The sequence below is a fragment of the Chionomys nivalis genome, chromosome 1 (genome assembly GCF_950005125.1).
Source record: "Chionomys nivalis chromosome 1, mChiNiv1.1, whole genome shotgun sequence".
NCBI classification, from domain to species: Eukaryota; Metazoa; Chordata; class Mammalia; order Rodentia; family Cricetidae; genus Chionomys; species Chionomys nivalis.
In genome coordinates, this window is record NC_080086.1 from 93,928,134 (window position 1) to 94,000,222 (window position 72,089).

Sequence of the window (72,089 nt, forward strand, 5' to 3'; positions counted from 1 at the left end):
TGTGTATAAGTGTCTGTGTATGTCTCTGTGTGTGTCTGTGTATATCTGTATAAGTCTATGTGTGTCTGTGTGTGTGTCTGTGTATTTGTGTTTGTGTATGTGTCTGTGTGTATGTGTCTGTGTGTGTATCTGTGTGGCTGTGTGTGCGTGTCTGTATGTGTCTGTGTGTGTGTCTGTGTGCATGTCTCTGTGTGTGTGTGCGTGTTTGTGTGCATGTTTGTGTGTTGTGTCTGTGTGTGTGATCAGCATTTGACGCTCACTAGAGATCCCCATTCCAACAGGATGACCTCCTATTTTGTTTTGCCGAGACCCCCTGCAGGATCTCAGAACACTAGAGAAACATTTTCCCCAGCATCCCTTCCACCCAAAGGATAGGAGATGCTGGTAGGAGGCCTGATGTATCCAGTGCAGCTACCTTTAATAGGTGGCACCCCATGGTGCCTTTATTCCGAAGAAACCCGAGAGTCATAGCAAAGCAACATCCCCACCTCCCCCCACCCTCCGCCACTCCTCCCATATTCCTTTGGACTGTCAGACCCAACTGGTTGGAGGCTTGCCCAAATGGGGAATAAAACAAATTCTGAATTAGTGGGGAAAAAATCAGGAGCTCAGCATATTCTTCTGCTTGCTCTACACATTTCTACTTCACTTTCTGCTGCCTTCTAGTTTTTACGAGAGTGACAATGGTGTCGTATATGTCTGTCCCTTGTGGATAGCACATGCAGAGTGTGGGTAGGGCTCACGACAGAAGTGCTGACAAGATGAACGACAGTTATAAGAAACAAATAAAAAGCGCATAAACTCAAGATGACCTTGCATTTTGTGAGGGGCCTCTCAAAGACGCACTGCCTTCAAACTAGAAACCGTGGCTGGGAAAACAAGAGCAGAAGGATCCAGAGATATGAGAAAAGAGATGTGCTCCTCCCTTCCCCGCTGGGCCTCCTCCAGGGGTATCATCCCCAACCCCTAGGAGGTCGTCATGTGAACACTCACAGTATCTATGATGGTATTTTTTCTTGAAAAGAAAGATTTCACAGCTTTTCATGTCCTTTGTTGTGAACTGTCTGTCTGTCTGTCTGTCTGTTTCACTCCTGTCTCTGTTAGATGGCAGGATAGCCCTTCAGGACCATCAATACTGTAGATCTCAGAAGTAGTCTCTTGGTATCACAGGTACGTCAATCAGAAACTGCAAGTGCACGGCTTCTGTCGCTTGCAAATCATTGTTAGCTTTCCAATATATCTTGAGAATGCACACACAGATTGAATTTGGACCTTATAAGGGGCATTTTAATGAGATATAAAGGCAGCAGAATCCTGAGGAGGTAGCTCTGGAAAACGGTGAGTATTTTCTTGGTCTGCCAAGAATCACCTTGGTCTGTAAGAACAAGTCATTCCCTGGGCCTTCCAATATTTAGAAGTCATTCTTTCCTTCTAGTTGCTTCATGGTGCCATCTAGAACCAAGTGCAGTTAATAAGGCAAATTAACCAAACACAAACTAGAATCAGTATAAAGGAAAGTTACAAATTCCTGGGTCTGTCAGCATGAACATAAGCACATCTTTTCATATATGATGGACGCACCCAGTTTTCTTTACCACACTCTTATCTCCTCTCTCTCAGCACCCAGTAAAGGGCTAGGGTTACTGAAGGTCATTGATAAATACTTTAGTCCTGATCGAGGAAGCACTACTGTTTTTGTTTCTGAGATACAGGTTCAAAGTCAAAACCAGAGAGGATATAAATGAAAACGACAGTCCCAACAAGTAGTATTAAGCCAGTGTTTGTAGAAATTGAAAAAGAATTCTAAGCATAACATACATTTTTTTTCAATTACCCATGGAACATTCACCAATAGAAACTGTAGTCTAGGCTATAAACAAATCTCAACAAACTTAAAAAAATTGGACTCATGCAGAGTAAAGGCTCTAACCATGATAGAATCAAACTATTGTTATGCTCAGAGAAGTAATATAACATTTTCACTTTGTTTGATATCATATTCTATTAAAAATGCCTTTTGTTCATAGGCTGGCTGAGGTCCTCAGAGTCCCTTTAAAGATATCACATAGAAAGAGCCAAAAATGTTTCCTCTACCACCTCTTTGAAGAAGCCTGCCATTGCATGCAAATGAACCTTTTCTAATTTCATAGTTTTGGGTCTGTTCTTTTACTGCAAAGTGATACTTTCATGTCTCTTATTTGCCAGCCAAACTGTTCACAGCACTGACACATTCATCCTCCCTCCCTGATTAGAACAAAGTTGGAGGTTGTGCTGTCCTTTTTATTATTTCTTTTCATCAATCTACAAAATAATCGACCCATTATGGCATCTTCAGATGCGCGCCGTTGTTCTTGTGCTGTCTCTTGAGCTAAGTAAGAGACTGCTAATTTGAAGACGCGGGAGAGCCCACAGCTCTCTAGGAAGTTTCTGTTTGATCCTTCTACGGGGCAAAGTCAACAAGCCTTATCGGGCTTCTCCCGGGCTTGTTTTGCAGCTGTGAACAAGCTATCTTTGTTCTGAGCGGTTGTTTTCTGGGTTTGTCCTCCCTGGAGAAGGAATATGACCCAGGGTGGAGGAGTCATGCTGGCCAGCGAGATGCCACAGCGGTGTTCTCTAGCAGTGTCCCTACATATAACATTCGCAACAGCTGAAGCTCATCTCTGGGAGCACTTGGACATGGGGGAGGACACACTTGGGAAGCAATCACAACGTCATTCAGAACATAGTCCCTGGTCAACTAGGAGACTGGCAAGGTCCTTGAGTGGTCTTCCAGAGCCATTCTTGGGAGACACAGTAGGTGACGGTCAATGCCATTGCCCACTCTAAGGAGCTGTAAAGTCTGTCTTCAGGTTATTGTGAATCCAACTGTGCCCTCTTTGTACAGCAAAGTCTCCCTGACAGAGTGATGTAGAGGTGTGCCTTTGGGAAGTAGTTATGTCTAAGATACGGCATAAGTACAGGACCCTTATGATGGAGTAAATGCCCTTTTATGACGAGGTATCAGAGAGGTTTCACCCCCTTAGTCTCTGCTATGTAAAAAGACACCGAGAAGGTGGCATCTATAAGCATCGAAGAGAACCTACATCCTGCTCTCATGCTGCCAATCTCCAGAATCTAGAAAATTAATTGCTTAAGCTAAACCCCAAGTGGACAAAAGCAGGTGTGCAAGCCCTAACGCCCAGCGGCACTAAAAAGCTCTAAGGGGTCACTGGGATGGGCCCTAGCCCAACATGACCAGCATCCCTATAAGGAGGCAATCAGGGCACAGGCATGAACGATCTAGGAAGAAGATGCCATCTTCAAGTAGGGGTGAAAAGACTCGGAAGAAACCAATCACACCAGCACCATCATCTCGTCCAGAATCCAGAGCCAAGGGGAACAAATATTCCGTTGTCTGAACCTCCCAGTCTGTAGGCCATTCGTACAACAGCTCAAGCTGACTAAAGCCCAGGCTGTGTGAAGAATCATCTAGAGGCATTCTGCATGTGCTAGCCTCACAACCCATAAAACAACTCAAGATAAATCAGTCGGAGACCTTGAAGCACTGAGTGCTAGCAATGAGAAATGCACTGGGCCAGTGGGGGAAGAACAGGGCAGATCACTTTCATAAAGAGTGTAGTAGGGCCGGGCGGTGGTGGCACACGCCTTTAATCCCAGCACTCGGGAGGCAGAGACAGGCGGATCTCTGTGAGTTCGAGACCAGCCTGGTCTACAAGAGCTAGTTCCAGGACAGACTCCAAAACCACAGAGAAACCCTGTCTCAAAAAACCAAAAAAAAAAAGAAAAAAAAAAAAAAAAAGAGTGTAGTAGGTTTTGGAGATGAGCTTTGGCATCTGGGGCAGGAGAGTAAATGCCCTGAGGAAAGGACAGACATAAGAGATGAGGATGAGGGTTACAGAGCCGGGGTCTGGGGGAGGGACATCCACAGGGGAAGGTTTTCACTCTGTCCGCAGAAGGACAGCAGGAGAGGACATCAGGACCCAGAGGGTAGCAGCTACTGGTCTGTGCAAATGATGGAGACAGGTCATCAGTGAGGTGAATCTGGGTGTGAGACCAGAAAAAAACCCTCAAGACTGAGTCAGGTTAAAATTAGATATGTGTCTTCTTATCTCACCCAGGTCAGGTGTCTAAACTGGAGTCCACGGGGAGGGGCTGGCAGTACTTGGTCTCTTGCCAGCCCTTTAGGCAAAGCTGACGTCCAACTCTATCACTTAATTCAGACAGGTCTGATCCATGGCACAGTAGAGGAGCGACTGGTTTCAATTCCTATGATCTTTTGAACACTATACCCTTGCTGCTTCGACACTGAAATCCAGACAGAGACTCATTCCCACTTCATGAATGACGTCACTGTGCCGCTTGGTTGTTGTAAGACTGTTGAGCTTCCTCATTGGATTTTCTGTTTACCTGCTTAAGAAAAGAAACCCAGGAAGGCTTTCAGAAAAGAAGCATCATGATAAACAGCATTTATGTTATGAATGCATTAAGACAAACGTAGCTGTTTCCACTTGTTCATGCATCTCCCCTGAGTAATTTCTTCTGAAAGATGGATATTAGCAAATGCATAGCCTAAGAAATACCTTTAAAGCCTCTAGCCTTTGTCAGCTGTAGTTTGTCACAGCGTTTTCACATTCTCTCCCTGTGTCCTTCCTGTGAATCAGTTAAGACTCAGAATCTCCATATTGTTTTTCCAACAGATGCCATAAAGAATCTTGGCTCCCCCCCCACTAAGATCCAAGATGGCAGAGTATGAACTTCATGACACAAAGTCAGAACCCCTGAGTCTGAGTTCCAGAGGACCTATTTACTTGTCAGGTGGTCCTGAAGTATCTTTTAAAAGCAGGCAGCTCCAGATACCTCACCTACAGTATGTAGTATAAATCCACAGTTGTTAGAAGTAAAGAGATTAATGGACACCAAAGCAAACAAGTATTGTGAAATTTGTACGGACAGTACCATAATAAGGCAAGAGCTCATTTCCTGATGAAGAGGGCAATGAGACACTACTGTTGTTCATTTGAAATGCATATGTTTTTATTATTACCTTTTCTAGGTGCCTATACTTGTAAATGAACTCAGTGGAGTTTGAGTTCATACAGGGTATTTGATTTCATATAGGGTATTTTGCCTTGGCTTTCTTACTTTTAAGAATAATGGTTAACAATATCTATCTTACGATTTTTTTTTTTTTTTTTTTTTTTTTTTTTGGTTTTTCGAGACAGGGTCTCTCTGTAGCTTTGGTGCCTGTCCCGGAACTAGCTGCTGTAGATCAGGCTGGCCTCGAACTCCCAGAGATCCGCCTGCCTCTGCCTCCCGAGTGCTGGGAGTAAAGGCGTACGCCACCACTGCCCGGTTTATCTTACGATTTTTTTCATTGGATTATTAAATGAGATCATTTATGTCCATCAACAACTAAACAGAACAAGAAACTATGGTATCTGCACACAATGGGATTTTGTTCATCAATAAACAAAAGTGAAATGATTCAAGAAGTAATTAAAAAATGTCATTTCCAGGAAAATGGATGGAACCAGGGTTAGTGTGTTGAATGAAATAAGCCAGACTCAGGGAAAAAAAGAAAAAAACACCACATTTTTCTCTCATGAGAAGAATCCAGACTTAAATGCATATTTACTTAGATGTCTACATAGGAAGCAGAAGAGGAAACTTTGGAGGAAGGGAGGGGGAAAAACAAGGGAAGGAAATGAGGGCAAGGAAACACAAAATATTGGGTATTTTCTCTCATACACACAGTCTAGATTTACATACACAACATACATAAGAACATCGGGAGGATCATTGGGGGAGGGGAACAATAAGAGGAGGGACCGAGGGAAACGGTGGGGGGTGGTAGATATTGTGTAAGAAAACCCACTGTTTTGAAAGTAATTAGAATTCAGAAAAAACATAAGTAAATGAGATTTCTTATGAAAAGAAACCACCACAAATTTGGGGCACTAGCAAATAATAGGGCTTCTAATGTGTTTATAGTGCTGGAGGATTTTCTGCTGGTGCCCAGGGGTGGAGAAATGAGTGCCCATTGCTTGAGCCCCATAGTCCCCCTGTGACGGACTGCCTCCTTTTCTTGTTTTGCTTGTTTCCTACCCTCCCTCCCCATCCCCACTCCAAGATTTATTACTTGCTTTCGCCAAAGGTAACCATCTCAAGGTGCTGGATGTCACTTTGTCTTATCCATATGTTACTAATGCTTCCCATAAAAGGTGTTGATCGGTTTTGTATGCCTTATTTCTCTAACCACATGTACTTTCTAAGAAAAAGTTGTTCTCAGGGCTTTGAGGACTCCAGTGGAGCTTGTGGCTTCAGTTTCAGATACCTAGAAGGCATCTTGGTTCCTTCTGAAAACACTGGGTCTCAGATCTATCTAGGCAGGGCAGAGTCAGCCAGCTCCCACTACTTTGGGACTCACCAGGGCAGGGCAGAGCCTGAGAATCAGGTGTCCTGCTCATTTAGCAACAGGGCTGATGTCATCCTCTTAGGGACTGGATCACGCCCTATGAGCAAGGAGGCAAAAGAAGAAACTCAGAGCTTCTTGGCAGCTCATAGATCCTAGAAATTTCTCAGGGCCAGGCTGAGAAGGAAACCTCTATGTAAAATTGATTCAGAATGTACTCTAGACCCTTGTGATGAGCCTAAAACTATAAGCTGACCAGGACAGAAGAGAGAGGCAGATTTCCTTGACCTAGATTTAGACAATGGCTCCTCAGAGATGAAGCCAAAAGGACAAACAGCAGGTGAGAAGAATAAAGTAGACTTCCTTAAAATTTAAAATGTGTGGATTGCAAAACAAGTAAAAAGACAACTCAGACTGAGAGAAAATATTCACAGACTCTGAATCTGCCAATGGACTTGGAGAGAGAGAAAGAAAGGTCTTAGAATTTAACAGTAAGATGCTCAAGCAACCAATCAAATATGTCAAAACCCAAGAGCTGAGGCAGGAGAATTTCAAGTTGGGGAATCATAACGAGACCAAAATAATAATAATAATAACAATAATAATAATAATAAATTACATAATTATATAACTAATATAATAATATAATAACAATGGTTACATAATTATGTAATTATATAATATATAATGTTAATAATATGATAATATTAATAGAAATAATAAGGATTTGAATAAATATTTTTCCAAAGGAGATATAAAATTGCCAATAATCATGTTTAAAAATGTTTATTCATTTAATACTTGAAAACATTTATCTTATGGCTGAAGAAGTGACTCCTCGACTAAGAGTGCTTGCTGGTTTTCCGGAAGTCCCTAGTTCAGTTCCTTCTGCCCACGTCTGACATCTCACAACTGCCTGTAAAATCCCATCTCCAGGAGATCCAATACCCTCTTCTGGCCTCTTCAGGCACATACACATATACACATGAATAGATGCACACACACATGCATGTGCACATGCACAACACTCACACGGACACATACACACGCACACACGCTTATGTATATGGAGGGGGGAGGACCGGAGGATCCACCAAGTCATGGAAACGCTGTGGTGCTTCTCCTTTAACAGACTCTTGAATGCCAGCTGGCTAGAGAGTTACTTTATCTCCTCAAATCCCATCAGTTAGGCAGCCTACTGATGCGGTATTTACAGATGGATGAGCATGCATATTTTAAAGAGATACTCAAGCACCTCCAGTCCTTTAAGACCCCTAGCCTTTATGTTTCTATGTGAAGGACCACAGAGTAATATTCATTCTAAATTCAAACCCACAGAAAGTAAATTACATTTTTTCACTTTCATTAAGCAATAAATTATAAGTAACTATACCTATCCTAATTAAAGAGTCATCTTTTTATAGCAATCTCTAAGCAGTTTTATGAAGTCAATATAGAGCAATTACTCCAGAATGACTATTCTACATTGTAAACGAAGTAAATCCAGTCCTGTTGCTGTTGTGAAACATCTTTTAAAAACCATGTATAGCATTACAACAGCAAAATGTCTAGATCTCAGCTTCTCTATTCTAAAATAATCCAGATAGTCGCAGGGGATGTCCAAAATCATCTCCGCCTCTGGGACTCTTAATTCCTGCTCCTACATCTCAATCTCCTTCCACAGCTCTTGACGAGGAGCCTCCAGCCCAGAGCTCATGGCTTTTTGTGCAATCTACTTTTAATCCCGGACATACCCTGCATACTTAGTGTTCAGTGTATTGTGTGCAGCTGTAGTAGCCTGCAGTTGAAGTGATGACTTCAATTAGCCTGGCAGCCCTGACCCTTACCCAAGCCTGGCTTGTGGTGCTCCCCAAGATCCCAGGTCACACTTGTCCCAGCTTCTCCAAGGGCTCCAGTTGGGGGGCTGCATCCCAGATCGCCAGACCCTTCCAACATAATCCTAATTTGCTGCTGTCTTCAGTAGCACCGTTCACACAAGGACCCAAACCCTGCCCAGCATCCAAGACTCTGCTCAGTTTCATCCCTTCTAGACCTGTGGACCACACTGGGCCTCTGCAGTCCAACTGTATTGATGTCACAGCGTACATTCGTCCTACACCCAGGATCTTGACCTTCTCCTCACCTGTAAACTCTCAGAGGTCAGTGTTGAGAGGGATCCCTGAATCCTGACCCAGACTCGGAGGTCATATGGATCAGGCTTACTTGTGACTCCAGCACAGGTCTCACTCTTCTGAGTGCACTTCCTTTCTGGCCCTAGTCTTATGAGAATATAAAGTCATGTGTTTTTAAAGAATTAAAATGAAAGTTGAGCCAGATAGGTGATCAGAAGGTAAGTACTTGCTGCACAGATTTCCAGAATCCGTGGAATCAGCTGGACACAGTGGTGCATATATCTAATCCCAGCACTCTTACAGCAGTGTGGGAGACAGAGACCAAAGAATCCCTCAGAAGCTCATGGGCCAGCTAGTCCGGAGTACATGACACAGCATTCAACAATCAGAGCCCCGCCTCAAACCAGAAAGGAGGCAAGGAGCATCTCTCAAGATTGTTCTCTGTCCTCCATACGGTGATTGGCACACACCCATGCACATGCACATGCGCACGCACACACACACACATACACACATACAAATATTTTTAAAAGATTAATAAAAATCAATTGACAACACCAAGGTGAATGAGGTCAAGGCAAGGATGAAACCTACACCCAAGCTTGAATAAGAAACTGCAGAGGTTATGATAGATGTCCTTGGGGGAGCGTGTCTTCTCCTCCCTCAGGAATCTGCTACCCTCTACTTTGTAGGCAGCACAAGCACAATCTTGGAAGAACTAGAGAGCCTCTCGAAACCCAGCCTGAAAGGAACCCTGAATCCTCAGACTGAGATTGGAACCATCACAAAGTTTGAAAACAGGTGATCTATGTATTTATTTCTTAACCCCAAAGTTTCCACACAGTCAGAGCTAGAATAAGCTTGGGAGATCATCTGAATTTGTCCTTCCATCACAGGAAGAGACTGACACCAGGCTCAAAGGCTGTCACAGGATCCATGCTCGTAGCTCCTTCTTCTCTCATAGCTTCACGTTCAGCGCACATCCAAAATCCAAATATAAACCACACGTAGCCATGCTGAAGAGTAATCCCGACCCCTCTGCCAAGGGCTGTGGGACAAGCAACCACCATGCTCTGCCTCACTTGGCGTGAAGTCCTTGTGTTTAGGAGGCGAAGAAAATGACATGTAATGTGTGCACTGTGGCCCCTGCCTGCCAAGCTGATTGCTCTGGATAGCAAGATAACATGTGAACAAGTGAAAGAGTGAAGAACGTTATGAGCTAAAATATAATTAATTTTTTGTCCCTGTTTATCACATGTGTGTAAAGATCCTTCATGATTCCTGTTCCATACTGAGACTAACTGACAGGAAATTAGGACTGGAAGCCATGAGATCTACCTGGATGATTAGAACTGGAAGCCATGAGATCTACCTGGATGATTAGGACTGGAAGCCATGAGATCTACCTGGATGATTAGGACTGAAGCCATGAGATCAACCTGGGATGATTAGGACTGGAAGCCATGAGATCTACCTGGATGATTAGGACTGGCAGCCATGAGATCTACCTGGGATGGTCTCCAGGGTGGAGGGAATGACCTGAGGTAAAGGGAGAGATAACCCCTACCCCCAGGGAGCTCTCTCCTCACTGAATACCTCTGCCCTCTGACCCTTCTCCCCAGTAAAACCTGCCACTCGGCATTCTGACCTTATCTCTTGGGTAGCAGAAAGACAGGAGAAAAATGTTTGGTTTTGCTTCCTCGTGGGAGATGAAGAATCATTCACCTGTGGTGACTCCATTCAGCTGACATTGGCGCACCTTAGGGCCTTCCACGGGAGACAGTCACCAGCTGCATCTCTGTGTGTATGTGTGTGTCTATGTATCTATGTATGCAAGTTTTTTTCTGTGTTTTGTGTGTATGTGTGTGTGGTGCGTGCTTTGTTATGCGCATGTTTTGAATTGCTGGGCATGGTTCCATCTACGATCTCCATAATTCTTGAAATTTACTTCCTAGCTGCTGGGCATCATTTGCAATTATAATGCTGTCACAGGCGGAAAAGAGATAGCCTAATTAATCACTGTCAATATCGGTCCCTATTTACCACAGGAGTTTTGCTGTTGCTCTTGTAACAGGCTGACTGGGGATAATTTATATAAAAATGTATTTCTTCATTTTATATCACTGAAAACGTTTCCTTAGTATCATGGTCACTGTACATAAATTCCCTGGAAGCAATGGGGCATAACTAAATGGCATAGATTCATTTATTATATTCAGCAAATTATGTCTGAGCCGCTACTCCAGCACTCCAGCCCCCACTGAGTTCAGCATAGTAGAATGACTGACGGGGACCTTAAAAGCTTCCATGGTTCCCTGAGCTTGGTCAGGATCCTCTGGTCACCCACAAAAAGACTGAATGATGAGTCTGCTCCTAGGGATTCAAATGGGGCTATTTAACATAGTCTGGTTCCTTAACATTCCATTGGTCACATGACTTCCTAATAGAAACCCCAGCGCCCTATGATTGCTCGATTGATTGTCCAACCAACAGGACTTTGCATCCAGGAGCTGATAAGTCCCAGTGACTAGCTGAGGTCAGTCTGTACGTCACAGCCATGGCAGTTCCTTAAGCAGCTTGCTCCAGTAGGGCCTCCATCTTCTTTGGACCGGGCAGCAGTTTTAAGCATTCATAAATGAGAAACGCCAAATGGAGGATTGGTCATGGTCACCATTCCTCACAGAGGCCCTGCCCACACGCTCCTTTCCCTTGGCCTTGATTTGCCGCCTGTGTTCGCCTGTGTTCTGTTAACTCCTCTTCCTACACAGGGCTGCTGCACTCAGACAGGTACCCAGCAAACACACGTCGACAGTAACGTACACATGAGGAGTGGTCACCATCTTCCTTTATCAAAGGCTTTTTCTTTACCAGACATATTGCTAGACGGCTTGTGTTTCCCACCATTTTCCTGGATTTTCAGTAAAATCCCTAGGAAGTAAATATTATCAATCCAGTGACCTCACAGAGATCTAAGAGGCTGGTGTCACTTACAAACCCTCTGGTGAACACAGCTAGACTCCAACCCCACGTCCTCCCGAGCTGAACACCCCCAGGGATTACCTTCAGAGCCCCTGGCCCCCCGAGGGACCAGGATTGTCTCTGCTCAATGAGTTGCTCATGCTCCGGGATCCCCTGACTCTTAGTTCTAGTTGAAGTCTCTCTGCAAACGGCCTTTGAAACTTCTAGGTTGTTCTTTGCAATAAGCTGAGATGGTATCTGCTTAAAGAAGATGGATGAAGGTCACAGGGGTGGTCACAAACACGTCCAGATGGCTTTTAGTCAACCATCTAGGCAGATTTTGTAATTTAAGAAAGATCGACTTGTGGCCCTTTCAGCATTTCTGAGTGTCCTCTGTCAGCTCAGCATTGTGGCATTTGCTGTGTGGGGCCTATGCACTGGACCCTATCTGCAGATAAGAGCATAGGCTAAGCCCCAGCCCAGGGGACACTTTCCAAAGGCCGTCAAGGAAAGAGAAGAAAAGCTGAACTCAGTATTTCAGAGACTGTAGAGATGATTCTGGACATTAAAATATCTCAGCATCTGCTCTGCATGCAGGCTATCAGATCCATCCCTGACACCCAATTCATAGAAATTACATCCCCCCCCATTGATGATAGTGCACGGGCTTCATCTGTATCCATCTCCTTATTTCTCTGCTTGGAAGTATTCTGCCCATTCTCTTTGGAGCAAGCGTGTGTGGGAGAAGCAGAGCCCTCTCCTCGAACACTAACAGTTCTAGTCCACACTCAGAGACATGGGGTTTCAGAGCGATAATAACTTTCCTAGTCCTTCTGTGCTGTAGGTCTTGGCTAGCCCTGGGGTGAGACTTCTGAAGTAGCCACCTTTAACCATAGGGATGTGCACAGCCCAAAGTAACAAATCACTAAAGGGAGTTTAACCGCCCATGGGGAGTTTGTGGTTACAGACAACATCTAAACGGAGACAGGAATGAAGGGTCAAATGCAGAGAAGGAGGAGATTCTATGGAGTCTCTTTTGAGGAAACCAGGGGCTGTGTACACTTGGTCATGGGTCCCTAATGGATGCCCTGGATTCTAGAGTCTAGACCCATCTGCCGGACTCATCCGAACACCTGAACAATATCGTAAGACACATGTCACTCTGGCTATATCATAAACCAATCACAACTGATACCCTGTGGGTTCTGGACATAGAGGGCTTGCCCTGCAAGTGGGAGGTCCTGAGTTCAGCACCCACGAAGAAAGTTCGAGGTGACAGCATACGCCTATAACTCCAGAGCTGAGAAGTCAAAGGTGGAGTCCTTGAAGCTTATTGCTGGTCAAACTAGTCAGTGAGTCCCCAGTTGGGTGAGAGACCCTGCCTCAAAAGTTAGGGCAAAGAGTGGTTTCGAAAAACACTATAGGTTGGCCCATGGCCTCTGTATGCCTGTACACACAGGTGCAGACACATCTACACATGCGTGCCCTTGAGTCTACACACACACACACACACACACACACACACACGACATACTGTGGTGATAGATCCTGACTTTTACAACTGTATTTCCAGGACTCCAGTCCCTTCAGTTCCACCCCCATTGTTCCTAGGCCATCACTTATAACCATTCCTTCCCAAATGCCCCTGTCACCAAACACCCACCGGGATTAACACTCTCTCCATCCTACCTTAATTTTTTTACCTGCAGCTTCTTCTTTATGAGGTAGAGTACCCCCAGCTAGTTTGGGGGTGATGTGAGGACACAGCCCAGCTCAGACACTCAGCTTTCTAGGCCATCACGGTCGGTCCCACCTTTCATGACTGACACTGCCCACAGTGGACCCTGGGGCTGGTCTCTTTTAGGAGCTCCTCTTCACTAAGATTTACCAGAGACTTTGACTCACCAGACTTCCCAGGTTGCCCCCTCTTTCTCTTCCCTCCCCACAGCCATCTGTACCGGTTAAATTAGTCAGGACTAGGCTGTCTATTCAAGCCCAACAGTCCACCAAAATGGGAGAGAACTTAGGAAGAAGCCTCTACCAAGACATTAAGAACAGTTTTTTAAATGGCTCCATAGTCAGAGAAGGAGCAGGGTCCACTGGCCCTAAGGCTGGTTGTTTCCTGATGACAGTCAGGGCAGGCTTAGAGGACAGTACGACCACCATCCTGCTGAGCCCCCCTGAGAAAAGTCTCAGGTGGTGGTGGCTGAACCAGCAGTGAGACCCCCATCAGACTCGGTCTTAGCCACCAAGATATTAGCTTGTGTGGAAAAGCAAACAGGCCCGGGCCATGCCCTTTGGACCTTTGGCAATTCTCCCTAAGCCAGGGCCTCCTATAAAGGGAGCGCTTTTCAGGTGGCGGGGCATTCCCAGCAGTGCCTGCGGTGAATCGAGTACCTGTCTGGGTGCCACCTCGAGAGAGCCTACGGAAACAGCAGCGGGGCTAGGCCGTGGCCAGGCCAAAGCCAGGGTACCACCCCACCCATTCATCGGCCATGGGCCCACGGAGGCCTGTGGTGCGGTCGCCGCTGCTACTGCTGTTCCTGCTACTGTTCTTAGACACCAGCGTCTGGGCTCGTGAGTGAGGGGAGAAGGCTGGGAGAAAGTCAGGGTGGGACCAGAGCCCTGGGTTGTGGCTTCAAACCCATCGGTTACATCAGGGAATGAAAACCGGTGGCAGGGAGACCTCTAGGTAGCTGGGTTGGGGAGAGGGCAGCTGCAGGGGTCCTAGGGAAGGGGTGCTGAGAACTAGAGCTAGCAGGTGGTTACTCCGGACCCCAGTTGAGAGCCAGGGATGGGAGAGCTAGAAAAACTCTCAACAGCCCTAAAACAATTTAAGGACTCTGAAGGGTCCGTCCTGTCAGCTCCTAGGACCCACGGAAAACACGGGAAAGCCAAGATTTAATTTTTCTTTTACAGAAGATGAAGTCCTGGAAAGCTCCAGCTCGAACTGTCCAAGTAAGGCATTTCTTCACAGCTCAAGCCGGGCTCCTCCAACGCTCTTTCTCCTCTCCATCCATCCTCCTCTGCCCCCGTTCCTAAGGGCCTTTCTTCCACACAGTGCTCACCTCCTAAGATTAGGGGACACTGCTCTGACCCCTGGAAGCCAAGGTTTTGCGTCTCTGCACACCCAATCTCCTTTTGCAAAGGGAAGGAGACTTTCTATATGTCCTTTCTGTGCTGTTTCAGCGCTTGGTCCAGAGGTGGGGTAGAGAAGAGAGAGAGACATTGGGCACTGTGAGGAGACATTACTGTGCTGTTTATCACGGACTAATCATTGATTCCGAGTATGTGAGGATGAGGAAATGCCGACTTTAACCTTTGTGCAGAACTCCAGACCCCTCCTCCCCTTCCTATTTACCTGACCCTCCGGGTCACAGGATCTGTCCTTGCAACGATAGGCAGTGTTCTCAAGAGCGCGCCAGGGTTGGCCTCTCCTCTCATGGGGCAGCACCTCCATCTGGTGGTCATTTGGCAGTACTACATCTGGATTCGTAGCCAGTTATTTTTCTCAAGTCAATCAGAAAATTCCTGTCAAGCATAGTGGAAAGAAACTTCCAGAAGTTTCTTCTTGGGGGTCTCCAAAAGTCAACTAGACAGCCCTAACAACTAACATTGTCTCAGGCATTTCAAAGTCAGATCAGGACATCATCTTCACACGGAGAAAACGCTTAGCCTTATCCCTTTGATAACTTTGATAATTTTTCAAAGTGTCTTCCTACAGATTTTTGTAGCTCCTTTAATTGATGCTTAGTGTCTTCCCTTCCGTGTACTTTAGATGATCTAAATAATCCCAAATAATTTAAACATCAGACTCAGAAAAAAAATAGGTGCCGATGTTAAATCTATAAAGACAAATTAAGCATAATGCAAAATCAACTGCAAGTGACTTGAGTTCAGCCACCACTTGCATTCCCTCTGCCACTGCCCCTCTCTGTCCAGCAGTAGCTGCCTTAAGAAAGTTGCTTCAGCTTCAGGGCTGACGTATTTTCTCCTCACTTCAGAAGATGCAACCCGATTCAAGCACCTCCGGAAGTACGTGTACAACTATGAGGCAGAGAGTTCCAGCGGCATCCGGGGCACTGCTGACTCCAGAAGTGCCACCAAGATCAGCTGCAAGGTATGGAGGACAAGGGCTAGAGGGACCTGCAGCTACCAAGCCTTGTCCCACCGTGGGTCCCTCATAGAACTGTCTAGCAGCTCCCAGCATATGCTGGAACTTCATACTACAATAAGTCACTGGAATGAGTAAACTGCCACAGAAAAAATTTCCAGACAGATTATTCTCCCATTAGCTTCCAAAGTGTTGGTCACGTCTTCCAAGTTGGTCATGGTCTAGGAGGCCCGCAGGATCGGCCTGTAGATCTGACCGTGAGAGAGGCCAGTGAGGACTCCAAAGAAGGTAGTTATGCAGCTTTTCTGATGTCAAACATAATATGGAGAATTTGAAAGCATTTGATTTGGTAAAATGCAATGTTACTTATTGAGAGACAATACTCTATCCCTGGCTGTGCAGATAAAGTATATCCAAGGACTGCTACTGAGGTCTGTGTGGGGAAGAGGAGCCCATTTTGCTGAGTTGTCTTTTCCCTCTTGTGCCACAGTGCTGATCTACACACAGAGATGGGCATTAGCCACAGGTGGCCATTTAAGTTTAATAAAATTTAAAATTCAGTTCTTACTCTCACTAGCAATATTTCACCTGTGGCCCATGCTGCTGCTTGAGATGGCACACACATAGAGCTTCTCCGTCGTGCCAGAGTGCTCTTTGAATAGCTCCAGAAAACAACCAAGAACCAGTTTTGAGCTGCCCGGGTTTGAGCAGGAGCTTTCAGCAGGCTCCTGGAGGCAGAGTTTGAGGAAATGTCGGTGGGAAAACGTTTGCTTTTCCTGGTGGCTACTTTTTGTTGCTTTGTTTCATTTTGTTTATTTAACTCCACTGTGCATTTCTCCTAAGCAATCACCCCAGATTCTTTATAAGTAAAATGAGTACATTTAAAACCAATGCAAGGACTCTCCCCTTCCCTTGCATAGGGGCAAACATAAACTTCTTAACTCAGGAAGGTGAGCGGTAAGCCTAGGGATGCATGAGATGTGTTTAGAATGTGTGGTACTGGGGACTCGATGACGGTGTTCTCAACAGCTTTCCCTCAGTTTCCTGATTGGAGACTGGGCTGCATGGATGTTCCCCATTCTGGATGGAGAAACTCAGTGTGTCACTTCTTTCCATTCTCAGGTGGAGCTGGAGGTCCCCCAACTCTGCAGTTTCATCATGAGGACCAGCCAGTGTACCCTTAAGGAAGTGTATGGCTTCAACCCTGAGGGCAAGGCCTTGATGAAAAAAACCAAGAACTCTGATGAGTTTGCAGCTGCCATGTCCAGGTAAGGCATGGGCTTATGTCTCTAAGTACCTAAACTGCTAGTGCTACTTGAGCATGATACGCGCATGGACGCCTGCATCTGTGGAAACATGAGTGTGTGAGCCGTGACAGGAGTGCCTCTGAGTGCTAGCATTTGTAGTCAGCGCTTATCACAGATCAGGTTACTGTGGAGTTTCCATGTTCATCAAAAAGAGGGAAGAATTATTGACCCTCCTTAGTTAAGTTTCCTTGATTATCATCTAAATCGTTCTGCCAACAGAGCTCACGGTTAAAGCACTTTTGCGACTCTAAAGCTGAGATGGTTTGTTTAAACAAGTAAGATCCTGTTTAAACTGAACAAAGATGGTGCCTTCGGGTCTTCGGGGTAGATCAGGCAGCACTTGCTGCTCTGAGTTCAAAGAAAGGCAGATCCTTAGCAGTCTCCTGCCTGTGACCGGTAGGCGGCCACTGTGCACTGGAGACCAGGGCTGCCATTTATAGCTGGCATCTCTCCCAACACAATAGTAACAGTGCTGTTCCAATCTTCAAGCATTTTCAACAACACTGTTGGCTTTCACCCATTTTGTTTAGGACACATTAAATGTGTGGAACACAGGTAGTTGCAGGGATGTTAACTTGGTTGCAGGGGAAACTCTCTTCCCTTGTCTATTTTTTTTCTTAGATTTTCTAAATGTTAGAACCTTGTCCTTTCTCCAAAAGACAGGCAAAAATGGTTCTGCCTCCATCTAACTGCCTTACTTTATTAGACACGTAGATGTGAGGGGAGCTGTGGTGGCAGAGGAAGTAGCAGTTATTCCGTGGTCCTTTCTCATCTTCAAACCCAAGAGGCTTCTCCTTTGGACCACAAGGACTTGCCAGACTTACACGGCTGTGTCTAGAATACTCTGAGAGGTCCAGAGCTGTGGGAGATGGACCTGGTGTTCTTCTCCTGGGGGTTTAACTAAGAGCAGGTACAGCCAGGCCCTTGGCAACTCAAGCAGTCCCAACAGGAAATCAGTTCTTAAGATCAAAGTTGACCTGGACCTCCATCTTGGCCTCAGAGTGAATGAATGATAAAATGATTTCCGACAACCATAGGAGAAGAAGGCTCAGAGTCACTGGAAGTCAATACATGCAAATGATGTGTTACAAAAGAATGTCTCAGCCACACCCAGTGAGCTACAAAACTTGAGATGGTACCCATGGCTACAGGGAAGGAAATACGTTCCCGTACACTAGTGGAAGACACAAGAGCCACTAGACAATGCCCAGTCTCATCGACAGTATTTGTCCTTTGACATAGCAGTGCTCATCTCTGGGACTCTGGCTCATCTAAATTAAACAGCCATGTGTGAAAACAGATGCATAAGGCTGTTTATTTCTATATCATTTATCGGACCAAAAAAGAAATCCAGGATGAGAGAAAGTCAATGCCCTTAAATGAGGTAATATTTAAGGATCCACAAATAACCAAAGGATGAAATGCTGTGTAGCCTTAGTACAGACGCTAGTGGAACTACACCAAATGATTCAGGTCTTCCCAGAATATAATTAAATGAGAAAATTAAGATGAAGACAGGTACGCATAATGCAATGTTCCTTGTGTAAAACATGAAAAAAAATCTCTGTGTTTACATTCTTGCAAATCTGTATAGAATTATATTAACGGGGTGATGACATTGAAGGATGCAGAAAGACGCCCATAGGAAGGGTGAGGATGAAAGAAGACAAGGGTAACAGAGAAGGGAGGGATGAGCCAAGCCAAAAAAGAAGGGCAAGGGGAAATGGAAAAAGAAAACCGACACATATTTGTAGACTTTGAAGAAATGCATATGGAAGATGGATGTGTGTGTGTGTGTGTGTGTGTTTTGCCCACGCTTCTGGCTCCCTCTGTGGGCTTACCCTGGAAGAAGGTCTTTACTGTGAGCATGCACCTCCTTTCTCCCGGGACAGGTTCGAGCTCAAGCTGGCCACTCCTGAAGGGAAACAAGTGGTCCTTTACCCCGACAAGGACGAGCCTAAACACATCTTGAACATCAAGAGGGGCATCATTTCTGCCCTGCTGGTTCCTCCTGAGACTGAAGAGGACAAACAAGTGTTGATCCTGGTGAGAAGTTTAAAGGCTGGTGACAGTGGCCTTGCAAAGTATGTCTTCATATATCAGAGGCCATGTTGTCCCTTGACGGGCAGTAGAGTGGTTACATGGGGAACCCTGGATTGATATGAATACCAGGGATCAGAGTCCCCCCATGTCCCCAGATCTTACCAATAGATCGTCTTGAGCAGGTTCGTGGTGCTGAGTCTAATGTTAAAGCTTTTCCTGGGGTCTCTTAACCAATCCACATGCTCTGGTTAAGGGTGTTTTTTCCTGTGCTCATAGTTTAGCACAAGAAAGTCTTGTGTATTTTAAACACCAAAAAAATTGGAATACATTGTATTTCGAATCAACCTCAGCGAGAATTCAACGTACTCAGACACAAGAACATGAGCCCATCCTGTGTTTTAAGCTCTCAGCTCCACTATGCTTGAACAATAGAGATTCAACCTGCCTGGCCCTGCCCTGGGAACCACCTCTCCTGGGTCTGACCATGCCCCCACCCCTGCCATACCAGCCGGCCTTTCATAGCACTGCTACCTTCTTCCTGGGAGTAAAGAAAACTCTCCCTCGCAACAATTCGTATCCCTCCTACCTCTGGCCCAAGGTGTCTTTCCCAGCCCCTCTCCAGCTCCCTAAATTGTTTTCCCATACTGAGCAGACCTGACCTTACCTTGGTCTCCCACAGGATACCGTGTATGGAAACTGCTCAACTCAGGTCACCGTGAACTCAAGAAAGGGCACCGTAGCAACAGAGATGTCCACAGAGAGAAACCTGCAGCAATGTGATGGGTTCCAGCCCACCAGCACAAGTGTCAGCCCTCTGGCCCTCATCAAAGGCCTGGTGAGTCTCATATTGTCTCATCATACACAACCACCTTCTGTGGAAAATTCTGGAATGATCTAGCTAGTAGAGATCTCAGGGAAGAGCCTGTCTAGCTTGTCCACTATGTAGACTCCAGTGGGACCCTAGGACCAGAAATGGGAAAGACTACCAAGGCTGAAGAGCTGTTATTAATTATGCTGGACTGGATTTGGGTGCTGGACTCCTAACCCAGAGCTTGGTCCTTCCTGATATCCCTCTGACACAGCACCAAGCCATCCACCTGTGTATCTCTGAGATGACTTATTTGTCACTTCTCTTCCCCATTCAAGATCTGGGTGTCCTAAGTGAAAGGTCTCTACAGAACTCCAAAGGCCCACGCTCTCTCACCTTTCTCAGTCCAGGAAGTGACATGATTGTGCCTCAGCTTGCTGTTCTTCCATCCCCAGTAGAACCCAACTAGAGCTAAGTCCTCCAGGTCCTGCCTAAGCCACCTTCTCAGTACTAATCTCCTTTGCTGCCACACAAGGTTCTATAGTACATGTTATCTAAGTTTGTCCAGTCCCTGTAACATGTTCTAAAATGTAAGTCACAGGTTGTCTTGGTCAACATGAACTATTGAACAATTCCTGCCATCTCTCCCAGTCTTCCTAGACATTGTCCTTGAAGCTAGAAAGAGATAATCTGATAACCATGGGGACCAGATTTATATAAGGTCAATGCACTGGTTTGGCATCTGAGAATCTGTTCTGTGCTCATCCTTGCTCTGGGTAGCACTGAGGGAAAGAGGAAAACAGGAAGGAAGAAAGGAAGGAAGGAAGAAAGAAAGGCAGGCAGGCAACTGAACCATGGACAGTGGACAGCATCCCTTCAAGGGATGTGGCAACAGAGTTTACATACCTGCTAGTAAAGGACACTGCATACTATGGTTGATAAAATAATAAACTTAATTGTGCAGAGAAGCATCCCTAGGCCTGATCAGAAAAGATCAAGCATCCGCCATTCACCTATTACACTGGCAAATTCCACAAGGAAGATGTGGGACAAACCTGCAAAGTCCCAAGATTGTATAAATGGAAGCTGTGAGGTGTGCACCTTCATGGGAAGTTTTGTAGGATGCAAGGTGCACATGTTATACTTGATGGACACTCCACGGGTGTAGAACAAGAAGAGTCTCCATCCTTGAGTGTGCTGTCTTGTGTTCCCTTAGCTAATGTCAAGTGTTGCATTCTCTTTCTTTCCCTCATGCTGCAGACACCCACCCTCTACTTCCTTAAAGACAACCCCCTATGGCAGAAGCCTCAGCTTGAAATCCCAGGGACTGACCAAAATGCTCCCCTCTGCTCCTGTTCCCAGGTCCGCCCCTTGTCAACTCTGGTCAGCAGCAGCCAATCTTGCCAGTACACCCTGGACCCCAAGAGGAAGCACATGTCTGAAGCCATTTGCAATGAGCAGCACCTTTTCCTGCCTTTTTCTTACAAGTAGGTCACCTGCTCCTTACAGAGCTCATCATTTAATGAACTGATGTAGCTGAGTACCTCCTGGGTGCAGTTCAGGCAAGGCTGGTCTTAGAGGAAGCTATGGGAGACACAAGGCAGAGTCCATCTCAGTCCTGCTTTTAAGTTAACATGGAATTTCCCAGAAAGGTGTTGAACATTGGAAGACTTTGAGAACAACAATAGGTATCTCAGAGTCAGACCTGAAGGGTTTGTAGATCCATAAAAATTGTGAATTGTGCACTCTATGGTGCTCTACTTATGTTTTCATGAAGGATTTAAGATGGAGACTTAGATATCCAAATCCATGTTAAACAGTGACGTTCGAGTAACATTCATTACATAATTGTTATGTCCTTGAGATCGTGCTGGGAGAGCTACAAAAGAGTTTTGATGCTCAGCTGTACCCTAAACCCTCTGGGAATTCTAGATGGGTGTAGAGTATAATACAGGAGAATTCATGTGAGCAGGAAGAGGTGGGCACTACCCATTGGAGGATCAAGATGGATGGATTTCACCATCCTTTGAAAGGTGACAGAAAAGGAAAGCATTTTCTTCAAAAACTGATAATCCATGATGCCATGTACTTCCTGTGTTTCCAGGAACAAGTATGGGATCATGACTCAAGTCACACAGACACTGAGGCTTGAAGACACACCAAAGATCAACAGTCGCTTCTTCAATGAAGGTAAGACTTTATGTCTCCGGGGAACCAGGAAATCTGCCCTGGGGTGCCATTCATGGCTCAGCTCCTGTTCAGTGTCTGTGGACCAATGTGGACTCTGGCATTCTGGCCGCTAGACTGTAGCTATCAAGAAAGCATTTCAGGGTGCTAAGCGGTTGTGGGACAGAGTGAAGGGAGACAGCATCCATAATCATTGGTATTATATGGATAAGAAATGGGAAGTCTAAACTGGATGTGAAGCTCTGGTAATGCTGACAACGTCAGAGGCATGATGTCAGATGATGTGAAACAGGAAAAGGAAATTCAGAGTCAGGCCAGGTAGTAATCTAAGAAATTGATCTTTAGAGATAAAAAGAACTTTAAAGAATTCCAGTCTAACCCGAGGCCAATGATGCTTTTGTATGTCAATCAGGCAACCCTTGGATTTGTGCATTATTTTTATTGTTGTCTTGGTGGTAGAGCCTGTGAGTTCAGAGGGCAGAGACATGTGCTTACACATCCATCCCACAGAGGGAAATGACATGCTGTGGAGCTTTATGAGGTCGTCTCAGTCGTAGGATGAGACCTAATTCCAATCAAAGTCAACACTATAATTCATTTATATGAGCTGGTGGGACTGCAGGAGAATCTTCCTCTCCACATGCTGCTAAGAGGTCCAGGTCCCAGTGGAAGACGTGATGGGTGAGGACCACTGAGCCTCAGTGTTGCCATGGTAGCAGAAGTAACCTCCTTGCCATTCTGTGAAGCACAGGATGGTCTGATGCCAGATTCACAAAAGCCTGGATTCAACTCCAGGTGGATTCTTGCTGATCTAGAGAGTTCTTAGGTAAGAATTCTCAAAGCAATGGACTGGAGAGGTGATTTGGCAGTTAATAGCACATGCAACTCTTCCAGAGGAACTGAGTCCAGTTCCTAGCCTCCCCACTGGGTAGCTTTACAACTTCCTGAAACTCCAACTCCAAGGAATCTGACTCCTTCTTTTACCCCTTGTGGGTACCCACACTAGTGTACACAAATCCACACAGAGATACACACAAATCAAATAAACACAAATAAACTGTTAAAGAATTACCAAATTAAATTGCTCATATTATTTCCCTTCTTCTCACTTTAAGCTGTAGAACATTCTTCCACCCCCACTGCCAAGGAAGGCTGTGATGAGTGACTGGAAACATCCAGCTCAGAGTCTAATAAGAATTGAAAAAGAATTCATTGCCTTTTTCCCCTCCCCTGATTGATTCCTATGCCATTTCCAGTTTAGACTCAACAAAGATGTTGAGCTACGGAAGCAAAACTCATTGACACGTCTCCTCTTCCAGGTACCAAGAAGGTGGGTCTAGCCTTTGAGAGCACCAAGTCCACATCACCCACAAAGCAAGCGGAGGCTGTTTTGAGTACTCTTCAAGAACTGAAAGGACTGTCTGTCTCGGAGCAGAATGCTCAGAGAGCAAATCTCTTCAATAAACTGGTTACTGAGCTGAGAGGTCTCAGCAATGAGGCGGTTGCGTCTCTCCTGCCACAGCTGATTGGGGTGTCCAGGTAGGTGTTTAATGGTGGTGAAGCAGATTCTCTGTGACCTATAGAAGATGTAGAACCTTTAGCCCAAGAATCTTTGGAACTATTTAATTGTCAACCCACTTAACCAGTTGATCAGCTAATATCTACTATGGGGAAAAACCATCATCCTAGGAGCTTAGAGTTCTATAGGCAAGACAAACATGCATCATTGAAGCATACATGCATCTGTGTCTTCTAATTCCTTATGCTATTGTGAGCAGTATGAAAAGCAAGAAAGAAAAATTCTGAACCTTTCTTGAAACTTTCAAGCTAGTAGAAAGAGAACTCAGGGGGACAAAATAGTACAATTTTTCTACTTACTACACAAACAGTACTTGCTCTACATGCTGAGGTCACAGGAGGGCCTGAGGCAAGGAATGGTCTATGCATGTGTTGGCCAGGCAGTTTATGTCCCAACAAAAGGACAGAGATAACCATCCTCATTGGCTTCTGGTCTGAGGGTTCTTTAACTTCCTTCCCTCCATCATATCTCTGTAGTAGCAATACCCTTAGGGTGGACACCATGGTGGAAGTCATCGTGGTTCCTGGGCTCTAAGCTGTAGTGTGAAAAATGGTTAGCTCCAGGTAGTGCAGAAAGGATGCAAGGACTCTCGTGGCAGGAGACAAGACAGGTGATGAGGATACTGGGTTCGACGTGATGGTCCTCTGTGTAACTCCATCCTGCACATCTTTCCTTAGCCCCATCACTCTACAAGCCTTGGTCCAGTGTGGACAACCCCAGTGCTACACTCACATCCTCCAGTGGCTGAAAATGGAGAAAGCTCACCCCCTGCTGGTTGACATTGTTACCTACCTGGTGGCCCTGATCCCAAATCCTTCAACCCAGAGGCTGCGGGAGATCTTTAACACTGCCAAGGAGCAGCAGAGCCGAGCCACCTTGTATGCCCTGAGCCACGTGGTTAACAAGTGAGTCTTTACCTCGCCTTGCTCCATCCTACATCACTCCTCCTGGGAGCAAGGGAAGCACTAGATCTCTGCTTCAATGGCTCATTCCCTCAGCTTCGAATCCCAATGCTTTTTCTTCTGGTTTCCTATTGTTCATATTGAGTAAGAGCTTGAAATAAGGACTAGCAAACACAAGTTTGGATTTTAAGAGAAGTTTAACTATGCTTGCTAACCTGTAATCTCTGTTCCTTTCCTTGGTAGCTATTACGATGCAGACCATTCAAGGAACCCCGATCTGCAAGATGTTGCTGCTTACCTGTTGAAACAGATTGACAACGAGTGCACGGGGGATGAAGACCACACCTACTTGATCCTGAGGGTATTCTTTCTGTCTTTTGCATTATATACATCATTACAAAGTTGCTCACCCTGGAAACCCCTTACTTCTGCACTGTGATGAGTTCTGGTTTCATTTTTCCAATGTAGGTCATTGGAAATATGGGCAGAACCATGGAACAGGTAATGCCAGCACTCAAGTCCTCAGTCCTGAATTGCGTGAGAAGTACAAAACCATCGCTGCTGATTCAGAAAGCTGCTATCCAGGCCCTGAGGAAGATGGAACTGGGAGAAGAGGTAAAGTGTGCCGTGGGGTTCTAAAAGTGAGAGTTGATGCTGGCCAATGAGGTTCGGATCATATGAAGGCATCACTTTTCTGTTTCACCACCAAGGCCTCCCTGTACCACCATCTAGGTGTCAGCTTCAGTAAGCCCGTTGACATACTACTATGTGCACATGAAAGACACACCACTTTGTAGCTCATCCACATGCAGAACACAGACCGTTTTGTCTACATGCTATCCTGCTACCAAGTTGACTATCATCTCATCTTGCGAAAACATTGGTACTACACAATCTCATCAAACCAGATAGTGAATTAGGTTCTACCCGAGGTGACAAAAAATAACTCCAGAGCATTAGAAATACCTTCTCCAAACTCACTATCATTTTCCATCTTTGTCTTGACATCAAAATAACCTACAATGAGACAATTTTATCTTCACTATGTGGCAGGTCATGTGCTGGTCAAGACTTGAGTACTTTAATGAAACTGAGCTCAGCTCATAGTCTATACAAGTCTTCCGGGTGCCATTCCTTGGGTTGGTTGCCCTGGGGGATGCTGAAAAGAAGACTAGGTATCAACATTTGTGGCCATTTTAGACAGAAATTAGAGTTTCTTGTAAAACACCAGACACACCAGCATCAGCCAGGCATGCTCTGTGTCTTGACCAAAAGACAGCAATCTCAGTCTACTCTTTCGGCTGCAGGTCCAAGAGATCCTTTTTGATACATTTGCGAATGGTGCTGCTCCTGTGGAGAAGAGACTGGCTGCCTATCTCTTGCTGATGAGGGGCCCTTCCTCATCAGAAATTCGCAAAATTATCCAGCTTCTCCAATTCGAGCAGAGTGAACAGGTGAAGAACTTTGTGGCATCTCACATAGCCAACATCTTGAACTCAGAAGAACTGTATGTCCAAGAGTAAGTAAAAGTCATTTTCCCCCATCAGCCACTGAGAACCCTGGGCTAGGACACCAGTCCCTGATTGTGGTACTGCCCATCCTCGGAGATTCTTAAAAGTGAATATGTGTGGACCCTAAGCCAAAGTCTTGGGACTTCTAAATCTACATATCTTAGTAATTAGAAATTCATAGCTGTGTAGGATATGAAGAGACAACCAACAAGTAACACAGGATTTTTACTCAAAGTATATTCTTTCTTTTCATTTAGTCTGAAGAATTTGATCGAAAGTGCTCTGGAAGGCTCTCAACTTCCAACAATCATGGACTTCAGGAGATTTTCCCAGAACTATCAAATTTCCAAATCTGTTTCTCTCCCGTCATTTGACCCAGTCTCTGCCAAAGTGGAAGGGAATCTTATATTTGATCCAAGCAGTTACCTTCCCAAAGAAAGCATGCTGAAAACAACTCTCACAGTCTTTGGACTTTCTTCAGCTGATCTCTTTGAGGTATGCGTGAGAGGATCTCAATGTAGTTAACCCATCCATTACAACACCATTAGCCTCCACTAGGGGTCACCTGAAGCATGAGTCCTTAGATTAAACAGAATCAAAGATGTCTCAGAGAAGCCCCTGAATCCCAAACCCTAGAAAAATGCATAAGCTCTCCATTGAGTTAAATACATGATTCTCTCCCATCAAACCCTGAATCTCTTTTCAGCTCTGAATCCTTAGTATAATGATTTATCCTCTCTGATCCTTAGCTGTGTCTTCTGGGGCAAGCCAGAGGAGTGCTACCGCTCAGGAGTCTAATGAGATTTAAACAAACAACTTCCTTGAAGGGTTTCTGTCATGTTCGCCTGCTGCTTGTTTAATTATAAGAGCATAACTGGTGGGGGTGGGGGGAGCGCTGTCTGCTGTACAACCAAAAGCCTAATGACATGTTTGCCTGGTTTTCTTTCTCAGATTGGTTTAGAAGGAAAGGGCTTTGAGCCAACACTGGAAGCTCTTTTCGGTCAGCAAGGATTCTTCCCAGACAGTGTCAACAAGGCTTTGTACTGGGTCGACGGACAAGTTCCTGATCGTGTCTCCAAGGTCTTGGTGGACCACTTTGGCTATACCAAAGTTGACAAGCATGAACAGGTATGTGTTTTCTAGGTATCCTTTTTCTTTAAGGGAAGCCTACCATCTTGCTGTCAGACATTCATCTCTATGCCTATAAGACATGAAAGTTCTACCTATCTGAAATCATCGATGTGGCTATCTGTTAGACACCTTTGTGGGACTAAGAGCCAGTATCCTCTATGGGTAAGGGCCTCTTGGAAATTTAGTGGGAACAAGAATGACTAGAAGTACTTCCGTGAAATGTGTAAGAGTGTGACACCTCGGACATGACTTTGGATTCACACCTCACTGTCTTCAAGCCGAGAACCCTTGGGAAAACTGCTTGGTATTACATGTGACTGACCTATTCCTAGGTCAATGGGGTACTAATAATCTATATCTCACACCATCACTTAACGACTAAATGAAACAAGATGCACTGTTCCTGACATCACTACTGATTTTTCAATAAGCAGACATGATCATAAATTTTAAGTTAATGTTTTTGTCATTATCAGCAACTATTCCTTGGCTGTCACTCATATCGGTGCACTGGCTAGTGAGAACAAATTCCACTCCGAAGCTGGCAAAGAACCCCTACTTTAAGGAGTAGAAACTAGCTTGTGTACGCCAAAATTTCTTGTTTCTCTACTAGTTTGTACTCCTTTTATGGTGTAGTTTTGTGATTGGCACCATAAAAGAATTTGCTAGAAATGATGGTTCTTGGGCTCATCCAAGACTTACTGAATCAGACCCCATCTTGACTAGATTACAGGGGACATAGACACACATTCAAGGTTTAGAAGTAGGACCGTAGCTTGCTTCCAGATGTTAATTGGTGGTCTCATGCCCAACTTCTGATTTCTGACCTCCACCAGAAGCTGACCAATTCTGGGTCTTTTCTTCACAATGCCTTATGTGAATCCATGGAGCTCTTTCTCGAATAATGGATTTGTAGTCCTCTGTTTCTCAAACTCTCGTCTGATTTATATAATCATGGCCACCTTTTCTCAAGAAATCCCTGGCACTAGTAAATTCCTAGTAAAGGGTGAGAGGGACAAGCAAGGGAGGAAAAAAAGAGGGCATCCTAATCTTGAGGAGCCCCGGGGATCCTGGAGAACAGGAGCTCCCCTAATTTTCCTTCAAGTTAGGCACTGCTTTGAGAACACTCCTAACCCTGACAAGAGCATCTCGGTTTTTGTCTCTGTTTAGAAGAATTCTCCTTCAGTAAAAGGCGGGACCCAATTCTAGTGCCTGCCCCATGTCCTTATCACACGTGCGAAGGGGCTTGAGTGTGAGTGCCTCACAGTGGCACAGATAGGCTGGCCGGAGAGGATGGTAAGTGCTAAGCAGAGCTGCCGTCTCACTAGACATTTTGCTACTAAAATCCTAGGACATGGTGAATGGAATCATGCCCATGGTGGACAAGTTGATCAAAGAACTGAAGTCTACGGAAATCCCTGAAGCCCGAGCCTACCTCCGCATCTTAGGGGAAGAACTTGGCTTTGTCAAGCTCCAAGACCTCCAAGTCCTGGGAAGGCTGCTGCTGAACAGTGCACAAACTCTGCGGGGAATCCCCCAGATGGTGAGTGACCCAGGCCCTGTATGAGCACTAACTTACGAGCCAGATCCTTCTTAGGTCCTCCAGCCTCACAAATCTGAGAAAGGGTTTTGTACATCCTTTGAAATACAAGTTTGCCTTGAATTTGAGTTCAGAGGATTCTCAAGGGCTAAGGAAGGGGGCTCAATCAGTAAAATCTGACCTGTCCTGAACACTGATCTAGGTTTAGACCCCCAGAAGTCACGTGAGAAAGCAGGGTGTTGTGGCACACCCCAATAATCCCAGCACTGGGGAGGCAGAGATAAGCAGATTCCTGGGATTTGCTGGCAGGCTTAGCCTAGCCAAATTGGTGAGCTCTGGGTAAAACCAAGAGACTGTCTCACAATACAAGGTGAACAGAATTCTGAGGAATGACATCAGAGGTTGATGTGGTACACACAAACATGCATGCACACACACACATACACGTGTGCATGTACATGAATACCCACATGCAAGTACACACATGTAAGCATGCATATACCTGAACACACACAGTCTTCAAAGAGGGGCCTGAGGAGGCACTTCCGTGTCGCTGTGAAAGCGTGAGGACCTGAGATTGGATCTCTGACATTCATGTAAAACCAGGCCAGCAGTGCCCATAACAACCTAAGCAGATCCTGGGCACTCACTGGCCAGCTAGCCATGACAACACAGGAATATATCCGTGAGAGACCCTGTCAAAGAACAGAGAATGATAAAGGGAAAGACCCAGCATTAACTTCTGCCCTCTGCACATGCATGCACAGTAAAGTGCATCCACATACATAAGTACACATGTACACATGCACATACACATACGCACACACCACGTACACACAAGCTATTTAAAATAGTATTCTTGGTAGCTAAAACATTGATAGCATTTGGAAATAAAGCCATTCATAATAGCTGTATCTTTCAAGAATATTAGTTTGATCTTCTAGAAAACAGTTCTAAGTATACCCTCCGCAATCTACGCCGACAGTACTTTTAAATGCTGAAATGCTACAACAATTATAAGAGTTATTAGCAAACTATAACCCACTATCCACATTTGTGTTATATGGATATCAGTATATCATAAAAGGAGAAAATAAGCAAATATATTCCCTATGATAAGATAAATAATCCTGTGGACTTTAAGAAGAGAGGTCTCGAAAGCTGGGGGTGTAACTCAGTGACACAGAGGTCACCCAGCATTGCAAAGCCGAGGTTCCATCCCTTGCACTGCAAAAGAAAGAAAAAAAAGGACAAAAGTCTTGAGTTCTTTTATGAAGATGCTATATAAGATAGCAAGAATCAATCTATATTAACGGGGGCATTGCCTCAGTAGGCACTCACTTTCGAAAAGTTGCCTTTACCATAATATACTACACTTCTGGTAAAGTCTCATTTGCATTTGGATTTTTACAAGAGCAGAATAATGTCATACCTCATGCTTAAAGTTCATCAAGCTGCGAGGTTCCACTAGGGGCCTCTAAATCAGCAGTTTAAAATGACGTGACATTCAAGCCAGAGAAACTGCTTCTACCCCAGTGCATTAACGCCAGTAACCATGAACTTACATTCATTAGACCACTGAGCTAATCAGAATTCCTAGCTCCCCTCTGTGAATAAAGAGGCATCTTGTGTGGCGTTTGGGAGATCACCTTTAACACAGCTCACCCACATCCGGCTTACTTTGCATTGTTGCCTCTCGTTGCATTTGCAGATTGCACAGGCCATGAGAGATGGGTCAAAGAACGACTTGTACTTTCACTACATCTTCATGGACAATGCCTTTGAGCTCCCTACTGGAGCGGGGGTACAGCTGCAAGTGTCCTCCTCTGGAGTCATCACCCCCGGAACCAAGACTGGAGTGAGAATGGAAGTAGCCAATGTAAGACTCAGCATTGATCATCATCAATGACTGTTTCTTTTTTTCAGGGTGGGATTTTTTCACACATGTTTAAGACATGCTCCAACTCAAGGCAACATGAATCATGATTACAATCTTCTTGCTGATTTTTATGAGGAAATAGGGGATTTTGCCTGCATGTATTATCTCTCACCATCTCCACTTAAGATGCAGTAATGAAAGGGGAGCCTGGATGTTCGCCGTGAATGAAGACCCTGGTTGTCTTTGTATCCAGTAGTGCTTAAAGTTAGTCCAGGCTTTCGCTAGTCCTGGGAAAGGCACACTGGCTCTGGGGAAATTGGATGCTTCAGCTTTTCCCCCTCAAATCACAGTTATGGTCCCTGTAGGGTGGATTAGCAGAGGCATTTGTCAGAGTTCAGAAAGAGAAGTCGAGCTGTCTGTCAGGGTTCTGAGGTCCGGAGTGAAACTGAACTGGTCACCTTCTGACTTCCAGATTCAGGCAGAACTAGTGGCAAAGCCCTCTGTGTCCGTGGAGTTTGTGACAAATATGGGCATCATCATCCCAGACTTTGCAAAGAGTGGTGTCCAGATGAACACCAACTTCTTCCATGAGTCAGGCCTGGAGGCTCGAGTGGCCCTGAAGGCAGGAGAGCTGAAGGTCACCATCCCTGCTCCAAAGAGGCCGGTCAAGCTGTTCAGTGGCAGGTAATTATACCATCAAGGTCTACCTGGCCTGTTTGGAGGAGAGAATTGAGTATGTCTCTACAGGATTTAGCTAGACTAGCTAACTAACTGGGGTAATTCAAGGTCCAGCGAAATGGTTCTACTCAGTATATTTTCCTAAAGTTTCTTATGCCTCTCCACACCAACACTTCACATCTGCGGCTGGGTCAGGAGTTACTCGACTCTGGGGCGCTGTTTAGCTTCTCATTTACTTTGGGAACAGAGAAACGGCAGTGCCAGAAAAGTCCTGCTTAGGAAACAAGCGTTACTGCCCAGGAGAAACACCGAAGGTCACACTAGTTTGTGGTGGCCAACTCTGAATAAAACATCCATCATGCTCAGGTTCATATCAAGAGTTCCTGTTTCAATAGCATCCTCGACACATTTGTTCGCTTGCTCAGAAACAGCGTTTAGTCGCCCGGTTTGTATCAAACTTGCTGAAGGAGATACAGGAGGACCCTGGTCTTCCAGATTTTTAACTGTCCAGGGAAGGCACACAATTAAGGAAATGGCTGTAATAAAGCAAGGGCTAGGTCAGAGAAGTGGGAGACTGTAAAATCATAGATCATAAAGACTTAGGGAGCCAGGATGCTATTGAGAGTACCCACTTCTGATCTGCTAGAAGGCCTGTGCCAGGGATAAGCAAGCAGAGGAGAAAGGAGTGTGTGTCCATGCAGTGGGTAGAGTGTGTGCAATGACCTGAAGGATAAGAAAATGACTGGGTATGCTAAGGTGAGCTGAATTAGTAAAATGCACAGGGAGTCTAAGGGCTCTGTGGTAGAAAACAGCAATTCATCTCAGACCACGGCTAGCCTCTCAAGGCCATGGAAAGAGTGTAGACCCTTCTAAAGCCAAAAGGAGTATAAATTCGACGAGCTGGAGTTTTTAGAGGATGCACCCCAACTCTGGGGAGCAAAACTGGGAGACGGGAAATGTGAGCAGAGCTCAGCTAGGAGTGGGAGGAGACAGGGGCTTGCCCTAGGGGAACATTTGGGGAGACAAGGGAGTGAGGAAGCCCCATAGGTTGTAAGGAAGCAGAAAAATTAGTGTTTCAAGATTGACTTGTTAGAGAGGAAAAGGAAGGAAGAAAAGGAAGTGGTGTGGACTTTGTTGAGATAGGAGGCAGAGAGAAAGCTGCAGCTTGGAGTGAGATGCTGAATTGCTGCTTTTGGTGTCCTGTGAAATGACTAATCTAAACTGCCTAGACATAAAATGGACCTGGACCCCAAGCCCAGTAAAGAGATCAGCATATAGAAGCAAGACCAAGCAAAAGTCAGGGGAGGGAAAGCCATGAGAAACTGGGACCAGAGCGCAGATGATAGAATCATGTGGATGGAGGGGGGAGGAATAATCAGGGAACCGTGGTAAAGGGGAGGGGGCAATGGAGACCTTCCCTCAGCTGACATCAGAGCTATCAACACATCAGCAAAGTTTGACTTAAGACACCACCAAAAGCTAGGGGTGGGGATCCTGAGTTTAAAAGCACGTATTCCAAAGAAGAAACCAGGGCATGAGTGGAATTGGTTCTATTTTCTCATTTTTGAAGTACATCTCTAAAGTGTTGTAAAGTTCTCAGAGGTTAGACTCTGATACCTTAATGTGGATATGTTTGAGCATCTCTACAAAACACTTGTGAGGGGCCAAAGAAGATAAATAACACACACACACACACACACACACACACACACCATCAAATTAAGGAGCAAGACAGGGACTGGTCATACCAAAGAAAGCATTTTCAGGAGCATAAGGAGGAAGAGGCAGTGTAAAGTGTTTGGAAAAAAACACTTCAAAGGGAGAAAACTCTCTTGATTACAAAGGAGACAAATTGGGCTAAGAAGGAAATAAAGGGATTTGCAGATGGGGGTCAGGTTATAGGGTGACCAGGTGCTAAAACTTGAGCATTTTAGTGCTAGTAGAAAGAACTCAGAATGTAAGAAAACTTGCATGCGAAAAAGACAAAGTCCCTACGTCCAGCCTGCACCCAACCTCAGTGATAAGTTTCTCTCCAAGCTTCTCTCTGCGCTGTAAAATAGGAATCCTAGGCCTGCAGAGGGATCGAGGGTAATGCAGAGAACCCAATGTAACATCTGAAACAAGGGTCCTTATGATCATGTTACTGATGCTCTTTATACTCATATTTGTTTCCCCATAAACCAAATAATGTGAGGTGTGTGTGAACAAAAGAGAAGGATCGAGGATGGGGGTGGGGAAGGCATGTCCACAGCAAGATTCAACCATAGGCATTTCAGGTCATCATACAAAGGTAACGTCCCCTTTTCATTCCTCGCAAGCAACACTCTGCATTTGGTGTCTACCACCAAAACGGAAGAGATCTCTCCTCTGATTGAGAACAGGCAGTCCTGGTCAACTTGCAGACCTTTCTTCACTGGCATGAACTACTGCACCACAGGGGCTTACTCCAATGCCAGCTCCACAGAGTCTGCTTCCTACTACCCACTGACAGGGGACACCAGGTGAGAGATACTCGATGCTAGCCTAGCATCTGCTTCCCCTCTACCTGGGGGGAGGGGACAAAAAGCAAAATGCCAAGGATTGCAAGACCATGTTTCCAACCTTAAGAGCATACATCATTGTCTGAGAACTTAAAATGGTGGCCCTCTGGTCAACACTGTGGATTCCCCCTTGAGGTGCTTCATGCACTGGATGTGGAGATCACAGTGTCATATTCAAGTCTATCAATTCCTTTACTGAGTCTCCATACCTATCACTGTAAGCCTTGTGAAGCTGACCAGTGTGTGTGCTCAAAGCCCTCACCATGCTTTGGGGCTCATCATCCCTCCGCAACCCCCATTCCCACTGCTTGTTCTCAGCATGAAAGGTACAGGTCAACTTTTTAACTCATCCAAAAGCCCTGGACAACCTGGGAGCTTCCCTTGCCTAGGGCTCTTAGGAAGATTAAGTAGAATCATAAGGACTATCACTAGCTGAGAGAAAGAGGTGGTATTAAAACAATACGTGCATTTTTGTGGTGTGTGAGGCTGGATTGTTGGGGGGCATCATTATCATCTTTGAAAGGAGCTAACAGTTTGTACTGGACATGCCGTGACATCTTTAGGTATGAGCTAGAGCTGAGGCCCACAGGAGAGGTGGAGCAATATTCTGCCAGTGCAACCTATGAACTCCAAAAAGAAGACAAGGCTTTGGTGGACACACTGAAGTTCCTAGTTCAAGCCGAAGGTGAGTATCCAAAATGAGGCTGCTCTATCACTAACTCTGTCTTGGGTTCAGGACACACACCTTTATGGTGATGCATTTCACAAGTATACTGGGTTCCCAGTAGGTGTCAGACATTTTCTTAAAGCTGAGGCTAGAAATGAAGGCTTCACCTTCATGGCAGTTATAGTAATCAACCAAACATGTCTTCAGGTTTGAGGGAGGAATCGAGTATAAAAGGCTCTAGGGAATAGTATACACAGTAGGGAGAAAGGAGGGTAGGAGAGACAGTAAAATGAGGATGATAAAGGAAATTTTGTTTGTCGTCTGTTTCCATTATGTTTTTTGAGACAGGGTTCCCACCCGCATCATGTAGCTCTGGCTATTTTAGAATTCACTTTGTAGACCAGGCTGGCCTCAAACTCAGAGCTCCACCTGCCTCTACCTCCTGAGTGCTGGCATTAAAGATGTGTGCCAATACTGCCTGAAAATCTTTTTAAAAAGAGAAAAGGGGAAAGATAACAGGATAGAGAGGCAATAAGCCATGGAGGAAAGAGTTGCAGGCTAAGGGACTAGCATGTGCAAATACTCTAGGGATGGAACATGTCAAAAAAAGATGGGAAGAAAACAGAACTAAGAATCTAGTGTTCAAGTGATGTCAATAATCCAATCAAGAGATGGAGGTGTTTGCATTAGAGGAAATTTTCATGCTACTATGCCAGTAGTGGGGAGAGAAAACAACAGAGTTGGGTTCAGGATATGACATGTGGTTGTGGAAAGAAACGATGGGAAGGAAGGAAAGCAAGAAAGAATGATAAGGGGCGGGACAAGGTGAGAAATCATATTTTTGTTAAATTTTGAAGAATTAGAGCCTGCATTCCTTGATCATCTGAGCATCCCCCACCTCAGGCCTTTGCCTCCATTCCCCACATCCAGAACTCAGCATGGCCCAGTCCTCTCTGAACTGTGGTCTTGCCCACATATCCTTTTAACAGGGAAATATTTGTGTGACCAATGTGTAGGAAACAGCCCCCTTTTCGTCCCTCTGTTTCCTTTCCTCATGGTCCGTTTCCCATGTCTTCAAAATATTTATTGCCCTCTGACGCAGGTAACTGATTTGCATACAGTCCATAGACCCCATTGACCATGAATAGATGAACCATACAAGGGCTGGGTACCCCAGTGGCAAGAACGTTGCCCAGCTCACTATAAGCCATCAGTAAATGCTTGGAAGTGAAGTGAATGGACAGCAAACATAATCCATGGGAAAATCTTAACCGGCATCCTCATTTAATCCCATGGTAGTCAGGGGTTTGCAGCTTTCTTCTCTGCCTCATTTTTTTTCCTTTGCATAGCCTCACGGCACACTCTTGACTCTCCCGTGAACCCTTTCAGGAGTACAGCAGACTGAAGCCACTGCGGTGTTCAAATACAATCGTCAAAGCAGGACTCTCTCGAGTGAAGTCCTAATTCCAGGGTTTGATGTTGACATTGGGACAATCCTCAGAGTTAATGATGAATCTGCGAGGGACAAAAATGCTTACAAACTCATCCTGGACATCCAGAACAAAAAAATCACTGAGGTCTCTCTTGTGGGCCATGTGAGGTAAGGAAAGGTTTAAGAGACCAGAGCTGAACTGGGGGCCTTGGTGTCTCTTTGCTTTCTTCTCCAAGCTTCCTATCTGGTCAAGCCAGGGCCACCTCTGTCCTATAATCTACCTGCAAATACAGTTCCCAACATGTCCCTCCCTACACATATTCAGTTGGACATTTCCATTATTCAACAAGCACTGATCTATTTACACATTAAAAGTTGTCTTAGCCCCTTGTCCCTATTTACTACTGACAAGGACTTGATAGCTCAGAGTGGTTTAACTGCTTGGCTAAGGCTAGAGAGAAAAAAGCAAATAGTTTTTTATAAAGCTTATCTACCTCCCTGCAAACTCTATATTCCATGCTGAATATTGGCTTTATAAGTTAATGAGTTTGGTCTATGTATGGTCAGATCTCTGATTTATTCATGTCTGGCTTTTATCACCAAAAAAAAATGTAACTTCTAATTATTGAATCCTGGATACCTTAAAAGTCACTGATGCCAACTGATTTCTTTCAACAGCTATGACAGAAAGGGAGATGGCAAGATCAAAGGGGTTGTTTCCGTACCACGTTTGCTAGCAGAAGCCAGGAGTGAAGTCCACACCCACTGGTCCCCCACAAAACTGCTGTTCCAGATGGACTCATCTGCTACAGCTTATGGCTCGACAATTTCCAAGAGAGTGGCATGGCGTTACGGTATGTGACCCTTCCATCCCATGAGCCCTTTTCAGGGCTCTGTGTGCTTAAGGGTGACTGTGTAGAGTAAAAACTATGGGCCGAGCTAACATCACTGATGGCCATGTTACATGTGCATTTTCAGACAATGAGAAAATCGAATTTGACTGGAACACAGGAACCAACGTGGATACCAAAAAAGTAGCCTCCAATTTCCCGGTGGATCTTTCCAGTTACCCCAGAACTTTGCATGAGTATGCCAATCGTCTCCTGGATCAAAGAGTCCCTCAAACAGACATGACTTTCCGGCACATGGGTTCCAAATTAATTATTGTAAGTATGACCGTGCAGCAGAATAAATGAATGGCTGTAGATGCTAACTGCCTCAACAACTGAGCTAGGTGCAGAAACATCCAGAGAGACATAAGCAAAGCACGAGTGGCTAGTTTTCCAAGCACACAAAGCTGCATAGAACAAATATCTAATGGATGCCACTAAGCTGAAGAGTTTTCTGTGTTAAGAGTAGCATCAGAACACATACACACATACCTATAAATTATATACACACATACCTATAAATTACACATGTGCATATATATGTAGTTTATTATAATTATATATAGTTACATATATTTATAGAAAATGTATAAAAAGGGATGAGGATAGCTTGGCCAATAAAGTGTTTGCTGTCAAAGAATGGAGATCTGAGTTGGAGCCCCATCACCCACATTAAAAAACCAAGCAAGATGGTATGTGCTTGCAATCCTACCACAAGGTACTGGGAGACAGAAGAATCCCTGGGGCTCAGTGGCCAGACAAATTGATGAACCCCAGGTCCCAGTGAGAGACCTTGGCTTAAAAACAAGATAGGCAAACAGGGTTAGAGAAGGAAGGACTTTCAAGGTTGGCCTTTGGCCTGTACACACACACACACACACACACACACACACACACAAATAAATGAGTAAAAATAAACTGCAGAGAAATCAGGCACTGGAGACCCACACTTTCCAGTAACTTATCTTTAAGCTTCAGTGCATCACTTTGATTGATAACTGACCTGCAGACCTGCTCTGTCAGTCATGTTAGTTGTACTTGGAGGGCCACTGAGATCCATTTCTTGCTCTTAAACTCTCCTGTCGCCTTGCAGGCAACAAACACATGGCTTCAGATGGCATCCAGGGGTCTTCCTTACTCCCGGATGCTACAGGATCACCTCAACGGTCTCTCAGAGTTGAACCTCCAGAAAATGGGATTGCCTGACCTCCAAATCCCAGACAACCTCTTCCTAAAGAGGTAGGAGGGGGAAACAGGGGACATCATCTTTGTACTCTGCAAAGAAAAGGGAATATTTCACCTAGCCCGATTTACACTTTTCTGTTAAAAAAAATCAGAGAAGCTATTTAAGCACTTGGTGACAATGAACAGCTATAGGATAAATACCAGTGGTTTTGTATCATTAAAAATGAGGTTCCCATGTGAACAGCAGCATAGTCTGGAGAACTTAAGAAAATAATTAAAGATTCTGAAAATCCTGCTCTTTAGTGTTACATCCATCACAGCCTGAGTTTGCAAGATATTCTAATTCAGCTTTGGAGGGCAAACAGTCACTAAGCATTAAAAAAGAGAGAGAGAGAGAGAGAGAGAGAGAGAGAGAGAGAGAGAGAGAGAGAGAGAGAGAGAGAGAGAAACACACCTTAATCCTAGCAGAAAATTCAAAACCACACTGCTCACTTCCTATCTGTGATAACAAACATGTGTGTGACACTTTATTTATTTTATAAAAAAAAAAGTGGTGGAGCATGAGCTAAAGAGACAATTTTTGTTCCTAAATTGATAATTCATATAATCCTCACAGTCCAGAATCTAAATGCCCTCCCTGTGTTATATGGGCCCCTTGGAAGGTTATGGCTGAGTACACAATTGACCATGCCTGATGACTGGTTACTATCAATCACAAGGCTGAAGTCCCCCCATTCCCCTGACAGACCAACACTGATGAAGATGAGATTTTTTTTTCCTTGCTACTGGAATTTCAATGCATGGGGATAGAACAGGAATGTAGGGGGCAGAGCAGGCAGCATCCTGCCCATTTTACAGTATACAATGAGAGGTTATTCAAGCATAACAAATACTACCTGCCTGACCACCTGCCTGATTTTTATAGATCATCATCATAGTCTGCTGCAGGTATTTACTGAAAAGATTACAAGTCCCATTTGATACCCAAGGCCATTTCTGGGGTTCAGCAGAAAGGGTACTATGCAGATAGCATCACTGAGACTCAGAGAGGCTAATTCTAAGATAACATTCCTAATTGGCAGAAGCTAGAACTACCATCTACCTTCCTTACCTGACTGTGTTCTTTTACATATCAAGTTGCTTCTATTAGGTTTAGCAAGTACTTATCAAGTATCTACTATATGCAAAATACTAGAGCAGAAACAGTGAGAAGACAGAATCAGGGTAAGGTTTTATCCTTTCTGCCAAATAAAGCAATAAATGAACCAATAAATGACATAATCAGAATTAGGATGGGCTCTTTGAGAGTGATATAGGGATCTTGATACACAGGTGGCTCTTGGGAGGGTTTGGGATGTATTTAGTGGGCAGTGTGGAAAGAGACCCAGGCATAAGAAATACCATGGAGAAAAGAACATAGTAGGCTGGGAGACGAGGGGAGTCAAGACCGAAGGTTTTGAGTTCTTAATGTCTGACTGTGGGGACACTGTCTCTGTTCACTTCAGTGATGGCCGGGTCAAATATACATTGAACAAGAACAGTATAAAACTTGACATCCCTTTGCCTCTGAGTGGCAAGTCTTCAAAGGATCTAAAGATACCAGAGACTGTGAGGACCCCAGCCCTGAACTTCAAGTCTATGGGATTCCAGCTGCCATCTCAAGTGTTCCAGCTCCCCACTTTTACAATCCCCAAGACATATCAACTGCAAGTGCCTCTCTTGGGTGTTCTAGACCTTTCCACAAATGTCTACAGCAACTTGTACAACTGGTCAGCATCGTACACTGGTGGCAACACCAGCAGAGACCACTTCAGCCTTCGGGCTCAGTACCGCATGAAGGCTGACTCTGCAGTTGACCTGTTTTCCTACAGCGTGCAAGGTGAGGCCTGCTCCGAGAAAGGGTCCATAGGGCTAATAGATTCCACATTCCGATGGGACAGCTCTAGGAGGGAAGAATTTAGGCTTTCCTACAAATAGTTTTCTTGCTACGTGGAAGTCTTTTCATTCATTCACTAATGGAAATATTTATTAAGCATATGGTAAGTATTCAGTAATAGGTTAGGTAGTAACAATAGAACAGCCATTTCTCTGCGGAGTTATAATTCAGTGTAAGAAGTGTTATGATACCGTATATACTATATAGTATGAGGTGCCATGAAAATGTTTGATAAGGGAACCCAGCAAGGGGTGCAGCAAACCAGGAAAGCTTTCTGGAGGGATGCCTTTTAGCCTTTTGACTTCAAATTTCATGTATACATTAGAAATGCCACTGTTATAATTGGTCTAGCTATATAAGGCTCCTGTTAACTTTCAACATAAAGGTTATTCTGGAAATTTGTTGCTTGATTTAACCATATCTCGGATTTTTCTGCTAGGTTCTGGAGAAACAACGTTTGACAGCAGGAACACATTCACCTTGTCCTGTGATGGGTCTCTGCACCACAAACTTCTAGATTCAAAGTTCAAAGTCAGCCACGTAGAAAAATTTGGAAACACGCCAGTCTCAAAAGGTTTACTAACCTTTGAAGCATCTAGTGCCTTGGGACCACAGGTGTCTGCTACTGTTCACCTGGACTCTAAGAAGAAGCAACACCTGTATGTCAAAGACCTCAAGATTGATGGGCAGCTCAGAGCATCCTCGTTCTATGCTCAGGGCAAATATGGCCTGTCTTGTGAGAGAGACACTACCACCGGTCAGCTGAGTGGGGAATCCAACATGAGGTTTAACTCCACCTACTTCCAAGGCACCAACCAGATAGTGGCAACGTACCAGGATGGAACCCTCTCCGTCACTTCTACGTCCGATCTGCAAGATGGCATATTCAAGAACACGGCTTCCCTGAAATATGAAAACTACGAGCTGACTCTGAAATCTGACAGCAGTGGGCAGTATGAGAACTTCGCTGCCTCTAACAAGCTGGACATGACATTCTCTAAGCAAAGCGCCTCTCTACGTTCTGAGCATCAGGCCAACTATAAGTCCCTGAGTCTCACCACTCTTCTTTCTGGATCACTCACTTCCCAGGGTGTGGAATTAAATGCTGACATCTTGGGCACTGACAAAATAAATACTGGTGCTCACAAGGCAACATTAAAGATCGCACGAGACGGACTATCGACCAGTGCAACCACCAACTTGAAGTACAGCCCCTTGGTGCTGGAAAATGAGTTGAATGCAGATCTTGGCCTCTCTGGGGCATCCATGAAATTATCAACAAGTGGCCGCTTCAAGGAACACCACGCGAAATTCAATCTGGATGGGAAAGCTGCCCTCACGGAGGTCTCGTTAGGAAGCATGTACCAGGCCATGATTCTGGGTGCAGACAGCAAGAACGTCTTCAACTTCAAACTCAGCCGAGAAGGGTTGAAGCTGTCCAATGACATGATGGGCTCCTACGCGGAAATGAAACTCGACCACACACACAGTCTAAGCATTGCAGGCCTCTCGCTGGACTTCTCCTCAAAAATGGACAACATTTACAGTGCTAACAAGTTCTATAAGCAGAATTTTAACTTACACCTACAGCCTTACTCTTTTCTAACTACTTTAAGCCATGACTTGAGATATGATGCTCTAGATTTGGCCAACAGTGGGCAGTTACGACTAGAACCGCTGAAGCTGAACGTGGGTGGTAACTTTAAGGGAACCTATCAAAACAATGAGCTGAAGCACATCTATGCCGTCTCTTATACCAACCTAGTAGTGGGAAGTTACAGAGCAGATACTATAGCTAAGGTTCAGGGCACGGAATTCAGTCATCGACTTAATGCAGACATTAAAGGGCTGGCTTCCTCTGTGGACGTCATTACCAACTATAATTCAGAACCACTAAACTTTAACAATGTTTTCCACTTTGTTTTGAAACCGTTTACCTTGGGCATCGACACACACACGAGCGGTGATGGGAAACTGGCTTTCTGGGGACAGCACGCTGGGAAGCTGTATAGTAAGTTTTTGCTGAAAGCGGAACCTCTGGCACTCAGCTTCTCTCATGACTTCAAGGGATCCACAAACCACGATCTAGTGTACAAGAGTAGCATCAGCACAGCTCTTAACCATGAAGCCACCGCCCTGCTCACACCAGTTGAGCAGACAAGCACCTGGAAATTCGAAACCAGACTGAATGACAAGGTATACAGACAAAACTTTGAAGCCTACAACACTGAAGACAAAATTGGTGTCGAGCTTAGCGGATGGGCTGACCTCTCTGAGCCCTCCTGGCCACTTAAACTACCGTTTTTCCACAGCGAGCCTGTCAGTGACCTTGACGACTTAGAGATAAATGATGCTGTGGACAAACCCCAAGAATTCACAATTGTTGCTTTTGTGAAGTATGATAAGAACCAGGATGTTCACACCATCAGCCTCCCATTCTTTAAAAGCCTACCAGAGTATTTGGAGAGAAATCGAAGAAGAATTATAACTCTACTGGAAGCCGTGCAGGGAGAATTGCAAAGCATCAATATTGATCAGTATTTGAGGAAATACAAAGCAGCCCTGAGCAGACTTCCACAGCAAGTTCATGACTATCTGAATGCATCTGACTGGGAGGGACAAGTAACCAATGCTAAGGAAAAACTAACTGCTTTCATGAAAAATTATAAAATTACAGACAATGATGTACTAATTGCTTTAGATAGTGCCAAAATCAACTTCAATGAAAAACTTTCTCAACTTGAGACATACGTGATACAATTTGATCAGTATATTAAAGACAATTATGACCCACAGGTTTTAAAAAAAACTATTGCTCAGATTATTGATCGAATCATTGAACAGCTAAAAATTCTTGATGAACAGTATCATATCCGTGTAAATCTAGAAAAATCAATCCATAATCTATATGTATTTGTTGAAAATGTTGATTTGAACAAACTTGATAGTAGTACAGCCTCTTGGATCCAGAATATGGATACTAAATATCAAATCAGAATCCAGATACAAGAAAAACTACAGCAGCTCAGGACACAAATTCAGACTGTAGATATTCAACAGCTGGCTGCAGAGTTAAAACAACAGATTGAAGCTATTGATGTCACGACGTATTTAGATCAATTGAGAACTGCAATTCTATTACAAAGAGTAAAGAACATTATTGAACGTGTCGAATACTTTGTTATGAATCTTATTGAGGATTTTAAAGTAACTGAGAGAATCAATACTATAGTCCGTGAGTTAATTGAGAAATATGAAGTAAACCAACAAATCCAGGTTTTAATGGATAAATTAGTAGAGTTGGCCCGCAGTTACAGCCTGGGTGAGACTCTTCAGAAACTAAGTAATGTGCTACAACAAATTGAGATAAAAGATTGCTATGATAAATTTGTTGGGTTTATTGATGAAACTGTTGAGTGGTTTAAAGCATTGTCTTTCAAAAAACTCATTGAAGAACTAAATAGATGTCTTGACATGTTGGTGAAGAAGTTAAAAGCATTTGATTATCACCAGTTCATAGATGAAACCAACAGCAAACTACGTGAGATGACTCAGAGAATCAATGCTGAAATCCAAGCCCTTGAACTTCCACAGAAAATGGAAGCATTAAAACTGCTGGTAGAAGACTTCAAAGCCACGGTCTCCAGCTATCTGGAAAGACTCAAGGGCACCACAGTAACTATGTTCTTTGATTGGCTGCAAGATGCTTTGGCTCACATAAAAGACCATACCCTAGATGATGTGCGAAACATAATTTATCAAATAGACATTCCATGGGAACTTGAGCGCTTCTTGTCTCTGGTAAGCCAAGCTTACAATACACTGGTCACTTACATTTCTGACAGGTGGATTCTAACTGTTAAGAACATTACAGACTTTGCAGAACAATATTCTATCCAAAACTGGGCTGAGCATGTGAAAGTGCTGGTGGAGCAAGGGTTCACTGTTCCTGAAATCCAAACATTTATGGGGACCATGCCTGCCTTTGAGATCAGTCTCCGTGCTCTCCAAGAAGGTACCTTCCAGACTCCTGACTTCATAGTCCCCCTGACAGATTTGAGGATCCCATCAATTCGGATAAACTTCAAAACGTTAAAGAATGTAAAAATCCCATCAAGATTTTCCACACCAGAATTCACTATCCTCAACACCTACCATGTCCGCTCCTTTACAGTAGATTTGCTGGAAATAAAAGCAAAGATTATCAGAACTATTGACCAAATGCTGAGCAGTGAGCTGCAGTGGCCTCTTCCAGAAGTGTACCTGAAAGATTTGGGGATGGTGAACATCCCTCTTGCAAGACTCACTCTGCCAGACTTCCAGGTACCAGAAATCGCAATTCCAGAATTCACAATTCCAAATGTCAATTTCAAAGATTTTAAAGTTCCTGATCTTCACATACCAGAATTCCAGCTTCCTCGCCTCTCACACACAATTGAAATACCTGCTTTCGGCAAACTTCATGGCGTCCTGAAGATCCAGTCTCCCCTCTTTATATTAGATGCGAACGCCAACATACAGAATGTAACTACTTCAGAGAACAAAGCAGAGATGGTGGCTTCTGTTGCCGCGGCAGGAGAGTCCAAATTCGAAGCTCTCAATTTTGATTTTCAAGCACAAGCTCAATTCTTGGAGCTAAAGCCTAATCCTCTGGTCCTGAAGGAATCCATGAACTTCTCCAGTAAGTATGTGAGGATGGAGCACAAGGGTGAAATGCTATTTTCTGGAAAGGCCATTGAGGGAAAATCAGACACGGTCGCAAGTTTACACATAGAGAAAAACACAGTGGAGTTTAATAATGGTGTGACTGTCAGGATAAACAATCGGCTCACCCTTGACAGCCACACAAAGTACTTTCACAAGTTGAGTGTCCCCAGCCTGGACTTCTCCAGTAAGGCTTCTCTTAACAATGAAATCAAGTCACTATTAGAAGCTGGACATGTGGTATGGACTTCTTCAGGGACCGGGTCATGGAACTGGGCCTGTCCCAACTTCTCAGATGAAGGCGTACATTCATCCAAAGTTAGCCTCACTGTGAAAGGACCCATTGCCTCCTTTGGATTGTCTAATAACATAAACGGCAAACACCTAAGGGTTATCCAAAAACTGGCCTATGAATCTGGCTTCCTCAACTATTCCAAGTTTGAAGTTGAATCAAAAGTTGAATCTCAGCATGTGGGCTCCAGCGTTCTGACTGGCAAGGGGACGGTACTGCTCAGAGATGCGAAGGCAGAAATGACTGGCGAGCACAATGCTGACTTCAATGGAAAAGTTATTGGGACTTTGAAAAATTTGCTTTTCTTTTCAGCACAACCGTTTATGATTACTGCATCCACAAATAATGAGGGAAATTTGAAAGTTAGTTTTCCCCTAAAGCTGACCGGGAAAATAGACTTCCTGAATAACTATGCTCTATTTCTGAGTCCTCACGCCCAACAAACAAGCTGGCAGGCAAGTGCTAGATTCAACCAGTACAAATACAACCAAAATTTTTCTGCAGTCAACAATGAACACAACATGGAAGCCCATGTAGGAATGAATGGAGATGCCAACCTGGACTTCTTAAACATACCTTTAACAATTCCTGAAATTAGTCTCCCTTACATCGGGCTCACAACTCCCTTGCTGAAGGATTTCTCCATCTGGGAAGAAGCGGGCTTGAAAGATTTTTTGAAGACAACAAGGCAATCATTTGATTTAAGTGTAAAGGCTCAATATAAAAAGAACAGAGACAAGCATTCCATTGTGATTCCTCTGAGTATGTTTTATGAGTTTATTCTCAACAATGTCAATTCCTGGGACAGGAAACTAGAGAAAGTCAGAGATGGTGCATTGGATTTTCTTACCACATCCTACAATGAAACCAAAGTTAAGTTTGATAAGTACAAAACTGAAAATTCCCTCCCTCGGCCCCTCAGGACTTTCCAAAGTCATGGTTTCACTATCCCATTCGCCAACATTGATGTGTCTCCATTCACTGTAGAGACACTGGCCTCCAGCTATGTGATCCCCAAATCAATACATACCCCAAGTGTCACCATTCCGGGTCCTAAGGTCATCGTGCCTTCATACAGGTTAGAGCTGCCATCCTTGGAGCTGCCAGCTCTTCATGCCCCTAGGAATCTCCTCAGGTTTTCCCTCCCAGACCTCAAGGAATTGAGCACTATTGACAATATTTACATTCCAGCTCTGGGCAATTTTACCTATGACTTCTCTTTTAAATCAAGTGTCATCACGCTGAATACCAATGCTGGACTTTATAACCACTCAGACATCGTGGCTCATTTCCTTTCTTCCTCTTCATATGTCACGGATGCCCTGCAGTACAAATTAGAGGGTACGTCACGTCTGACGCGGAAAAGGGGACCGAAGCTAGCCACAGCTGTCTCTCTCACTAACAAATTTGTGAAGGGCAGTCACGACAGCACCATTAGCTTAAACAAGAAAAACGTGGACGCGTCAGTGAAAACAACTGCCAGCCTCCACGTTCCTGTTTTAACCATGAACTTCAAGCAGGAACTTAACGGAAATGCCAAGTCGAAACCCACTGTCTCGTCATTCATGGAACTGAACTATGACTTCAATTCTTCAAAGCTGCACTCTACTGCTAAAGGAGGTGTGGAGCACAAGTTCAGCTTAGAAAGTCTCGCTTCCTATTTTTCCATTGAGTCATCCGCCAAAGGAAATATCAAGGGTTCCGTCCTTTCACAGGAATATTCAGGAAGTGTTGCCAGCGAGGCCAACACATACCTGGATTCCAGGGGTACTCGGTCTTCAGTAAGGCTACAAGGAGCTTCCAAAGTTGATGGGATCTGGAACATTGAAGTAGAAGAAAATTTTGCTGGAGAAGCCACTCTCCCACACATCTATGCCACATGGGAACACAATATTAAAAACCATTTGCACGTAGACAGCTTCTTTGTCACAAAAGGAAAGCAAACGTGCAAAGCCACCCTGGAGCTCTCCCCATGGACAATGTCAACCCTTCTACAGGTTCATGTGAGTCAACCCAGTTCCCTCCTTGATCTCCATCACTTTGACCAGGAAGTGACCCTGAAAGCCAATACTAAGAACCAGAAGGTCGACTGGAAGAGTGAAGTTCAGATTCACTCACGGGTCCTTCAGCACAATGTGAAGTTCTCCAATGACCAAGAAAAGGTTCACCTTGATGTTGCAGGATCCACAGAAGGGCAACTGTGGGATCTTGACTCTATCGTTCTACCAGTATATGACAAAAGCTTGCAGGAACTCCTACAGATGGATGGAAAGAAACAGTATCTTCAGGTTTCAACTTCCCTTGTATATACCAAAAACCCCAATGGCTATCTCCTCTCACTCCCTGTGGAAGTACTGGCTGATCGGTTCATTATACCAGGGCTGAACCTCGGTGGCTTCAGTGGGATAAAAATCTATAAGAAATTAAGTACTTCACCATTTGCCCTCAACCTAACAATGCTCCCCAAGGTAAATTCCCCTGGGGTTGATGTGTTAACACAATACTCCAAACCAGAGGACTCCTCTATTCCTGCTTTTGAGGTGACCATACCTGAAGTTCAGTTAACTGTGTCCCAGTTCACACTTCCAAAGAACTTTCCAGTTGGCAGCGCTGGCTTTGACCTGAAGGGGATAGCCCAACTGATTGCAGGTGTTGATCTGCCTAGCATCACCCTGCCCGAGCAGACCGTTGAGATCCCATCCTTTAAGTTCTCTGTGCCCGCCGGAGTTTTTATTCCTCTCTTTGGCGCACTGACTGCACATGTTGAGGTGGCCTCCCCTGTGTATAATGTCACTTGGAGGGCTGGCTTGAAAAACAAAGCAGACCATGTTGAAACCTTCCTGGATTCCACATGCAGTTCAATCTGGCAGTTTCTGGAGTATGACCTAAAAGGTAAGGAAATGTTCTTCCACCTCTCCTGGATACTATGTGTTTTCAATTGAGTTCTTGAGTACATAATTATTTATTTGATTAACATCAACAGTACCATCGTTCTGTGTAGCAAAATATAGAATGAAAGGAGAATATGCATGTTCCACCATGTATCTTAAAAATGAAACTAGAAAATCTACTGATATTGATGGATAAATTTTAAGAAAATATTTTTTCTATAATAATTTAAAGACTAATAATAGTTTCTGTTTATTTAAAATAGAAAAAAATTATAAGGATTTGGAGTGAGTTCTGTGGTAGAGAACAGGCTTAGCATGTATGAGGCTCTGAGCTCAAACCCCAGTACTACCATGAAAAATAATAACTTTTTAAAAAAAATAATCTATGAACTGCATATGGTATGTTTTAAACTTTTAAGTTAGGTGTTTGGTTAAGGTATCTGTCCAAGTTTTCACTACACACACACACACACACACACACACACACACTGATTTACCAATGACATATAAAATCTCTTCTATACAGTTGTGGGAACACAGAAAATGGAAGATCGCATGTTCATCTATAAGAACAAAGGAACACTTCAACACCGCGACTTCAATGTGGAGTACAATGAAGATGGTGTATTTCAAGGACTATGGTATGGAAGTTTTACTATCACTCTTCAAAACTCGCTGTGATGCTTGCCATCTCTGGATCCCTCTTGTTCTGATTCAGCTGCCTTTCCTTTTCTGATTTCAGGATCTGGCTGGGAGAGGCTCACCTCGACATCACCAGCCCAGCATTGACTGAGCTCCGTTTGTACTACAAAGAAGATGAGACCAGTCTGTGGGCCTGGGCGGCCTCCCCAGCCATAGGCGCTGTGGGTGTAGAGTCAAGCACAGATGACCAAATGCTGAGGTTGAATGTCTACTTCCAGCCTCAGGTGAGTCCCAGCTGATGAGCATCCTATGCCCAAAAGCAAGTAGAGAACTATAGGTGATTCCTTTCATCCTAGACAGTTCTCTGAGAGCATTCTCAAACTAGATGAAAGACAGGTGGTGAGCCAGTCAAACGTCTACATTGAGGTACTACTGTCCTGAAAACATTACAATAAATTTTTGCTGAGCTTGATAATTAGACACACCATGGTACCCAAGTAGCACTGTTGATTTATGGCTTTCTGGATCAAAACAAGAATCACACCTCATCTCCTGAGACATGTAAAAACTCTGCCACAATTTTTTTAGGATCAGACTTTCTGGAATCTTTCTTTTCAAGGCTTTGTAATTCTTCCCCACAGTGAAATTGCTTGATTGAGGCACATCAAATTCCTATCATTCCATTTATAAGCTCTGCTGGGACCAAATCAAAGATAACATGTTGCTGTAAGGAGAGTTACAAACTGAAGCCAGGCATTAGCTTGGCTAGTGAAGACTGAAGTTGAAGCTCTTGAGCTGGACTCTTCTCAAATCCAGAATGTGTTTTTTCCTACCTCTTTCCTCATTTTTCCTCCAATGCTTCTTCCTCCTTCTCCCAATTTTCCATTTCAAGAAGTCCTTAGTGTTAAATGTCACTAAGTAGCTAACATACTTATCTTTTTATCCTCCCTGAAGCATGTGACAAAGAGAAATGAACATCAGTTGGCCTATTTATTAAAACAAACACATGAGCTAAAAAAAGAAAGGTTAACCCCCCCCCCTTCAGAATATGAAAGACCCTCTTCTGGTCTTTTCTTTGATGTGGTATTGAAGTTTTAGTGTAGTATATTATATAATCAGAGTCATTGAGAGTATATTCTTTTCATCTGTTTTATTCTTCTGGTTTTAGTCCCCTCTAGATAGAAAACTCAACATATTCAAGACTGAGTGGAGGTACAAGAAGTCTGATGATGGAAGGTACATCAAAATTAATTGGGAAGACGAGGCAGCTTCCAGATTGCTAGGCTCCCTCAAAAGCAATGTGCCCAAGGCTACAGAGGCTATTTATGATTATGTCAATAAGTACTACCCGGGAAATGCTTCTTCAAAGCTAAAAAGAAGTCTGCAGCACAATGCTGAGAGAGCTATAAGGACAGTTAATGAAATGAACATGGATTTCCAGAGGGCAGCCCATGATGCTTACCAGGAGTGGAAAGACAAGACCCAGAATCTGTATGAGGCAATGTTGGCTCAGGAGGGCCAAAGCATCCCTGAAAGACTGCAGGAGAAAGTGGTAGACAGCATAGTAAATGTTACTCAGAAGTACCACATGGCAGTCGCGCTTCTCACTGACTCATTCATCCATTTCCTGAAGTACAATACATTTAAGCTCCCAGGTAATGCAGGAACATACACTGCCGATGAACTCTGCACGATGGTCATGGGGGGGATAGCAAAGTCACTGTCTTGGCTATATTCAAGTGTCCATAACAATTTAGAAAAACTGCTTTCCTATGTTCAAGACCTAGTAGAGAAATCGGGTTTGTTCAGTGACATAAAATTTAGATTTCCTTTAGTTCCAAAAGCAAGTGAACTAAAAGATGTGATTCTGGAGTGCAGGTTCCTCTTAAACATTTCATCAGAATTCATCCAAGGATACTTTGAAGACTTCCAGCATGTCAACTTTACAACAATACTCAGTAATGTTCAGGTTGTTTTGGAGGAAATTTTACACGACATGGTAGAAGAAATTCAATACCTATGCGACAAAGAATCTGATTGTTTCACTAATTATATCAATACAGTCTTCAAAATACACATCCCAAGTGCTTTTCAATTCCTAAAAGAAGAGCTATATTCTATCTTCGGTGATTTCAATGACTCTGTTCAAAGTATACTTCAGGAGGCGTCCTACAAGCTACAGCAGGTCTATCATTACATAAAGGCTCTTCGTGAAGAGTATTTTGATCCAAGCATGGTTGGCTGGACAGTAAAGTATTATGAAGTCGAAGAAAAGATGGTTGACCTGATTAAGTCCCTCTTAGTTATCCTTAAAGATTTCCACTCTGAATACAGTGCCAGGGCTACTGATTTTGCTTCCAATATCACAACTCAAGTTGAGCAGTTTGTGTCCAGGAATATCCAAGAATATCTTAGCATCCTTGCTGATATAGATGGAAAGGGGAAGGAGAAGATTGCAGAGCTCTCTATCACGGCAAAGGAAGCAATTAAAAGCTGGGCCCCTGCAATGAAGGAAATCATTTTTGATTACCACCAGCAGTTCAGTTCCAAACTGCAAGATTTTTCAGACAAACTCTCTGATTACTATGAAAAATTCATTGCTGAGTCCACAAGGTTGATTGACCTGTCTGTCCAGAGCTACCATGTGTTTCTAAGATACATCACCCAGCTACTGAAAGAGCTTCAGGTGGCCACAGCCAATAATGTGAGTTCCTATGTAAAACTTGCCCCAGGAGAACTGATTATCACCTTCTGATTCATTTATTCATCTATTATAATTAAACCTTTACATAGTAGGAGATGTGATGCTACTATAAAAACCATCCAACTGAGCCAGTCCTGCAGCTGCCAGTAAGTGCAAGATACACGTGTGACCTAGGCATGTAACCAAGCTGGCCAGAGAACCAAGAATTCAGTAAGACATACTTTTACAAGTTAGATAAAAATCAAGATCTGAGTTATTTTGTTAAGTGTGGGAGGGGTGAGCAAATAAATGACTTCTATATTGTGTATCAGACCCTTCAACTTGGCTCATTTGTACTGAAACATTAGATTGAGTGTATTAGTTCAAAGGTTCTGGCTTTCCTAACCCCCACAAGGACTCACATTCCAGTGATAAAAATAAAGAAGAAAGGGAAATGTTATAGAAGAAAATGTTTTCCTACTTAATTGATCTTACTAACTGCATTAACTATGTGAGCAAGAAAGGGTTTTGTATAAAGTTGACTAGAAGAACATTGCATGTACCTCATATGTCATTAAGCGCCACACAATCTTCCTTGACAACTTATCTGTGTCTGTTGGGCAAGATTCTTCTCTGTTCCAATCTGGAATCAACCAACTAGACTTTCATCTGACTTAGTCTTCTAGTAGGGAAGAGGGAATAACTTGGGAGTACTAGATTCAAGGGCTTCATTCAGGATACGAGACACCCAAGATATCTCCCTATAGCTCAGCTAGGACTTATTCAAAGCAAAAAACAAAAGGTATGAGGGAGAAACAGACATGGACTCCCTAAGTGCTTCTACAAGCAAACATGCATTTAAATTCTCATATCCCCTTGTTTTAAATACAGTATCTGACGATACCAAGTATGAGCCAAGTCTGAGGGTTACTCTGCCAGGAGCACCCATTTCAAAGGCTAATTTTGAATGTGAATAACATTTATCTGCCTCTGAGTGGAGCTCTTGGGAAGCCACAAAGGACCTGGGTGACAGAAATTCTACTGAGACGAGTGAGGAGGAGAGTGATCAAATGGCACATTGCATCAATGGTGTTGGAAAACAGTGAGAGTATGACCCTTGAGAAGTTAGAAATCAATAGTTGGTGACTTCTGCGTCCTAAATGAGGGCTCTTTAGAAAAGTGTCATTTCCGATCACCACTGTTTTCCCGTTTGTGTCATTTGATGAAGCACACTGTAAAATTCACAAGCATTCTTCTAAAATGGAAACACAGTTTATCAATTGCTAGGCTTCCTGAGTCTCCTCATTCCCCAAGGAAAGGTGAGTGTTACCTGCCCTTTCTGCAACCCAACAATGCAGGACAATCAGTCGTGATAGGGAGTCAAGTCAAAGACAGGAACTCAATTTATGACTGTGAGCATCAGTTTATACATGTTTAGTGACATCCTGTGATGTGGGGGTACCTACAGCCAATGAGAGGCCGCCAAACCCTCCCTCTGGCTGAAGGGGCATCTACCTAGTTTTCCCTACCTTGCTCAAACTCGAGCCAGGCTTTTCTCTGTCCTATAGGGCTCAAGGTACAGGTCCCGAGATACGTTTGGCTCAACAATCAATACCTTAGCATGATTCTTCTGTGCAGAATTTATGAGCCAAAAAGACAATTCCGGGTATAAAAAAAGGTAGAAAATTAGGCTCAAATCCCAGAGTGATACGCAACTTGCTGCAAAGTTAGTTCTGTCAGAATTTCCATAATGAGCTAAGAGGAGCATTGCCATGACCTAGGGAATCTTCAAACTGCGATGAAGCCCGTAGTTATGGCTTCATTCAAAGGGAAATGAGGAGTCAAAGGAAGACCTGGGTACTGAGGAGATGATATCAACATCTGGAGCTGAACATCTGGAGGGGAAGAGGGCTATGAATTCTATGATTGTACAATTACACACTACCCCAGCTCAGCTCCTGGCCTGCTATCCCTCATATAATGTGCAGTGATCAGCTTCGAATGTCTGCATCATGTTGAATAGAGTTGGAAGGAAGATGAGTCCCCAGGAAGGTCTAGACTCTGCTATTCTATGCATAGTTCATGTATTTCAGGATATTTTTCCAGGTTCAAATAATAGCTGGAATCCTTTCTCTTGAACCTTACAGAGTTTATCCTCCTCAACCCCTGAATCCTCAATTCTATTACCTATAAAACAGGTTAATAATAAACCTTATATTTTGTCACTTTTAATATTGTCTGCAAGCAACAGACTATTATTATGAAATGAGGTGATTGTTTAAGGTAAACTTATGCTAAAGAAAGAAAAGAGGTGGAGCAATTGATCCTCCTCAGTGAGCGTCCACTAATCATCACTTACAATGGTAAGGCAGATTAGTAGATAATCTTTCTATCTGTCTAACTGGAATGATGGCTATTAACAAATGACAGTGATGATTATATTATAAATAGAAGAGTTTAGGGAGCAGAAGCTGTTGTGGGGAGGGTTGGAAGGTACCATAGTGATATGTGGACAATAAAAGACAAGGGACAATTCACGAAGAGGAGAAACATGGCTAGGAAAAGAAAAGCGAACATGTTGCATGAACACTGGATACCATGTGTTAGACAGAGCACAAGGGGAGTAAAGGAAGACCGCATGGATGGGCCAGCCCAGCAGGACTTCAGAGTATGTGAGCATTGGGGAGAAAGGGGATACTTGCAGTGTTGGAGAAGGGCATCCAGTGGAACATTTTGACCAGTGGTTACAGAAATCAATGTGGTAACATATGCATGACATATTCTGGAATACAAGACTGTGCCTGGGTCCATATTTTTTAGAAAAAAAAATGGACTTGAGAAGTCATGAATGTTGGGGATGGTGAGCAGGATCCAAATAAAAGCCAACATAAAAGCAGGATTGAGAGAATCAAGTGACTCATAGTTACAAGCAAAGACTGTAAAAAAACAAGATGACTTAGTGAGTTCAGGGTTGGAAACTGGAGGAATTGGTGAAAGAGATGGAAGAGCATGGAAGGACTGGGTAGGTTATAAGGGAAAAACTGTTTGCATAGTTTTAGAAAAGAGGAAACGCAAGTGCAGCCTCAGTGTCTGGTGAGGGCTTTCATGTTAGGTCATTGTCTTAGTCATGGTTTCTAGTGCTGTGATGAAACAGCATAGCCAAAAGCAATTTGGGGAGAAAGGAGTTTATTTCACTTACAACCTCCATGCCACAGTCCATCACTAGGTAGCTAGGTCAAGAATCCAAATAGGGCAGGAACCCAGAGGCAGGAGTTGACACAGAGACCATGGAGGAGTGCTACTTACTGGCTTGCTCCCCATGGCTTGCTCAGCCTGATTTCTTATAGAACCTAGAACCACCAGTCCAGAGATGGCACCATCCACAATGGGCTGGACCCTCCAATATCAATCACTAGTTAAAAAAAATTCACTACGTTCTTGTCTTCAGTTTGGTCTTATGGAAGCATTTACTCAACTGAGGTTCCCTCCTCTCAGCTGATTTTAACTTGTGTCAAATTGACATGAGGACTAGCCAGGACAGTCATGAAATGGTAGAATGAAAATCAAACTCAAGAAAAAAGCGATAGAGGTGGGAGGAGGAAGGAAGGAAAGCAGGAAGAAAGGACAGAAATCGAATTCCCGTTTTATAACTAACCAAGTCCCTTGTTTAAAAGGCCTTATTCATTGACAAGGTTTGTGTCCTTATCATAATACTGTTGCTTTGGAGAGCTCGGACAAGACTTTAGGGGTACTCTCAAGCCATAGCAATGAGCAAGGCAGACCTCAGAGTTATAATATTTTGAACCTGTGTGACCTACACAAATAGAACTAGAAATGATGTAAAGAGCAGATTGCAGGTGCGGGTGACAGACTCCAAGATTGCCACAGTCACAATGAAACTGTGGGACCACATGGGAGAGACCCAGTTACACTGTTGTGCTCAAGTGGAAAATTCCTACTTGGGTGAGATCATGATGTGTGCCAGAGAACAACAGCCAGCAAAATGGCGACAACATGACACAGATTAGACATATGCTTAGAAAATTAATAAGTAAACACATTGTTTTCTCTTGTAAAATGAGTGGGCATATTATCCAGCAAGTGAATCACCTTGTACATCTCCTAAGAACATACTGTCAGGTGATGTGGGAAGTCCTGAAATCACAGATTTTCCTCTTATAAAACAAACATCCACGGTTCCAATCAAAGGAGGAATCAAAGAATGGCGCCCTGCCCAGGTCCCTAAAACTCTGTAAGCATGATCAAATCATGCTGTGACTTGACTCCCAGGTTCAGCCCCATCTCATAGCACTGTCCCCAGCAGAAACTCTGTATTGAACGGATTAATATGAACTGAGCTCACGACGTGCCTTTGGTGTGGTCTCCATTTTCTTTGACTTAGCATTTGAAGATTGAACAGTTGGAGATACCAAGTCTTCCTTTCTTGGTGAGATGAGTAAATATCCCACTCTGACAATCCCATTCTAGCCCCCCCCCATGGTTCTAATTTATGACTTAGTCCCCATTCAGTCAGGGAAAGGGCCAAAACAGCCTTCAAGTGGGGCCTACAATATGGGAGCCAGAGTGGACAAACAGATGTTCTCTCTAAAAGTGTCTAATAACCAGAGATAAATGTGCAGAAACAGACCCTTCCTCTTAGCTCATCTCTGTGCATGCTGTTTCACATTAAGAGGTCACTGCAACTCCCTTTGGGGTGCTCCATTTGTTGGTGGGATGGCTGGGTGGTCACCAACAAACAACATTCCAGAGCCTCATAAAATGTTGGTGGAGCAGGTACATGTGTCTCCTTGAGCTGAGAGCCCTCTTCTTATCCTCCAAATGGTTCCTGCCTCCTGTATCTGAGAGGAACTTCAGTGCTACTCAAATCAATGGACACTTAAGCTCTGGTCCTGTGTCCTTTTACGCCCTGGACTGACACTATCTAATCCAGTCTTAGAGTAGAGGAATCATTCAAGCCTTGGGGATGACCTGGTATCTGAGCTGCAGGCCTGTGGTCCCACCTTCGTCTGTTAACTTTGACTCGAGCTATCAGCTGTGTAACAGGAACAACAAGCCTCACTGTACAGGGCCTGCTAGAGACACTGTCCTGGAACCAGACACTGTCCTGAAGGGGGATGGCAGCTCTGTGAAGAATCCAGGTCCACAAATATCCCCCAGCACACCAAAGGTTCTCTTGGCTTCATGCCCTTCTCCTCCAGCAAAGTGGGCCCATTGAGACGGGTACTAAGGTCCTCACAGAGTAATAGATACCAAGATGACTTCAGGACACCCAAAGCCCTTGAATTAGAACTGGACTGGCTTGAGCAGAGCAGCATCACTAGGACGTTGATGTGATGCATTGAACCTTGCAGGAGGATCGGGTGGGGGGGCACAGCACTGTCCCATAGCTCCGCTGAGCATATATCAAAGAAGAAAAAAAGTCCAAAAAGCCAGACTACCCCTCTCACTCAGGAAAAAAAAAAATATCCAGTGCTGAATTCAAATTCCAGCTGATTCATGAATTATGTAACTTGCCTTTTCTAACCCTCAGAGCACAGAGCACAACAGAATAGGTTTGCTGGGAAATGAAGTAGTTGTTAGAGTAGGTGGGAAGAGTGTATGAGATAACAAATGTCAGCTCTGGTACACAGAACAGAGATAAACCCACCATGTCCTAGTGCGACAGTCAAAATTAGTGATGTGTAACTCCAATAAGGATGACGCAGAGAAGTTGTACCAATGTGACATAGGATGAAATGGCAAGTCTCAGAAGATGGAATAAAGTTAAAACTCAATGAAAACTAATGACTTTTGGTTTTTTTTAAGTAGAGTTTTAAACGGGAGGTCAGTAAACTGACGATCCAGGATGGGTTTCAGAAGAAAGGACAATGACAGCTCACACTGGGTGGAAGGGACCCTTACTGCTGTGGCCGTATTCTGATACTGAGGAGGATCTGGACTGTCTATTAGGCTACTAGCTAAATTATACTAATGGACTGACTAATAAAATAGAAGAGAGAAATATTTAAGAGCCTAGCATACACTAAGCACTAGACTATCTAATGTTGCCTTTTCCTGTTCGTGACTCCAGGATTTTTTAGATGGTCAAACTTCATTTCAAGGGGAATTATTTCATGCCTTTGTTTGCATTTAGCAAGCCTCTTCTCTGGAACAGGCATTATCCTAAACTTCCAGGGAGACTGGAGGTGACCTTCAACCTCGGGAGAGGTTCAGATGAGGACTCACAACAGTCCTGGGATCACAGAGACAAAGGGAGCAAGAAGAAGCGTGTCACCCCTAGGTGGCTGAGCTGGCTCTGAGTTCTGTTTGCTACCCAAATAGCTGGAGTGCCCTGGGAGATGTGTGTCACCCTTGCTCCTCAGGAACTTCATTTGCAGAATGCTAGCTCAAAGAATAATAATGTCATCTAGATGAGCTGGCTGGATCTGAGTTTTCCTGGGCTATTTAAAGTCTTAGACTTTCAAGACTGATTCCTCTCTGTGCCACTAAGGATAATTGTTCCCAACCTGTGGGTCGGGACCCTTTTGGGGCTCACATGACAGAGGTTGCGTCAGACAATTGGAAAACACAGTTATTTACATTACAATTCATAATGGTAGCAAAATTCCAGTTACGAAGTAGCAACAAAAATAAATCTATGGTTGGGGGAATCACCATAGCATGAGGAGCAGTATTAAAAGGTTGCAGCATCAGGAAAACTGAGAATCGCTGCTCTGGAAAACCCTACAATTCCCACAGAAAGCATCTTTGGCCCTTGTATCTCACCTCTGACCGCTGCTCAAGCCAACTTAGTCCTAGGGAGAGATAATGTCCCTGTCCTGTGAAGAAGCTGAGCTGGCACTGGTTGCACAGAAAAGCACCTTTGTCCCTTCCTCTATACCAACTGCAAGCTGTAGAGCTACCCCCTAATCCTACCAGCCCTTCCCGCCTCTCTCCTGACAACCTCTATCCCCACCCTCCTGCCAGCTACCTTCCCAGACCCCAGCCTTAGCCACCTCTACTTTCTTTGTCCTCAAGTGGCATATAGATAGGGATTAGGGTATTATAGAATTAGAATTGAGTCCACTGGGTCCGTCTCTCATAACTTTTCTCACTATTTCCCCTTTCTCTGAAGTCTTAGACCAGTGATTCTCAACCTTCCTAATGCTTCACCCCTTTAATACAGTTCCTCATGTTGTGCTGACCCCAACCATCATATTATTTTATTACTACTTCATAACTATATTTTTTGCTACTGTTATGAATGGTAATATAAACATCTGATATTCAGGATATCTGATATGCAACTCCTATGAAAGGGTCGTTTGGCCCCTCAACGTGGCGGCAACTGACAGGTTGAGAACTGCTGTCTTAGGTCAATTTACTCAGGGTGTTTTTAAACCCATGGTGTCTGGTAATACTGTGCTGCCTCCAATGGCCTAAGGCTAGCACCTTTGAGTAAATGTTTTCCATGCCAGCTGCTCTTTCCTGCCATGTGAGATTGCCCCAACTCTGCCCCACCACCCTATCCCATACACATGCCCAGAGGCCTTGACCCACCAGCTCTTTTTCTCTGACAGCAAAAGATGGGAAGTGAGGGTTTAAGATCTCCCCTCAGCCCAATGTTATGACGGGATGCACACAGCCCCAACTCCCCAGTAATGCCAGGCCCAGAGGGTAACATGAATAGATGACTTTCCAACTTTTAACTTCCCTCTCCTCCAGGGGTAACCAGCTCCTCCAGGCTCATTGTGGGGGCTCTAGGACCTGAGAGGAAAAACCCTGAAGAAATTTGACCTTCTAGAACCTTTCTATCCTGAGCTGGTAGAGTTCTTCTATAAACAGGTCTCTCCACCAGAAGCAGATCTCTACGCCACCATAATAGGCTGTGAGACCTTTGACACCACAACTTCAAGGTCAGTATCCTTAGGGCCTGACCAATATCAACATCCTGCGAATTGAGTTTTCTATAGTGTGCCCTGTAAGCAAATCCAAGGAATAAGGAATTGACAAGTCTAAAAGTTGCTGTTCTCAAGTGCTGGCTGCCTGAGTCTGCAGAGCTGTGTCCTCTTGAACATCTGGATGGATCAATTAAGCCTCATCCCACATACCCTTCTGATGTTCTCTGGTCATTCCTACAACATGCCTGTCCCTGTGAGCCATCTGTTCCCATCTCTATATCACTTTATTCCCATTCCCCTTCAACTTGCCCGCAGCTCCCCAGATCCAATCTTTCCAAGCAAGTATCAGAACCCTGTAAACGGAGGTTTCTCTGTCCCACCCCATCCTGTAGCTGCTTGCAAATAATCACTCAAAGGCTTATACTAATTATTAATGCTTGACCAATACCTCAGGCTTATTGCTAGATAAGCCTTTAAATTAACCCATTTTTATTAATGTATATATTGTCATGTGGCTCGTGGCTTTACCTGTGGTCTAGTACAACTTGTTCTGGCAGCTGGCTGGCATCTGCTCCGACTCTGTCCCTTGTCATCCAAGCTCTCAGTTTGATCGTTCTGCCTAACCTTATCCTGCCCGACTATTGGTCAAACAGCTTTTATTATTAACCAGTGAGAGAAATACATATTCACAGCGCACAGAAGGATCATCCCACAGCAGAAGCTTGTCACTGAAATCTGTGGCCACGGCACCCTCATGTGGGTTGTGCATGAGGCATTGGAAGAGACTCACATTCTATAGTCCACAGTGCAACTGTAACCCTTCAGAAAAATCAAAGCTAAGCCAGGTGGTGGTGGTGCATACTTTTAATCACAGAACTCAGGAGGCAGAGGTAGGTGGATCTCTGACTGAGGCCAGCTTGGTCTACAGAATGAGTTACAGTACAGCCAAGGCTATACAGAGAAATCTGTCTAGAAAAAAAAAATCTTCCTCATTTTAAAAATAAAATTAGGACAAAGTTTCATCTTACCCTAATTTTTACAGACTCCATTTAACAAGATTTTCACGCCATTTTCCTGGAACAAGGTGGGTGAGTAAAGAGACATCCATCCTGGACACATGTCTTCTCCCAAAGGCAGAGACGGGAGTTTTGCATAGAGGTCAATAAAGCCTGTAGCTTTCCAGGAGAGGGGCCTTGCAGATTCCAAGTCCTGACACAACACTCTCTCCCGCACCGTGCCTAGTAGGTGTGTCCAACCTGTGGGCCACAGGCTGCATATAGGACTTGGTCCGAGGATAGCTATGAATACAGCTCAAGGCAAAATCACAAACCTACGTAAAACATTATATGATTTTCTTTTTGTAGCTCAATTGTGCAGTTGTTGACTATGAACTTTGTAAATGACAACATGCAAGATCAAATTGTTAGGTATTCCTGGTCCCGAAAGGAAGAAATGAGGTGGTACTCTCAGGGGACAGGGCTTACAGATGATCACTGCATTGTGACCTGACTTCATTTCTGTTTCACCACGTCTTCCTGGAACGTAGATCCTGGAACACATGGGTGGCTGAAATCAAAGAGTACTTGAAACTTACAAATGTGGAACAAGTTGATGGGAAATTGCTTTTTAAAGCAAAGTTTACTCTTGTTCTATGAACCCCTCTGGAGAAAATATATCTTCCATGCAGATTCCAGGGATCTGGGGACCTTTTCTAAAGTTCATTAGTACCAGGTCTACTGAGGCAGTTCAGGAGAAGTATTCAGTGAGTACACTCGGTAGCAAAAGGGACCTGTTCCTGCTGTCACGGACACACCTCTAGTCCAAGAAATAGTCAGAAAAACTAGGCAAGTTCCTCCACTTGTGTGCACAATGTACTTTCCTCACTGGGCCTGGACTGGGAGTAGAGCAGGTGATATCTCTCTCAATCCTCTGACCCAAGCCTTGGGCAAGGCTTCCCTGAGGAGTCCACCCACAACCCCGGTTCCACTCTTCCCTCCGGGGCAAACTTCACTCGTCTCTTAGTCACATACCATCCTGCTACCCAATCTTGGGTTTCATTTCCTCCCTTCCCCCGCCAGGAATACCTTCTCCGGGTCATCTCAAGTCGTCATCTCAAGTCCTTGTCGCCTCCTGGAAGCCTTCCAAGAACATCCAACCCTCGCCTGAGCTCACTCCTTTGACTGTTTTCCAATGGTTCATCTCCCTGTTTTCTCACCTCTTTCAGGTAGGGCGTCCCTGACACAACCTGGCATTCCAGCAGGAATGAGTCCCTGGATCTCCTGGGCTACAGGACTCGGGATGGAAAGAAGGGTCCTGGACCATGCTCCATCTGCTGTGTAAAGAGGCTTTACTGTTTTCTCTGCAGAAGAAGATACTCCATCCCTAGAGATTGCAATTTTGTGGGCCTGTGGACTCAGCCAGATGCCCTTGTTAGTGTCTCTCCAACCCGAGAAGGGTGTGGCCAGGCTGGAAAGGTAAATCAAACTGTGAAGGAACCTGGACTTGGAGGATGGGAGTGGGGACCCAATGATCCTGAGTGCTAATCTCAATTTTGCCTCAGTAGTACCCTGTCACACCATCTGCTGCTGGCATTGTACACCCACTGCCTCACACGCTTCCTGGCTCATTGCAGAAGCTATGAAAAGGTCTAAAGTGTGCAGATTAGGGTGGGTGGTCTAAACTCTTCAATGCCAGATGATCCTAGCCCCACACAGACCCTGACAAGTGGGGTTCTGTCCCCGGGAACCAGCAGCTCAGCACTTGCACAATACAGCCCTTGGTACTTTCTTATTCCTCCTTGTAGAAACTTTCCCCTGCTCGACAGAGCGCACACTTCCTGTCAGTTTTTATTTTTGTGATGGCTTGCTTACGAGCGGGGCATTCTGTTCTTGGAATTTCTTGTTAAAATGTTTCATTTAATTAAGTTTTTACAGCCAGCTCTGCTTTCTGTCTGCTAGATGGTAGGTGCCAGAGTAGCGCTACCCTCTGCTCTCTGGGAGGCCAGGTCCCTGAAACTCTTAAGAGATCCAAGCCGGGGCTCTCAGGCTGCATTCCAAGGCTTCCATCTTTCCACCTCGAAAGGTCTGGGTGTGTCCAAGTCTGGATCCCCATCACAGACCCCACTGGAGACCAGAGGGCCACCAGAATGTTGCCTAAGTACTCTCTGTTAGGATTCATTCTCTGTCTGGAGGCTACCTGTGTCTAAATCCCAAGGTTTATGCAGAGACAGTGTGCTATGAACAGTCACAGGTCTAAGCAACTCAGGGCAGCAGCGCCATTCTTCCCCTTTCCTTGACCCACTCTTTCCTGTGTTGCTTTTTCACCCTATCCCTAGCTCACCTTTTTGGCTATGCCAACATTGCGCTTACTCTCCTCCCCTAGGACAGAATGCCACATCCTCTGTCCACCTTCTGCTGTGAATACAACCCTTGCCATCCCCCATTCCGTCTCTTTCCCAGTGCCGTCCTTTGTACACACCTGGGCCCCGGTGGAGCTCTACCGTCTCCTCCACAGGCTGAAAGGATCCCTGAGGTGCTGAACAGGATGAGGGTGGCTACCTTTTCCGGAGGCAGGGGAATGGCCCCAGGTAAGATGGTTTTGAAAGGGGCTGCCATCTCTGAAGTACAACCAACCAGTCAGACTCCCCTCTCTGTGTCCCACTGCAAAGCCTGGAGCAAGGATGGCCCAGGATGAACAAAAGCCAGGCCGCCCCTAGGCTCCCACCAGTTTCCAACCTGGCCACAGCTGTCCTCTAATTTAAAATCACAGGGTTGTAATGGAGGTTGATCTTTGCTTTTTGGCTTTCCTTCATCCCAAGCAGGTGGCTTCCTGACCCCACCCAATACCTGGCCTTAGGGAAGCGCCGGATAATTCTGGGCTCCTTGTGATGTTGCTAAGATGCTGCCTGCCACCTGTCAGGAATGTGCAGCCAGGGATGTAGCAGGACGCGCTGTTTTCCCACACTTGTGTCTTAAAAGGTTACAGGCCGTGGGTGCCTAATAGGCAGAACATTAGATCACTTGTCTCATTTAGAACAATAATCCGTTTTGCTAGGGGTCAGGTTGACACAAAGAATCTGTCCAGACCAGGTCTCTTGAGGGGACTTAGCCCTCCCCTCAAACTAATGAAATTTTCAACTCGTGGGTACTTGAGTTAATAAAGTGTGCCACACATCTGCCTGGGCTGCGGGCAGAAAAAAAAAGCCCTGAGGTTCAATTTTGAGATCACTGACATAGTATTTGAGTGGTCTCCCACTGGCACCTGGTGGGACACCAAATTAAGGAAAGTCGCACAATGACTGTGTGAGGAAAAAAACATGAGTGTATACACATAGAGGCCAGGGACCCCCTAGAGGAGGGTGAGAGAGGGGAGGCCTTGGAATTATAGGAGGGAGGGTTGATGGGGTGCTACTGCTGAGGTTTCACGCCAGTGGCCTACAGGTAATGAATTATTTTAAAAGGAAATTGGCACCAGTGTGATCTTAGGTCAGAAAGTAAAAGGAACGTGGTTTCTATGGGTGCTGAATTAATTGCAAAAGTCTAATATGAATGCCTGCGAACCAAACATAAAGCTGGGGGTGGCAGCCCCCAGAGAGGTGACTTCCAAGCCACAAAGACCCCTGAGACTGAAGCTCTTCTTCCCTCCCCATGCCACCACTCACCTCCCCACAGAGGGCATTGTGTTGGCCTCAGGCTTGCTCAGGGACGAGACGAGCCCATTGCCTACTGGGATATGAACTAGTCACCAGCTAAGAAATGAACTTACAGTTCTTTCTTGTATGTAAATCCTAATGGGACTCCTCTCCTAGACACTATAAGATGCTGAGCGTTGGGGAAAGGGTGGATCTGAATGTTCTGTGGGCTTCCCTGGAGAAAGACACGGAGCCCTCCTAATGCCAATGGCCTGTCTCCCAGGAAATTCTCCAAGACTAGGCCAGGGATCATGCCTCTCTGGAAGTTAAGACATAAGAGGCCTTAACTAGGGCTGTGCCTTCCTCCTGGCTCATCCAAGCATCTCCCCCAGGCACACAATATGGGAGAGCGTGTGGTCACAGGGCTGCAGGCAGAATATCAGGGGAAAAGAGCAGTCTCCCACGGTGCAGTAACACTAAATAGCCACGAGGGGTCTCTCAGAGCAATTTTAGATACCAAGTCTAGAGATCTCAGGGGTTGGGGAAAGGCTAGACCCCCTCCAGCGAGCTTGGCTGGCCCCTTCTGCCTGAGGTGTGCTGGGCTGGGATACTCCAGCAGGGTGGGAGATACCTAGCTACTTGTCTTTAATTCTTCTGTTACCACAATCTATTTACCTTGAGCATCCCTTCTCCATAGTGTGGACAGAGGGACTGGGAGAATTGAATACACTTAGATAAATGACCCAGGTAAACTCTGCTTATGCCTGTATGAGGACACCCTTTGACCAAAGCTCCATCACTGTATAGCCACCAGTCCTGCTGACAAAGGACACAAGCTCACAAATGACTGACCAGGCTTTGCCAGTAGCCCTCAGCGACTTAACTTTGTTTGCCCAGTGACATGTCACCTCTTTACCCCTACAAAGCTCCCAACACTATTCTCCTCCGGTAGACTTTCTCTCACCCTACCTCTCCTGTACCAGGATTCTTTCTCCTCTTGGCTGTCCTCTCTCCTTCTGCTGGCACAGTTTGGGAACTCCCATAGCCAGACCTTGGCTTCACAAACCTTGATCCTTCTGTAGCTAGTGATGGGAGCCCGGGCCTCTCTGGCAGAGCTAAGTAAAGCCATATCAATCAAACTGGGCAAAGCTGGTTCCGGCCACAGATCATCGGTGATCCCAGGACCCCATCCTAGAGTATCCATATATGCTCTTCTTATGGGAGCCCTTTCTCATGGAGAATTCTAGAAGGAAAAGGGGAGAGGCAGGGCAAAGCAGACTCTGTCCCCACAAGGGTCCCCGTGATTAATGATGTTCCCAACATTCCCTTGAGGTTCTCTAAGCAACTGTGCATGGCTGCCTTGGAATGTGGCATCAGCTGCCCTTTGGGAGACCCGACTGGCCCCTCCTCACAGCTCCAGAGCCTCCCTCTGCCGGCATCAATGCCTCTGCTCTCACTTTCCCAGCCTTCTGCCCAAATCTCACTAAAGGGGAAGAAGGAGCTTTGTGCTCTATCCCATCCTCCACCTGAGGTTCAGAAAGCACAGGCCTCAGACCCCTCCCCTGGGTTCTAATTCCTCTCCTTCCTGTGAGGGGCATGGCCTGGCAGCTACTGAATGTTTAGTGCTCCTCATTTCTTCATATGGAAAAATGGGGAGGTCCCTGGACTCAGGGCAAAGTCTCCTTGTGCAAAGTGTGAAAGTTAACATGTGCTGTTTGCTTAGGAATTTGACAGATTGTAAACATCCTGAAAGTTTTGCTATCATCTCTGGATCCTCCCCCAAAAAACACACTCTGCAGAGTAGCAAGCAAATACCTCACCAGCCTCTAGCCCTCCCACCATCCCTAAAAGCAGCAACTGGCTTCTGTGATAACTTGGTACCTGGGTTCTGGTAGGCCTTGTCAAAATGGAATTTCTACCTGTGCCACTGAAACCCAACATCAACACAGGCCTTGCAATGTGAGAAGAAGCTTTTTGGGTGATAGAGCCAGCCCACTTGGCACACATAGGCAAGCCCAGAAGGCCTGAGGTTGGTCCTGTCATACCTCTCCAGACCACAACAATCCCTTCCGTGAAATGATACAGACAGTCCAATGGTCTGTAAAGGCTTTCAGGTTCTGACAGTCTAGAGAGTGCTCCAACCTATGTCACTGGCTCCAACCAATGCCATTGAAAAAATAACAACAGGTCTCATCTATAGATCATCTGGTATGGACAGTGTTCATGATGCTACAATAAACCAAAAGGGACATATTGAGATCTGTATTTTACAGATGGAGAAACTGAGACTTGTAGGGGTATGTGGTATTAAATAACTTTGCTTTGGTGGTTTATTTGTTTACAGCAAACTAGGCATAAACTCTGGATCTGTATTATGTCCATAACTATTCATGGAAACACACACTGTTATTTTCATAATGAACATGATGGCATCAGAAATATCAACTATTTCCTCGTGCCTACACACTGCAGGAGTGTTATCTGGCTTCATCTTTCATAGACTTACAAAATGTGCATCTGGCCACTCCAATTGTGTCAGTCTTTGAAACGAAAACCAAGCCCACCTTGGTCAGAATTTCCCTAATTACTCACTTAAGTTTATCCTCAGTAACATCCAAATCAGTGTTCAGTATACAGAAGGCTACCCGCCACCTAAATGTTGAAATATTTTAGCTGCTGCCCCAGACTCCCAAAAGCTCCCCAGCACCTGTCACTCTGCCCCCTCCCATGGGATTTCCAATGACCCCTAGTGATTACTTGCAGTGTCTGCTCTGGTGGGTTGGTGCCCCTGGGAGGCTAGGTGTTAAATAGCCTAAGCATCACCTCTTGACATGATAACCAAAGCAGAAACCAAACACAGGCATGGAGACATGCATGTCGCATTGGCACCTGCCCTATGCAGTCACATATGGGACACAAAAATGTAGAATGTTTATGTTTGAATACAACTTCACACACACACACACACACACACACACACACACACACACACTTGCATGCATACAAAATGAACAGATTATTCCACAAATTCACACCTTTAGTTCAGTCTCTCACCCCACGCCTCCTCCCAAGTAAAGACACCACGTATTAGTTACTTTGTTGTGACCAAATGCAGGAAGCAATTTAAGGGAAGGAGAGTTTCTTTTGGCTTCCAGGCTGAGGAATACAGTCGGTTATATCAAGAAAGCAGGTGGCGGCAAGAGCTGGAGGTACTGGCCACATTGTGTCCACAGTCAGGAACTAGAAGTACTGACTACATTGTGTCCATTATCAGGAGCTATAGGTTCTGGCCACATTGTGTCCACAGTCAGGAGCTAGAGGTACTGGCCACATTGTACCCACAGTCAGGAGACAGGGAAGGATGAATGCAGGTGAGCAGCCGGCTGCAATTTTTTTTTTGGGGGGGGGTTTCGAGACAGGGTTTCTCTGTGGTTTTGGAGCCTGTCCTGGAACTAGCTCTTGTAGGCCAGGATGGTCTCGAACTCACAGAGATCCCCCTGCCTCTGCCTCTCAAGTGCTGGGATTAAAGGTGTGCGCCACCACCGCCTGGCCCTCCTGCCATATTTTATATTCAGTCCAAAAGCAGCCTGTATAATGGTGTCCCCCCAACCCCCGACACACACTCTGCTCAGTTAGACCTCTCAGGAAATATCCTTATACATATACCCAATGGTATACCTTATTAAACCCTAATGCTTTTTAAATTAATTAAATGATCTGTTTTTTTAAGACTTATTCTCACTATGTAGCCTGACTGGACTGAAGCTTGAGATGTAGCCAGGCTGGCCTCAGAATTGTGGCGATCTTCCTACCTCTGCCTCCTGAGTCCTGGGATTCCAGCTATGTGCCACTGTACCCAGGTGCCTAGGTGTGTATTAATTCAGTCATGCTGAAAGTGAAAATTAAGTGAAAGTTGAAAATATATCCTTATACACCCCATGCAGCCTCACAGTGAGGCTCTGGCTCCCTAAATTCTTTATGCTCTCTGACACTCTCTTACCCAGTCCGTAGACAGCAAGGGCTGTGATACCCAATCCCTGGAGGTAGCCAGGATGCAGCAGCCATAGCCAAAGAACTGGTCCTTGAGAAAGAGAGCAAACAGAAAGCCCTGCTATCCAGCTAGAATGACCTACATGGGACATTATCCTGTCTCTGGTGTAGGTTTAACAAGCATGAGGCTCTCAAATATAGGCATCCATGCAGTGGATCTTCAAGTGTTCTTAACCACGGTGCCATCTCTACTTACTATGGAGACCAGGTTCCAGGCCAGTCCGGGCTAAATAGAGAGACCTTTTCAAAAGATAAACAAAAAGAACAGCTTTCTAGTCTATACTCTGGCACAAACTGTCTATGTAACCTTCAGCAAGACCCCTCCCCCTTCATCCTCCTCATTATTCAGTTGACCATCCACTCCCCAAACACTTCGAAATCGCTCACTGCATGCTGGCTCCTACTAGCCTATGTGTCCCTGTTCATGGCAGACATCACTAGTTGATCACTGCGCACTTTGCTCCAGTTCCTTCACTTAGTTCCATGATCACCCACCAAAAATCTCTGTCTCTGGAAGTCAAATCATAAACTTGGCATCCTTTGGGGAGATGGCTTTGTGGTCAAGGCGCTTACTGTGAAAGCGTGAGAACCTGAGGTCAGATTCCCAGCACTCATGTAAAAGCCAGGCACAGCGGCGTGCACCTCTCACCTGGTATTGGGAGGTAGAGAGACAGCAAATCCTGGAGACTTGGTTGCTGGTTGGTCTTGCTGAAAGGGAAAGCTCCAGGTTCAGTAAAACCCCTGTCTTGAACATCTAAAGTAGATAGTAGAAGAAAAGCATACCCATTGTGTATCTCTGGCCTGTAAACACATGTGCATAGGTGTGTACATGTGCAAATACAGAGAGAAGAGAGACAGACAGACAGACAGACAGACAGACAGACAGACAGATGGGGGAGAGACAAAGAGAGACAGAGAGAATACCATCTTCAGCCTGAACAGGCAAGAGTCAGCAGAAAAGACAGATCAGACACCATAGCCACAGAAGGTAACATGAGAGTCGCTAGTGCTTAGGGACTCAGCAAGATTCTGGCATGGGAAGAACCAGGTTTGCTGTTTCCCTGATACAGGAATTCTCCCATTCATAGAAGGATATACTGCCTGCATGGGAGAAAGAAAATGATCAGAATTCAAGCGAATGTCCAGAGCCAGTTTAAAGCTTTAGCTCTGGCCAAACTGAGCACCAGCAGCAAACGCCTGACCACACAAGGACCTGTTTGGTGACTTTTCCTGGCTGCCCCAAGCCCCTGCAGTTCCCAGAGATGCTCCACATTCCATTAGTTAATTGGTTTGTTCCTCCCACAAGGGAATGTGCACAGAGCACTGGTCACATGACAGTTGCATTATTCTCCACCCTCTTTCAAATGCTATCAATTCCTGAGCTGACCGCTGACTGAGATTCTCAGATCCTGCGTGTTTCTCAGGGCCACCGAAAGGGCGGTGGATGCGCCTATCAAAAGTGAAAATGTAAAATGTCTGCAACCTGGGTTGCAGCCAAGCCATGGCTCAAATTTCCTCCTCTGGCTAAATTACCAGAGACAAAAAAAGAAAAAGAAAACACACACACAAACAAAAGCTGTGGCTGTGGTGGCTTCGCCTCTGATAACTAGACCACTCTTGGTAGCTGAACAAACAAGGCGGTTGGCTGGAAATTCAATGTTCTTTGGCTGACATCTCCAATATATGATAGAGTCTTCCCTGATACCATTTAAAGAAGGCAGCTGGCGGCTTCCCCACCTCTCTACGCTGCCAACTGCCAACCTGTACTAACACAGGGCAGAATACAGCACTAGCACCAGGGCTCTGTCAGCAAAGCCATGCTTGCTGAGTACATTCTTGGCCACCGGTGACAAAAATGTGTGCACACTTTTTTTCCTCTCTCATTTAACCTTCACTCTGAAGTTGGAATTATAATTATCTCCATCTGACAGCTGGGCAAACTAAGGCTTTGTGAGGTTATGCAAGTTAGCAAAAGACACACAGTTAGCAAATCACAATGTGGGAATGTCGGCCTACGTATGATGATAAGAGTTGTGAGCCAGAGGGATGAGCTTCTCAGGTCCTAGGAGGAATCAGCTTCATGGGGTAGAAAGCTTTGTTCCAAGGAAACAGGAGTCACTTAGTGGCCCCTGCTCCACCATCTCTGAGCAGCTGTTTCTTTGCCCATTCAGGCTGCCCCAACAGCATGCCTTTGACTAAGTACTTTATTAACAACAGAAATGTCTTGCCCATGGTTTTGTGGGCTCGGATTTCAAGATCTAGCTCATTCAGCATGGGTCACTCACATGCACGGCACCTTCTGCTTATCCCTCAAGTGGTGGAAGGGGCCAACAAGCTCCATTGCAGTCTTCTCTTATAAAGGTACCAGGCTCATTCACGAAAGAGCCATTGTAGCCTAATGATTTTCCAGTGCCCCATCTCTTAATTGCTTCACTTTAGGGGTTATATGTCAACATATGGGTTTTGGAAGGACACACATGACATTTTGCTGCCATTTATCTATCCGTGTCCCAAAGGTGAGAAGTCACACATTGGGTTTCAGCCGCTGCAATCTCCTGGGAGCAGCTTTCATTCTTCTTGGCCCTCTCTACACAGGCTAACATCCAATAAAGCGGAAATTCCAAAATTCTGTCCCACTGGCCCCACTGATTAATAAATACCACCACGTTCATGAGCCATGATGGATGTTTTCTATGTTTTTGGTACTCCCAACCTGCCAGGAGCTTCTGGATTCAACAGTCTGAAGTACAAGTCAGCGACCCTCAGATAAAAAACGAACCTATAGCTTCCTGACCTTCACTCCCTCCCAGATAGACAGGTTCTGGGCTCTCATCTGTCTGTTGGCACAGGGAGTCGCTAGACTAACTAGGCTACTTCTCTTTCTGCAGGATGGAAAGCAGGTGAGTGAGGCTAATCCTCCTGGTTAGCTCTCCCAGGAAGGGCCAAGTTCAGCATTGAGCATTAACACCAGTCTAAGGAGTTCTGATCTTAGTGTCATGTCAACATTGTTTAAAATTTGCAAAGATGGGATTGATAGTATAGTTGGCATCAGTGGTGGGAGGGACAATGAAGAAACTGGCAAGAAATAAGCATTCAGTACCTGAAGACTGACCCCCTGCCATGTGCACCAGGGAGAGGGTAGCTAAGTCATGTGGAGAGGTTTTTAGTTTGCTGGTCTTAGTGCTCTTGCCTAATTCCCAGAAACTTCCTGAATGAAATCAGGCTTGAAATGAGGCATTCTCATTCAGAGCAGCCCCTCAGGAGGAAACTTGAACTCTGAAATGCACTGAGGTAGGAAATGGCAAAACTCCTTTAAGCATTCCAGTTAAAAGAGGAAAATAAGAGTGATGACTGCTCTTGATTTTTCTGTGACTGCTGACAGTCACAGGAGGTCAGGTGACATTCACATATGCTCAGCCGACATTCACATTCATTAACCTACGACTTCCATATACAGAGGTGAGGTGACTCTTGGCCACCACACAATAATTATCTAAATCCGTTTTCTGTCCTAGAGTTTAGCAAGGACTACAGAGTTCAAGGCAAAGATGGCAGCTGCAAGAACTCAGCACAGACAAGATCAAATGGTCATGCTGGTAATTTGCTAAATGAATGTGTCTTAATCACTGTTGTTAATGTGGCCAGGAAGAGAGCTCTCCTCGCCCTGGCTCTGGTGTAAATCAGAATGGAGATGCATTGGAAGGCAGCAAAGCATCTTCTAGCATAAGGAGAGCCAGGACTCCAAGAAACACACCCAGAAAGAACACTCCAAAACCAATGAAAATGCTCTCGCCTGCTTCTCTCCTCCTCTTCCCTTGTGGTCTCTTGCCTTTGATTCTCCATGAGTGCCTGGGGAAACTGTAGTCAACCAGAAATAGTGCTTGAACCCTTAGCAAAATAGGCTGCACTTGACTTATTGGTTTCCTATGAGCTAAGCCCGTTGTCAAAGCACCAACCGCAATGCGAGGATTCAATAGACAGGGAAGAGACTGATTACTTGATGGTTGGGCCGTTGCTAAGGTATCGGGCCTTTGCCCAGGACACCAGAGAAATAAAGACAAGCAGGAAGGTAAGAGAAAAAGGTATCCATTACCACTAGTGCATGTGTGTGTGCACATACACGCACATGGACGCACATGCTTGCACGTGCAGGGCCTCCCCTGCATTAACCTAGGCTGCATTCGATCTTGTGAACCTCTTGCCTCAGCTACCCAAGTGCTGAGATTACTAGTGTGGACTACCATACCAGGCTCCTAAAGTATCTATTTCAATTCCTTCTTCCAGAAGAAACTCAGGGTCCAGAGGAGCAGTGAGAGTTTCAAATATTCCTCTATTGTCAGGGGCTGAGCAAGGCAGACCCCACTTGCCCTCACTTCTCATCAGAGAGCAATAGTGGAAGCCATCATTGGTGGCCATACATTGAGTCCCAGAGCCAGAATTGTTTGTTCACCCTAGACATTATAAG

General features: G+C 44.8%; 1 protein-coding gene across 1 annotated transcript; it reads left to right on the plus strand.

Moving 5' to 3' along the window:
- The first annotated feature begins 13,997 nt into the window (after window positions 1-13,997).
- Apob (apolipoprotein B) lies at window positions 13,998-51,371 on the plus strand. The gene is made up of 29 exons (XM_057780956.1): window positions 13,998-14,079; window positions 14,422-14,460; window positions 15,507-15,622; window positions 16,739-16,884; window positions 18,816-18,969; window positions 19,646-19,801; window positions 21,137-21,261; window positions 21,879-21,964; window positions 23,281-23,500; window positions 24,218-24,445; window positions 24,686-24,803; window positions 24,911-25,057; window positions 25,750-25,961; window positions 26,211-26,448; window positions 26,905-27,081; window positions 28,436-28,627; window positions 30,336-30,503; window positions 30,976-31,187; window positions 33,500-33,682; window positions 34,285-34,406; window positions 35,778-35,988; window positions 36,499-36,674; window positions 36,799-36,986; window positions 37,804-37,949; window positions 39,401-39,774; window positions 40,271-47,719; window positions 48,245-48,359; window positions 48,461-48,644; window positions 49,529-51,371. The coding sequence occupies exons 1-29, from the start codon at window positions 13,998-14,000 to the stop codon at window positions 51,113-51,115; spliced, it is 13,551 nt and encodes a 4,516-aa protein (XP_057636939.1). The 3' UTR covers window positions 51,116-51,371.
- Window positions 51,372-72,089: the final 20,718 nt, after the last annotated feature.

Coding starts and splice junctions, on each gene's coding strand:
- Apob (XM_057780956.1), top strand. CDS start 13,998: ATGGGCCCACGGAGGCCTGTGGTGCGGTCGCCGCTGCTACTGCTGTTC. Junction 24,446..24,685: donor CTGAGCCACGTGGTTAACAA/GTGAGTCTTTAC, acceptor TTTCCTTGGTAG/CTATTACGATGCAGACCATT. Junction 30,504..30,975: donor TGAGAATGGAAGTAGCCAAT/GTAAGACTCAGC, acceptor TCTGACTTCCAG/ATTCAGGCAGAACTAGTGGC.